This window comes from Dendrobates tinctorius, unplaced genomic scaffold, assembly GCF_039654945.1.
Source record: "Dendrobates tinctorius isolate UK_male_01 unplaced genomic scaffold, ASM3965494v1 ptg000120l, whole genome shotgun sequence".
Taxonomy (NCBI): domain Eukaryota; kingdom Metazoa; phylum Chordata; class Amphibia; order Anura; family Dendrobatidae; genus Dendrobates; species Dendrobates tinctorius.
Window position 1 is genome coordinate 32,811,359 of NW_027361788.1, and position 72,089 is coordinate 32,883,447.

Here is a 72,089-nt window from a genome sequence, read left to right on the forward strand (position 1 = left end):
AAGTCCGTGTTGCCAAGCGAAAAGCCAAAAACATCGCTGCTCTAGAGGAGATCTGCATGGAGGAATGGGCCAACATACCAACAACAGTGTGTGGCAACCTTGTGAAGACTTACAGAAATCGTTTGACCTCTGTCATTGCCAACAAAGGATATATCACAAAGTATTGAGATTAAATTTTGTTTCTGACCAAATACTTATTTTCCACCATAATATGCAAATAAAATGAAAAAAAAAACAGACAATGTGATTTTCTGGATTTTTTTTTCTCAGTTTGTCTCCCATAGTTGAGGTCTACCTATGATGTAAATTACAGACGCCTCTCATCTTTTTAAGTGGTGGAACTTGCACTATTGCTGACTGACTAAATACTTTTTTTCCCCACTGTATAGCAAACGATGTGCGGAGCCTCTCCTCCTGCACACACCATATACTGTATGTATACGCCATGGATGAGGGGCCAGGAAAGTGTAGCTTTATTTGGGACTAACGGTAACGCACAGGTCATTGCAGATGATGATGATGACAATGTGCCGAGTCCCTCCTCTTACACTTAGTCACACACTATATATGCCATGGAGGAACTGGCAGGATATATTTGGGACTGAAGGGTTAACTCACGCGCATTTGTTTACAGCCCACAACTCCACATCTCCTCTCCTGACCGCTCCTCCCCCCAGATGAGTCACAGCTTCACTAAGCTGCCAGGCGCCAGAAAAAAAAAAAAAAACTCAGCTGGTTCACCCTGCAGAGCCGACTCATTTCATTCACAGCAGGGAGCCGACTCTTAGGGTATGTGCACACGTTGCAGAAAATTTCTGCACAAAAACCTGAATCCCTTCCCAGAAACTGCACCTATTTTTCCGTGGCGGTTTTTATGCGTTTTTGATGCGTTTTTTTACCGCAGCGGTTTCTAAAAGCATGGGAGAAGCCTAAACCGCGGAAAAAAATGCAAAATTAATGTGCATGCTGCAGTTTTTACCGCGATGCGTTTTTTTCGCGGTAAAAACGCATCAATGTGCACAAAAAGTGCAAAATGCATAGAAATGACTGTGCACCTTATTTTTAGCGGTTTTATAGCGGTTTTATAGTGAAAACCGCGGTAAAAACCGCTAAAAAAAACGCTGTGTGTGAACACAGCCTTAGAATCGGATCGTTCATGAAGGACACATCACTACTGAAGAAGCAATGTTATGTCACAATTCACAGGGAGGAAGCCAAAGTCCTTCACACACCTCATCCACCTCCTGACAGACGGCTGGGTCTCCCCCATCCTCCCAAGGAGCAACATGTTAACTCGTTCTTCTGAGCTCATGTTCTGCAGGGGGAACACCCAGCGCTCTGCTACATCCCGACCAAGCACAGCCCACCACTGACAGCCTACACGTGCAGACAGGACCCTTCATTATAACACATCACCTTGTACATGTAGCCCATCAGCACCACAGACCCTTCTCTTCCTGCAATGCAGGTGTTCTGCTCCCTCTCTGGCTGCTAGGAGGCGTGGCGTTCTTATGCAAATCCAGCCAGAGACTTCCACCAACTGCTGACCAGGAAACAAGGAAAGCTTCAAGGGGCCCAGTCAGGGGATATACAGTCGGCGGCAGCCGTCGCTTACATTTACTTAAAGGAGATAGTACTGTGTCAGCACTGTCAGCACAGTTGCCAAACTGCAGCAGCCGTCTCAGGCCCCCTCACCCATCAGTGCCCCATAGCAGCTGCATGGTCTGCTTCTATTGACGGTACGCCCCTGTTCAGGCGCCCTGTTCAGGCGCCAGCAGCTCTTCTGGCAGATCAATCACATGGCCCCGATCATTAAGGTAATGAATATTCACGCCTCTCCACTCCCATAGGAGTGGAGTGAATATTCGTTACCTTAATGAGCGGGGCCATGTGATCGCTCGGCAGAAGAGCTGCTGGCATCTGAACAAGATGCCACGAGGGTGCGCAGGCAAGGTAAGTAGAATGTTTGCTTTTTTTTATAGGAACCATGCATACAAGGATACGAGATAAGGAGCTGTGCATACAAGGATAGGGGATAAGGAGCCATGTAAACAGGAACAGGGGATAAGGATCCATGCATACAAGGACAGGGACCAGGGAACAATGCATACCAGGATGGGGCTGAGGGGACAATGCGTACCCAGCTTATACTCAAGTCAATAAGTTTACCAAGTTTTTTTGTGGCAAAATTAGGTGCCTAGGCTTATACTTCGGTTGACTTATACTCGAGTATATATGGTATTTAAGTAAACCAAAATTGAAATTTTTAGTAAAATTTTGGAAAATTTGATGTAAGAAGGACTCGAATACACCCTACATTAGACATAAAGGATGGCCTCATACACATTCTGTTCAAATTGTTATGTAGTAGTGGTACTCCTGAACTCATAAAAGCTAAGCACTAAGTGCAAAGCCTGCCAAAAATTACAAACAGGGTCATCCATACAACCTTGAATGCACCAAATGTAGCGCCTCATTCAAATATTGTGAGCAAATTGTAGTTGCGGTAATCCTACACTCAAAGTTCTGCATAGTGCAAAGCTTGCTAAAAATTACAAGCAGGGTCATCTATACACCCTTGCAGGCAACAATTGGACAGTGTGATTAAAATATTGATGTCACAGAGTGACAGAAGCGGTGTGATCCGACCCAACAGATGGTTGTTCAGCTTATGGCACAACACACAATGGAGATTCAATAACTGATAGGAAGGCCCTGCCAATATTATTATTATTACGCATTTAGATAGCGCCATTTATTCCATGGCGCTTTACATGTGAAAAGGGGAAATATAGACAATAGGGAATTAGGGATGGTCACCACCTGAGCTCAAACCTAAGCCTGTCCCTGCACTCCCCTAACACCCTATGCAGGTCCTTTCCCCTGCCGCCGACAGGAACCTAATCCTTAGTGTCACCTGTTTCTGCCCTGGCTAATGCACTGGCCAGCAGGGAGCACTAGCCTTGCCACTGCAGATAGTACACACAGGGGAAAGTGACAAACACCAAAAGGGACTAGGAGAAAAAAACACCACACTTAGCTTATATGCACCTCTGCAAAACTCCACACCACAGATATCAACAGGACATAACACCAAATGTGGCAGGCACCAGAGAGCTGCTTCTGCTAGGCTGGTCTCCAAAAAGGACCTGTATAACCAACAGTCAGCTGATGCATCAGGTGACCTTTTAAAGGATGTAGGGAGTGGTCATCACCCACATCAGCTGACCCAGCAGCAGTGCAGTAACACCAGGTTGCCAGCGGGAAAAAACTTACATTAACCCTCGATGGCCTGAAAGGAAAATTTTTTAACTTAGTGGAGCCAGAACTGCCACAAATCCAAAAATGGATTGTGACAATTGAAGTATACATGTGTGGCAGGCCAATTTAGTTTTTTTATTTCAAACCAACAAGATTGTATTCAAAGCAGGTTCTATAGTATATATGACAATAGTCAATTTTTTTGCCAAAAATATTTTGTGAACTGTGCTAGGCCAAGCGTTTTTTTTAATAATTTTAACCCACCATAGTTTTACACTAAGCACGTTAAACTGTATGGATGAATCATTAAATCCATAAACCTTTTTGAAAGCTTTTTTAGAGTTTAATATACTAGCGAAATGTAGCAAAAACCTTGTTACAGTGTATGGATGCATCAGGGGCAGCACGGTGGCCTTGCAGCGCTGGGATCCTGGGTTCAAATCCCACCAAGGACACCATCTGACAGGAGTTTGTATGTTCTCCCCGTGTTTGCGTGGGTTTCCTCCGGGTTCTCCAGTTTCCTCCCACATTCCAAAGACGTACTGATAGGGAATTTAGATTGTGAGCCTCATCAGGGACAGCGATGATAATGTGTGCAAACTGTAAAGCGCTGCAGAATGTGTTAGCACTATATAAAAATAAAGAATATTATTATAATTGAATCCATAAAAATTTTTGGAATTTTTTTTCAGGAAGCATGTAATACTGTATAGATCAGTAATTGAATCAATAAAAAAAAATTGAACATTTTTTTTTGGAGTTATGTGTGACTCCAGAATGTAATAGAAAGCACATAAGATGAGCAATTGAATCTAGACAAATTTCTCACTGCTTTTTTTGTAGTGTGTATGTATTTGTATGTGTGTGTGTGTATATGTACATATATATATATACTAGCTGAAGAGCCTGGCATTGCCCAGGCATAGTAACTAACTGCCGTTCCCGTCTCCCTCCACAGCCCCACTCTCCACTCACCATCCTGCTCTTTCCCTCTTCAGCCCCGTTGTCTCCCTCCACCATCACGCTCTCTCCTTACGCAGCCCCACTCTCCAATCGCCGCCCCACACTCTACCTCCTCAGCCCCGCTCTCTCCCTCAGCAGCCTGTCTCCACTGGCGTTCCACTATCTCCCTCCGCAGCTCCACTCTCCACTAGCCGTCCCGCTGTCTGCGTCCGCAGCCCCTGTCTCCACTGGCCGGCCCGCTCTCTCCCTCAGCAGCCCAGCTCTCCACCCATGTCAGGCTCTCTCCCTTAACAGTCCCGCTCTCTCCTTCAGCAGCCCCGCTCTCCATCTGTGTCCCGCTCTCCCTCCACAGTCCCGCTCTCCAAGTGCCGTCCCTCTCTATCCCTCTGCAGTCCTGTTCTCCATGTCCCGCTCTCTCCCTCACAGCTCTGGTCTCCACCCGTGTTCCGCACTTTCCCTCTGCAACCCCGCTCTCCAGCCGCCATTGTAAAATGAATGCTGAAATGTGAAATGTGTGCTGAGGGTGGTATATGTGTTAAAGCACGTGGTGTGGTAGTGTGTGGCGCATTTTGTGTGTTCATATCCCCGTGTGTGGTGAGTATCCCATGTCAGGGCCCCACCTTAGCAACTGTACAGTATATATTCTTTGGCACCATCACTCTCATTCTTTAAGTCCCCCTTATTCACATCTGGCAGCTGCCAATTTGTCTCCAACACTTTTCCTTTCACTTTTTCCCCATTATGTAGATAGGGGCAAAATTGTTTGGTGAATTGGAACGCGCGGGGTTAAAGTTTCACCTCACAACATAGCCTATGACATTCTCGGGGTCCAGACGTGTGACTGTGCAAAATTTTGTGGCTGTAGCTGCGACGGTGCAGATGTCAATCCCGGACATACATACATACATACATACATACACTTTTTCCCCATTATGTACATAGGGGCAAAATTGTTTGGTGAATTGGAACGCGCGGGGTTAAAGTTTCGCCTCACAACATAGCCTATGACATTCTCGGGGTACAGACGTGTGAATTTACAAAATTTTGTGGCTGTAGCTGCGACGGTGCAGATGCCAATCCCGGTCATACACACATACACACACACACACACACATTCAGCTTGATATATTATATATATATATATATATATATATATATGTATATTGCAGAGAGAAATATATAGATGAATAGCGGGTAATTCATTTGCGGGCTTCTGTAAAATCACTGTAGGAGCCGACAGGATAGGAGAGATGGATTACATACAGTAAATCCATATTCAGCCGCCTCAGATAAAACCAGCGTAGATACACAATTAGGAAAAACTGTTTAGATTTGCCTGTTCCAAAGCACTTTACTGAACAGAACCATTCAGAGAAGGATGTAAGATTTGGGACCACTGACCAAATTCCCCCTCTGAGGAGGGGTGGGAATAGGTCTAAATTGTTATAAATTTGAGCAATAGAATGGATTAGGAGACTGAACACATTAAAACCATATGGTCTAATTGTTGATTTTAAACTTGGTGTTACATTATGATGTGACTTGCCCTTTAAGACCTTGATTGTGTTTTTTTGCTTGATCCTAAGCTTTGTATGTTTGGCAACTATTTATATATATTTTTTCTTTTTTAGATCTTATTGTGCCAGAAATAGTCTTGTGAACATGACTCATCCCATTATCAGTTTTTAATGGCTCAAGTAATAATTTTGGATGCTGCGCAAAAGAGAAGATACTATTGTTTTACATATGGTTAATTCTTGCCACTTAGCGATTAAGTTGGTGGAAATTCTGATAATAAAGACATGTCCTAGTTAAGTACATTTGGATTGACAATTGTAGGGGGTGCCCCCTTATAGGGGTACTTCAGCAAAAGTGTCTCCTTTTGGTCAACAGGTTATCAGCTCCTTTATGTGGGGCATGTTCCTGTACCAATGTTCCACTAGTGCTATTGTTGGTCTCCCATTCTCCCCCCGACCGCTCCGGGTGCTGCTCAGACTTGCTCTGACAGCCTGGATGTTGCTGCCACCTCTGGTGCAGCAATGGTAGCGCAACCTGTTCTGCAGGGAACCGCTCCAGAGCCTAAGTCCTCGTGTTGTGCTACTGGGCATGCCCGCAAGGTGACCTCTCACTGGAGAGCAGTGGTCACATGCTCAGGTCCTGCGTCGGATCTAATTGGACCTTTCCAGGGTACTGGAAGTTCCCGGAAGCGCATGGCTATAAAAAGCCGGCATGGCGGTTCTGCCATGCGCTAGTGTAGCATATTATGCTGTGTGTGTATGGTTATGGATGCATGGACTGGTGACTGACTTATTATGAAACCCCTTCCCTTGGATAATACGATTGGTGACTGTGTGTTGGGTTAGTCAGCTCCAGGTTGTAGCAAGCTACACGCCACTGTGCTTTCCGCAGCTACACTAGCGTCCGTCGGTGCCCGGTTCTCCGGTACCAACGCCTGCGGCTTTAGTTATTGCCGCTCTGCGGTAGCAGCGTCTATTGGCGGTTGCGGCTGCAACGCCACTCGCTGAGCTTCCTGTGAAGCTAACAGGGCCAGCGGCTTTATATTTATTTCTGCCAAGCGACTCTGTGTCTGAACAGAGCCGCTCTTAGTGTTCGGGTGACGTTAACCCGAGCACAGTACTTCACCTTCTGGTGCACCTGCCATTGTCCAGCAGCGGTCTTACCATCTACCGCACGGTGGACCCCGGGCGGCGAACGCACCTCCTATCATTTATATCTGGTGCATTCCGCCGACCCTAATATTACACTAGCGCCAGGGTCTGGCTGGCAATGGCAGACGTGCAGCAGTTGCAGCGCTATATTCGGCAGCTGGAGAGTAGGTTGGCGGCTATTGAGAGCGTCAACTCAGCTGTGAATACCGCGCTGGCTGCTGCTCAGACAGTCGCTGAGGCTGTCTCAGGTGTGCCTACTCTTTTGCCGACACTGTCCCGCCTCCCGCTTCCCGACAAGTTTTCAGGTGACAGCGCCACCTGTAGGGGATTCGTGAGCCAGTGCTCAATTCAGCTCGAGCTGCTGGCTGCACGGTTCCCTACAGAGCGGGCTAAGGTGGGCTTTATTGTGTCACTCTTGTCTGGCCGGGCATTACAGTGGGCTACACCTTTGTGGGAACGTGATGATCCAGTGGTTCAGGGTGCTGCCCAGTTCCTCGGGCCCTGAAGCAGGTCTTTTTGGGACCACGGATCATGCACGACACCTCTTTACAATTACTCTCCCTAACACAGGGGTCACTCTCGGTCAGCCATTATGCCGTCCGGTTCCGGACATTGGCTTCTGAATTAGAGTGGCCGGACAAAGCTTTAGTCCCGGTGTTTTGGAGAGGGTTGGCTGAGCACGTTAATGACGCTCTAGCTACCAGGGAGGTTCTCACAAGTCTGGAGGAATTGATTGCATTGACCTCCGGTTTACGGAGCACGGGCTGGAACGTGCACAATCCAGACAAAGGCTCAATTTGGCTCCCACCTTCACCGAGCCGCTGAGATACCCCGCACAGGAGCACGTATCCTCCGAACCTATGGAGGTGTCCTGCACCGACTCCAACTCACCACCGGTGCGTAGTTATGTAAGTTGCTACCAGTGTCGACAACTTGGACACTCGGCCAGCACTTGCCCTTTGTGGGCGAAAAAACGCCCACGTCCTGTGGTCATAGGAGGTGGTCAGTCCAGCATGAAACCCTTCTCACCCAAACCGGTATTCCGGGGTACCTTAGACAGTGGTCCCCTCACCTGGGAGGCGGAGGTTATCGTGGATTCCGGGGCCGAAGGGAATTTTATGTCCTCAACCTTCGCCCGGAAACACGCTATCCCTCAGGTGTTGCTGCCTCAACCACTGACCATCATGGTGGTTAATGGGGCGCATTTGCCTACCCAGGTGACCCATCAGACAGTCCCACTCGGGCTTTTTTTCTCTCCGTCCCATCGAGAGCTCTTATCCCTGCTCATTTTGCCAGACGGTATTGACCAGGTGCTACTTGGTTTTCCCTGGCTCCGTTGCCACTCTCCTCATATTGAGTGGGCATCAGGGAAAATACTGGCCTGGAGCAAAAATTGTGAGGGAAAGTGTCTGAAGAGCAGTCTTCAGGTGGCTTCCACTGACGTGCCTGCGGATCTCTACGCACTTCCGTTGATCTCTGAACTCTTAGACAGGTTGCGAGGGGCCCGGATCTTTACAAAACTAGATCTACGAGGGGCATACAACCTGATTCGCTGTAACAACCCTGCTGGCATCACTCACTGCATGGCCTCCCATCCCCCGCACATCAACTTACTCACTGCTCCGGGTCATGCTGTGAATTCTGTTTGTTGCCAGTCCTGTGCTCTGTGCCTCTGCTATGCTGTATGTTTCCTGGCTATGTGTGTATAGGGGGGCGGCGCCAGAACTCTCTGGTTCTTATGCAGTCAGGGTGCACCTGTTTAATCTGTCCCTGACCAATCACCTAGAGCCCTAGACTATTTTGTTCCGCCACACCCACTGAAACATTGCCTGTGCAATGTCTAAATTCAGTTAGCTCCTTGCTGCTGAGCTAGCCAGGCCCTGTCCTATGTCTTGCCTTCTCTGAAGGCTCTTATTGCGTATTCCTGTGTCTTGGTACCTTGCCTAGTACTTCTCTGTCCGCCTGCCAGGAGGCAGAATATCCTGGTCCTTGTGTCTTTGTCCCTGTGTCTCTGTCTGAACTCAGTCTTACCTTTGTCTGTCAGTCTCCTTGTCTGTGGTTCCTTCTCTGCTGTCTTTCCTTGTGTCCTCCCTATCTGAGGCTCTGCTCCCTTGCAGCTCTGCATGCTCTGCTCCTTTGCAGCTCTGCCTGCTCTGCTCCCTAGCCGCTCTGCTCCCTAGCCGCTCTGCCTGCACGGCTCCCTAGCCGCTCTGCCTGCACGGCTCCCTTGCCGCTCTGCCTGCACGGCTCCCTGGCCGCTCTGCCTGCTCTGCTCCCTGGCCGCTCTGCCTGCTCGGCTCCCTGGCCGCTCTGCCTGCTCGGCTCCCTGGCCGCTCTGCCTGCACGGCTCCCTGGCCGCTCTGCCTGCACGGCTCCCTGGCCGCTCTGCCTGCACGGCTCCCTGGCCGCTCTGCCTGCACGGCTCCCTTGCCGCTCTGCCTGCATGGCTCCCTGGCTGCTCTGCCTGCACGGCTCCCTGGCCGCTCTGCCTGCACGGCTCCCTGGCCGCTCTGCCTGCACGGCTCCCTTTCCGCTCTGCCTGCACGGCTCCCTTGCCTCTCTGCCTGCAAGGCTCCCTTGCCGCTCTGCCTGCACGGCTCCCTAGCCGCTCTGCCTGCCCGGCTCCCTTGCAGCCCATCCTACTCCGCACTCCTGCGGCCCCGCCTACTCCACATTCCTGCAGCTCTGCCTACTCCGCACTCCTGCCTATATCCTGTTCCAACATACACCACTCCCTCCTGCCTGCACCTGCTGTGTGAACAGGTCCCTACCTGTCCTTTCTCCAAGCCGTGCCCGCCTGTCCTGTGTCTCCAAGCCGTGCCCGCCTGTCCTGTATCTCCAAGCCGTGCCCGCTTGCCCTGTGTCTCAGCCTGCTTGTCACTCGCACCTGTCCAGGTGTCCTGTTCCCGAGTGGGATCAGCAGCCACAGCCAGACACCACCCTGGAGTGGCACCCGGCAGCTACCTGCCACACAAGCCTGACCTCACCATCAGAGGCTCCAGTGAAGACCGAGGTAGCTGCCGTAGGTACGCCTCTTCCGGGGTAGTCTGGTTTGTGGCACAGTGGGGCCACAACCCCCAGCTCGCGCCATTCAGCCAAGGCGTGAGCGTGACATCCGCATTCGCGAGCGAGATGAGTGGAAGACAGCCTTTAACACCAGGGATGGCAACTATGAATATCTGGTCATGCCCTTTGGCCTATGTAATGTGCCAGCTGTCTTCCAAGACTTTGTCAGCGACATCTTCCGCGATATGCTGTCTACTTCGGTGGTGGTCTATCTGGATGATATACTCATCTTCTCGCCAGATTTGACCACTCACCGGAGAGGCGTATGCAGGGTCTTCGACTGTTTACGGGCGAACTCTCTATACGCCAAGCTGGAGAAGTGCCAGTTTGAGCAGGAGTCCTTGCCGTTCCTGGGCTATATCATCTCGGCCCAGGGATTGGCTATGGATCCGGCCAAACTTCAAGCGGTGATGGACTGGCAAGAACCCCATTCACTCAAAGCGATGCAGGGCTTCTTAGGGTTCGTAAATTATTACCGCCAGTTTATACCGCACTTCTCCACATTGGTGCTCCTTTGGTTGCTCTCACCAAGAAAGGAGCTAACCCTAATGCTTGGTCAGAACAGGTCTCCAAGGCCTCTTGTCTATCAAATCCCACTTTGCTGGCGCTCCCATCTTACATCGTCCCGATGTGAACAAGCCATTTATACTGGTGGTAGATGCCTCTTCCGTCGGTGCAGGAGCAGTCCTCTTCCAGAAGGATGCTCAAGGTCGGAAGCATCCTTGCTTCTTTTTCTCAAAGACCTTCTCACCGGCGGAGAAGAATTACTCCATCGGTGACAGGGAGCTGCTGGCGTGAAGTTGGCCTTTTTCTAAGTGGAGACATCTCCTGTAGGGGGCTCGGTTTCCCTTCCAGGTATACACGGACCATAAGAATCTGGTCTATTTGCAATCGGCCCAGCGCCTGAACTGCCGTCAGGCTAGGTGGTCGCTTTTCTTTTCCCGCTTCCGCTTCACCCTGCATTATCTGTCCAGAGAGAAGAACGTCAGTGCGGATGCTCTTTCACACTCGGTGGTTTCGGCGGAAGAGGGAGAGGCTGAGCCTCGGCTTATTCTCCCGCCGGAGAGTTTTACAACCGTGGCTCCAGTTTCACTCGAGTTAGTGCCACAGGGAAAGACCTTGGTTCCTCCTCCGCTACGGCCGGAGGTCCTAGCCTGGGCACACGCCTCCAGGGGAGGTAGTCATTTTGGCAATAAACGGACCACCGAACTCCTGGCTAGGTCATATTGGTGGCCACATATGGCTCGAGACGTTAAGGAATACGTGCAAGCATGCATTTTGTGTGCTCGGAACAGACCCTCTAGACAGAGGTCGGCGGGGCTGTTATATCCCCTGCCAGTGGCGGATAGACCGTGGTAGATGGTTGGCATGGACTTCATAGTTGGCCTGCCCAAGTCTGGTGGCAGTACGGTCATCTGGGTGGTCACCGACCATTTTTCCAAAATGGTGCATCTGTTGCCACTCGCACGCTTGCCTTCCGCTCGTGGTCTTGCCACCTTGTTCATAAAGCACGTGTTCCGTTTACATGGCATGCCGGACAAAATCGTGAGTGACCGAGGTCCCCAGTTTGCGTCTCGGTTTTGGAGAGAGCTCTGCAGTCTACTCTGCATCGAGCTAAACCTGTCCTCCGCTTACCATTCCGAGACGGACGGCTTGGTCGAGAGAGCCAATCAGACCTTGGTTACCTACCTGCGGCATTTTGTCTCTGCCAGGCAGGATGACTGGGCATCCTTGCTACCTTGGGCTGAATTTGCCCTAAACAATGCGGTGGCTGATTCCACTGGTCAGACGCCCTTCCTCCTAAATTACGGTCAACATCCACGCGTCCCTGTTCCGATGCCAGTGTCCTTCACAGACTCCAGGGTGGCAGACTGGGCATTGGAGGCCCAGGACATTTGGAATCGCACTCAGGATGCTATCCGTGCTTCTAAAGAGAGGATGAGGGCGTCCGCCGACACGCATCGGCGACCCGCTCCAAGCTTCTCCCCTGGTGACATAGTGTGGCTCTCCACCCAAAATATCAAACTACGAGTCGAGTCCCCTAAGTTCGCCCTGCGATATATTGGACCTTTCAAGGTCCTCGAGCGAATTAGCTCGGTGGTCTACCGCCTGGCTCTTCCTCCACATTTAGCCATTTCGGACGTGTTTCATGTGTCCCTCCTCAAACCAGTTCACATGGCCCGGTTTTCTGAGTCATTGGCCGGGTCGTCAGACTTGTCGTCTGGCGAGTTTGAGGTTAATGCCATCGTTGGGCGCAGGTTTGTCCGTGGCAAAAAAATTTATTTAGTGGATTGGAAGGGTCATGGGCCCGAGGCTCGGACCTGGCGGAAAACATCCATGCACCACTCCTGATCACGGCGTAATGTTAGGCGTTGGATTCCTGATGCTGCACAGCAGGAATCCAGAGCCAGACATCCAGCAGTCTCCCATTCTCCCCCGACCACTCTGGGTGCTGCTCAGCAATCACGGCGAGCCAGGCATGCTGCTCAGATTTGCTCTGACAGCCTGGATGTTGCTGCCACCTCTGGTGCAGCAATGGTAGCGCAACCTGTTCTGCATGGAATCGCTCCAGAGGCTAAGTCCTCATGCCGTGCTACTGGGCATGCCCGCAAGGTGACCTCTCACTGGAGAGCAGGAGTCACATGCTCAGGTCCTGCGTCAGATCTGATTGGTCCTTTCCAGGGTACTGGAATGTCCCGGAAGCGCATGGCTATAAAAAGCCCGCATGGCGGCTCGGCCATGCGCTAGTGTAGCATATTATGCTGTGTGTGTATGGTAATGGATGCATGGATTGGTGACTGACTTATTATGAAACCCCTTCCCTTAGATAATACGATTGGTGACTGTGTGTTGGGTTAGTCAGCTCCAGGTTGTAGCAAGCTACACGCCACTGTGCTTTCTGCACCTACACTAGCGTCCGTCGGTGCCTGGTTCTCCGGTACCGACGCCTGCGGCTTTAGTTATTGCCGCGCTGCGGTAGCAGCGTCTATTGGCGGTTGCAGCTGCAACGCCACCCGCTGAGCTTCCTGTGAAGCTAACAGGGCCAGCGGCTTTATATTTATTTCTGCCAAGCGACTCTGTGTCTGAACAGAGCCGCTCTTAGCGTTCGGGTGACGTTAACCCGAGCGCAGTACTTCACCTTCTGGTGCATCTGCCATTGTCCAGCAGCGGTCTTACCATCTACTGCACGGTGGACCCCGGGCGGCGAACGCACCTCCTATTATTTATATCTGGTGCGTTCCGCCGACCCTAACATCATCTTACCTCAAAATGGCGTTTTGTCAATTTCTGGTTGCAACTGCGCATGACCAGTATTGTTCATCCATCTGTAGTGGATTTTTTTAAGACATGTGCATTACTTGTTGCAGGACACCGGTTTTCTGTGCAATGTGTCATGAGAGGATGGGGTGAGTCATGTAATATGACTAATTATGGAAAGCTGGCCTAAATGATCAATTATGTTTTATATAAGATTATCACTTATACTGTACCTTTTTGGACTTTTTTTGGCACTATGTCACTTAATAAAATCTTGTTTCACTGTACTTTTATATATATACAGGGTGGGCCATTTATATGGATACACCTAAATAAAATGGGAATGGTTGGTGATATCAACTGGTGATATCAACTTCCTGTTTGTGGCACATTAATATATGGGAGGGGGGAAACTTTTCAAGATGGGTGGTGACCATGGTGGCCATTTTGAAGTCGGCCAGTTTGGATACAACTTTATTTTTTTCAATGAGAAGAGGGTCATGTGACACATCAAACTTATTGAGAATTTCACAAGAAAAACAATGGTGTGCTTGGTTTTAACTTAACTTTATTATTTCATGAGTTATTTACAAGTTTATGACCACTTATAAAATGTGTTCAAAGTGCTGCCAATTGTCAATGCAACCCTCTTTTCCCACTCTTGACACACTGATAGCAACACCACAGAAGAAATGCTAGCACAGGCTTCCAGTATCCGTTGTTTCAGATGCTGCACATCTCGTATCTTCACAGCATAGACAATTGCCTTCAGATGACCCCAAAGATAAAAGTCTAGGGGGGGTCAGATCGGGAGACCTTGGTGGCCAATCAACTGGCCCACGATGACCTATCCACTTTCCAGGAAACTGTAGGAACGCTCGGACCTGACACCCATAATTGATGGTATGGTGTGGTGTATGGGGTACAAAGATAGTGGGGCCATTCTTCATCAAAGAAAACCTTGATGCCACTGGATATCTGAAATTGCTACATGATGATGTGTTGCCCTCTTTATGCACTGAAGATGGCACGTTCCCTGTGTTTTTCCAGCAAGATGATGTATCACCACATTCTGGGTGTCAGGTCCGAGCATTCCTACATGGAATCTGACCCCCTTAGACTAGCATTTCTTCTGCGGTGTTGCTATCAGTGTGTCAAGAGTGGGAGAAGAGGGTTGCATTGACAATCCAACACAATGGGCAGCACTTTGAACACTTTTTATAAGTGGTCATAAACTTGTAAATAACTCATGAAAGAATAAAGTTACGTTAAAACCAAGCACACCATTGTTTTCTTGTGAAATTCTCAATAAGTTTGATGTGTCGCATGACCCTCTTCCCATTGGAAAAGGTAAAGTTGGATCCAAAATGGCCGACTTCAAAATGGCCACCATGGTCACCACCCATCTTAATAGTTTCCCCCCTCCCATATACTAATATGCCACAAACAGGAAGTTGATATCACCAACCATTCCCATTTTATTTAGGTGTATCCATATAAATGGCCCACCCTGTATTATGTTAAATCATTATCATAGTGGTAAATATTTTATATATCGCTGCTAAATATTTGCTATTTTGGTTGCCTTAAATATCTTGCACATGCACCTTTGTAACTGCTTGAGAAAGGTCTGTACCCAGGACCGAAACATCGCCACATAGGCTATTAAAGAACACTTGGAAATTATGGACATGGTATGCTGCCTCAACTTTACTTTTCCTGAATTTATTCATAAGGATTGGTATGTGCCTGAGAGGGGTTTGCACCCTATTTTTAACTGTGCTGTTTTTTATATATATATATATATATATATATATATAATATGTGTGTGTGTGTCACTGATCTATATATATATATATATATATATATATATGTGTGTGTCACTGATCTATATATATAGTGTGTGTCACTGATCTATATATATATATATATATATATATATATATATATATATATATATATATATGTGTGTATTCTATGTGTATATATCTACTCTTTTCTAAGCTGTCTGTGTGATTTTACTGTATAGCCAAATATGAATTGCCGGCTTTTCAAAGGACACCGGTGCGTATAAATCCGACAGCACTCACATGGTGCAAGTGCTGTGCGATTTTTTTTCTCGCACCCATTGACTTGCATTGGCGAGTTTCATCCAAGATACGCAGCAAATCGCAGCGTGTTCCGATTTTTTTCTCAGTCCAATTTCAGCTGAGAAAAAAAATCGCAGATGAGATACAACCCATTGAATAACATTGGTCTGAGTGCAATCTGATTTTTTTAACAGATTGCACTCGTCTGTATTTCTCGCAAATGGGTATGAGCCCTTAACTGCTTTGTGTCTTTACAAACGTGAAGCGTTTAAAAGAAGCTCAAAGGATTGAACATATTTGGGCAGCACAATGGCTCAGTGGGTAGCACTGTTGTTTTGCAGCGCTGGGGTCCTGGGTTTAAATAACACCAAGGACAACATCTGCAAGGAGTTTGTATGTGCTCCCTGTGGTTTGTGTGGGTTTCCTCCGGGTTCTCCAGTTTCCTCTCACACTTCAAACACATACTGATAGGGAATGTAGATTGTGAGCTCCAATGGGGACAGTGATGATAATGTGTGTAAAGTGCTGACCCCTTAAAGAGAATTTGTCATCTCATTTTTTGCCTATAATATGCGGCCACCGCCATCAGGGGTTTATGTAGATAAGCCCCCCCCCCCCCCGATGTAACCTGAAAGATAAGAAAAACAAATTAGGCCTCATTCACACTTCAGTTTTTTACAATCAGTCACAATCCGCCAGGTTTTGAAAAAAACGGATCCTCAATTTTTTTTTGAGGATCCGTTTTTTTTCCCCATTGACTTGCATTAATGGCGGATTCTGACGGATTGCTGTCCGTTGCATCCGTTTTTTTTGAGGAACCACCAAAAGTTCCTGTCCGTCACCATCCTTAAAGATTTCAAAACGGAGCTTGCAACGTTTTTTTCTCTGGCGGATCCTCCAGACACTCATTTAACCCGAAATTCTTTCTGGGTGCCAAACAAAATCTCTCTCTCTCTCTCTCTATCTCTCTCCTCTTCCTGGCCAGCGGTTCCTTTAAATTTCCTCATTTTCAGGATCCGTCTGAAAACGGATCCTGTGCCATCCGTTCACATCAGTTGACAACGGATCCACTTGTCTGACTTTTTGGCGGATTTGAACTGATGCAAAAAACTGAAGTGTGAAAGAGGCCTTAGATTATACTCACCGGGGGGGGGGGTTTTGGGGCGGTCCGGTGTGGTGGGTGTCGCGGTCCGGCGCCTCCCATCTTCAAGCGATGATGTCCTCCTTGTTACTTCTGTCACGGCTCCTGCGCAGGCGTCTTTTATCTGCCCTGTTGAGAACAGAGCAGAGTACTGCAGTGCGCAGTCCCGCCGGACCTCCCTAACCTTTCCCGACGCCTGCGCACTGCAGTACTCTGCTTTGCCCTCAGTAGGGCAGATAAAGTACACCAGGGGTATTTCCGTTTTTGCATTTCCATTTTTTGCTCCCCTTCTTCCCACAAATAACTTTGCTATTTTTCTGTCAATATGGCCATGTGAGGGCTTGTTTATTTGCTGGATGAGCTGTACTTTTGAATGACATCATTGGTTTTACCATATCATGTACTGGAAAAAGGAACAAATTTCAAAAGCGGTGAAATTGCAAAAAAACTGCAATCCAACACTAGTTTTTTGGATTTCTTTTTACCATGTTCACTAAATGCCAAAACTGACCTGCCACTATGATTCTCCAGGTCATTACGAGTTTACAGACACCAAACATAAAACACAGAAAAAAGCCGACCAACAAGTTCAAATAATTCAGTATAATATTAATTTTTATTAGTATAGCAGGTTTAGAACAATAATATAGGATCAAGTGTAAAATAGTAAAAAACAGATGTCTGTATGCTACTACAAGAGGGCAACTATCCAGTTTGTATATAGTAGATGTGGATTACATCACAGTGAAAAAACATAATTCAGTGTTAAAAATTCATAAAAAAGTATTAAAGACACATCAAATGTGTAGTGCTCAAAGAATTCACACAATAATATAAAGTGCATGTCAGAAAACATGTTTTCCAAAGGAAAACGCCGGTGGCAAAATAGTAAAGTGCAGAAGTGCAAGAGACCCCATCATAGACTATGTGACCAGAGAACAGCGTACCTGTAAACAAGTGATCACTATATACTAACAGAATTGTAAGGTGACTTACAGGGTAATGTAATGTGCTGCTGGTCTCCTGGATAGGCGCCCTCTCCAACGCGTGTTTTGGCACGCTGCCAAACATGTCTGGGTTCTCTTTTATTTAAGTGGTGAAAACAAATTCCAAAATTTATGGAAAAAAAGAAAAATTGCCATTTTCTGAGACCCGTAGCATCTCCATTTTTCATGTTCTCGGCTTGGGTGGGGCTTACTTTTTTGCGGGCTGATCTGCCATTTTTATTGATACCATTTTGATGCAGATACGATCTTTTCATCGCCCGTTATTGCATTTTTTTGCCATGTTGCAGCAACCAAAAAAAAACAACTCTGGCGTTTCTATTTTTTTCTAGCTACGCCGTTTACCGATTGGATGAATTCTTGTTATATATTGATTCTGAACGCGGCGATACCAAATATGTGTATGTCTGATTTTTTTTATTGTTTTATTTTGAATGGGGCGAAAGGTGGGTGATTTGAAATTTTAATTTTCTTTAAATTTTTTTAATATTCTTAAACTATTTTTTACTTTTCATTTGCTTCAATAGTCCCCATGGGAGACTAGAAGCTGCGATCATCCGCATAGCTTATGCTACACAGAGCAGAGCTGCAGCCCTGCTCTATGTAGCAGATATGCTCACTTGCTATAAGCGCCAACCGCTGGACGGCACTCATAGCTATCCAGCTATGACAACCACAAGGGTCTCCTGATGACCCCAGGTTGTCATGCCAACCCATCAGCGACCCGCGGTCTTGTGACACGGGCGCCCATGGGAGGAGGTAATGCTTCCTTCTTGTGCATGTTAAATGCCGCTGTCAGAGTTTGACAGCGGCATTTAACCTGTTAACAGCCACCGGGAAATCGCGGATTCCACCCTTGGCTGTTAGAGGCACATGACAGCTGATTAGAAGAGATGCAGGCTCATCGCCGGAGCCCGCACCAAACAGGTGGAGGCGTCCAATGACGGTTCATTCTCTGTAATATTTATTTGGTGTATTTTCAAGCAGATAAAATAGTGTACCCGCCTGAAAAAGACGCTGTACACATATACCTTAAGTTGCCTGTCGTGTTAAGGAGTAACCTGGTCAGAGTTTTGGAGCTTCTGATAGTGGATTCACTAAGGAGATGGATCCTGTAAGCTACGGTCTCAGCTTGTGTGTTAGGGTGGAATCACACGGGCTTAAGGCATCCAATGAGAGAGGCTTAAGACCCTCAGTTCCTGCTCTGCTGCAAGCGTGATCTGACCGTCCGGGCACTGTGCTTTGATTCTCTGGCATGAGAGAATCACAGCACAGGTAACGAGGAGACAGCAAAAGTAATTTCTCCATCTCCTCCATGGCCTGATTCTGCTGTGTATCGGACTGCACTGGGATGGCATCTGAGTGCAGTGCCATGTTTCCCACACACTCGTAGACTTGTATGGGTGTGAGTGAGCCAAGTCTCGCTGCCAATCGCAGCATGCTGCCACTCTTCTCTCATACCCAATTGGCATGAGAAAATAATCGCAGAGCTGAGCTGCCCCGTAGAATAACACTGATGTTTTATTGCATTTCCTAACGAGGAAGGAAGAATGCAAAAAAAAGTCAATTAAAAGCGTGGAAAATCCTTGTTGTTGGATTGACAGTGTTAGTTTTAATGAGTAACTATCACCATGGTAACGGGTTACGTAGTGTCAGGGTGACATTAATTCTATAGTCCCAGTAGCAGAACTGAAAGTGCAAGGTTGAATTTCCCTCCTATGACGTCACTAACATTTGGGCGTGGTAATAGCGAATACACTGTAGGGGGCGTGGTTTAATACGCTGATTGGTCAGTGAGGGCCGTTCTGCAGCGCAGAGCTCCTTTGCGCCTGCGCGTTGCTGTCGGATGTAGTGATGGGAAGTTCGGCTCTCTTTTTGGCGATTCGGCTCCGCTCACCATAAAGAGCCGGCTCTTTTGGCTCTTTTAACGGCTCTTTTTTTAATATTAATCCGTTTTCCACAGTCCTCGTTCCAGGTCTTTGCCTGTAAAGTGAGGGCCTCATTCTCCACCTATATAAGGATCTAGTGACGCAGTGTAGACTGTTATTCAGCATTGCTGTGTCCTCAGATTGTCAGCTCTTGTGATCAGGCACCGGCTCCTTGGTTGCAGAAAGTCTTACCATGTATTCCTTTCTAATCTGTGGCGTTTTTTGTACATGTCCTGTCTGGATTAGTAAGTGCTGCAATCTGTGTGCGCTGTATAAGAGTATAATCCGTAAAAGGTATGTTGGAAGCACGTAACACACACACTCCAAAATATGTAAGCAAAGCCTACTGAATGGTAAAATGAGACACTAAAGGTACTGTCACACTTAGCGATGTACCAGCGATCCCGACCAGCGATATGACGCGGTCAGGATCGCTGGTGCATCGCTAAGTGGTCGCTAGTGAGCTGCCACACAGGCAGATCTCACTAGCGACATCGCTGGGGACGGGGGTCGCCACTTACCTGTCACACCAGGCGATCCTGCGTCCTCCCGCACGGCTCCACGCGTCGCTCGTCTCTCCACAGGAAGCTGACGACGAGAAACAGTCCAGCCTGATCTCGCGCGATCAGTGATAACCAGCGGGGGAGCGGGTTGTAGGTAAGTATCAGACATAGCGATATCGCTAGCAATATCGCTATAACGTCACAAAATCAGTGACGTTATAGCGATATTGCTAGCGATATCGCTTAGTGTGACAGGCCCTTAAGAGCAGCTGCCTGGCAGGGGTGCTCGGCGTCGCACCCTCACTGATCAGGCATTGCTGACCTATTCTAAAGGGGGCTTTACACATAGCGATATCGCTAGCACGTCACTGATTTTGTGACGTTATAGCGATATTGCTAGCGATATCGCTATGTGTGATACTTACCTCCGACCGCCCCCCCCCTGTTTGTCGCTCATCGCGTGAGATCGGCCGGCTCCATTTCTCGTCGTCAGCTTCCTGCTGGCGCCAATGAGAGACGCTGGACGCGGGCGGGAGGACGTCAGGATCGCTGTGTGTGAAAGGTGAGTATCGTGCGCTGCGTCGCTGCTGCATCGCTGTGAGATCTTCCTGTGTGGCAGCTCACTAGCGATCATTTAGTGATGCACCAGAGATCCTGACCGGGTCGTATCGTTGGTCAGATCGCTGGTGCATCGCTAAATGTAAAAGGGCCTTAAGGTCAGCCAGCATTAAAGTCATGGACAACCTCGCTTGTGCGCTTATTTGAAGCCTGCACAATGATTTGGACCAGGGCCAGTTTTGTTTCCATATTACACTGAAAAGAACTTTTCTGTTCCCCCACTGGCACCTTCCTCCTGACTCCCCTATTACTGCAGTGTAATAGAGTCATGTGCAGTAAGAATAGTTTCATATCGGCCCTGGTGATCTGATAATGAACCATTTGTAGCCCAGCGGGACGTCTATTCCCCCAGACTAGTAGTCCGCACCTGCATTGCTGGAGTCATTCCCTCTTGGACGCGATTTATTCGCATCCGTGTTTTTTCTGCAAATGGATGAAAACGCATGGAACTGCACCCTAATGAGGATCTGGTTGGAAATGTATAATCACCAGCAGCGGATAGCATGGTGATTACATGGTGGCATGGGCCCGAAAATGTTTAATTTTATGTGGTTTGTTTAATAGCTTGTGCTATTTGGCAGTGCTGAAGTCAGTGTGGGCATTTAAGGGTTAATGCCCTTCATGTGGTAACACGAGCAGGCTGCTGTGATTGGTCAGCCTGCTGCGTTGTGTTTAATGGTGTAGCTATGGAAGATTAATTTTGGGGTTAATCTGCCCTCAGTGAGTAACGCGAGCAGGATGTGTGATTGGACAGCCTGTTGCGCGCCTATTTTTGATTTATGCTATTGGTGGAGAAAGAAAAAGCGCGGGAGCCTTACCTTTATAAGGAGCCAGCTGTGAGTCAACTGTGTCAGTGACAGTTGTGAAGCAAGAAGAATCCAGATGGAGTCTCTGCTGGAGCGGATGATGGCCCGGGTCGGCGCAGCAGACGGCGAGGAGTGGTGGAAGAAGTGTCTGGCGCCGGTGAATGAAGCCGCTGAAGTACCCCTGGTTCCAGCTCCTGCTCCTGCTGAGGTTCCTGCGCAGATGGAAGAGCTGCTGCAGTCCGGGGATGGAGAAGATGTCCGGAGGTCCCTGCGGAAGAAGAAGAAGAAGAACGAAGTATACTCACCGCCTGAATCCTGTTCCCAACGGTTCAGTGGAGGGAGGAAGAGGTCGGCATCCGCTTGTGGTCGGCGCAGCTCCGGGAGGAAAGCGCCAGAAGCATCTCGAGAGGCAGGAGTGTCAGCGAGAGGAGGGATCGTGACATCGCGAGATCGCACACGAAGCCGACGAGGCTTGGCCACGTCATCGGCACACGGTTCACAGAATGCCCGGCAGGCGATTATCCCGGAAGTCGCCGCTGGGTATGCCGCATCAGCTGCTGTGGCCAGGCACAGCTCGAACCCAGCGCCGCTCACAGGCCTGCAGGCGCCGTCAGCCCCATTGCAAAAGAGCTCTGCTGGGGTTTTGGCGGCGGCGACACAGGTATGGAACACATCGGAGGAGTCAGAAGAGGACGTCGAGGCAAGTGGCGGTCGGCACCCCCTGCACGACGCGATGGATGGATCCAGGAACGAAGGACATGGTGAGAGCTCCCATGCTGGAGCACTTATTGTGGGTAGTGATTGTGTTAAGGACATTGTCTTTAGGACTTTGTCTGAGCTGCTTGGGGGACAGGTCGTACCTCAGGCGCCTGCTGCTGAAGTGTCTATTCAGGACAGGTTCCCTGGGGTGGCTGAGCCCCATTTAAAAGAAGCACTGACATGTGATGTTTCCCCTTTGGGCTTTCATCTCAGTGCTTCCATTAAAGAGAAGATATGGAAACAAGAGTATGTGGATATTTTTTCTCTGTTACCGGTTGCTAGGGAACTGCATCATAAAATGGAGAGGCCTGAGGGAAAACAGGAGGAATCAGATAGAAAGAAAAATTTTAAGTCATTTTATTCATGGTTGCAGGCCTTCTCCATTTATGCGGCAGTTTTAGGGGAAAAGTTTCCAAAATTGTGTTCAGGTTTGTTTCAACACCAAGACTGTATTCTGGAGGCTTATCGGAATTTCGGCGGTTTAGCCTGGCTGAATTATGACGAATCCTTCAGACAAAAATTGGCTGTTCACCCTTCTGTCAGGTGGGGTGGGAAAGATGTGGGGTTGTGGCTGAATTTAATGCTACCGCAGCGACAGAACCCCCATAGGCCGCAAGTAAATGTCATTGCGAAGAAGGGGGTGTGCTTTGCATTTAATGAGTCCTCGTGCAAGTGGCAGAATAACTGTCGCTTTCGCCACGAGTGCTCGTATTGTGGTGGGGCCCATCCCTTGTTTAAATGTTTTAAAAAGCATGGCATGGTCAGTCCACAGTACAGCCATCTGGTTTTAGGGAGCAGTTTTTCAAAGGCTCAGACTCCAGTGAGCCTGGAAAGAATGCTTCCCAGGTTAGGCCGTTTTCCAGACAGGCTGAAAGCGGCGCTGGTACATAAAGGTTTTCAGTCGGGTTTTCCTGTGCCTTCTTTTGAAGGTATAGGTTGTACTGTAACAAAGAACTTAAAATCAGTAGATTGTCACAGGGAGGTAGTCAGGGCACACATTGAAAAGGAACTGTTGTTAGGCAGAGTGTCTGGTCCTTTTGAATTTCCTCCATTTGCCAATTTTAGGATATCACCTTAGGGAGTTGTACCCAAGAAGGAGATTAATTCTTTTAGGATCATACATCACTTGTCGTATCCAACAGGTAGCTCACTGAATGATGTTATTGATCCTAGTGCTTCTTCGGTGAATTACACGTCATTTGATCAGGCGGTGGATTTGTTGCGGAAGTTTGGCCGTGATTGTTTCATGGCCAAATCAGACATCAAGTCTGCTTTTCGGCTTTTACCAATTAACCCTTTGGGTTTTAATTCTTTGGGTTTCTGTTTTGAAGGTTCGTTCTATTTTGATAGGTGTCTCCCTATGGGATTTTCGTTGTCATGTTTTTATTTTGAGTCATTTTCCACGTTTTTGCATTGGGCGGTTCAGGATGGGTTTTTAGAAGGGGGTGTGTTACATTATCTGGATGATTTTTTGTTTGTGGGTGGGCCGGGTCATTGTTTGAGGTTATTGAATAAATTTTTGAGTTTGATGGAATGGTTTGGGGGTCCCATTAGCCCATGACAAAACAGTCGCCCCTTGTAAAGAGCTTGAGTTTTTAGGGATTGTGTTAGACTCAGAGAAAATGGAATTGAGACTCCCTTGCCAAAAGATTGTGAAGTTGAGGTATTGTATTGCGGGTTTTTTAGTGAGAAAGAAATGTACCCTTCGAGAGCTTCAATCTCTGTTGGGTTGTTTGAACTTTGCACTAAGAATTTTACCAATGGGGAGGGTCTTTTTTAGGCGTTTGTATGATGCAACTAGAGGTGTTAGGTGCTCTGGGTCACATATCAGAATTTCGTGGGAGATGAAAATGGATTTAAGAATTTGGGATGAATTTTTACGAAGTTTTAATGGCATTAGTTGCATTCAACAAGATTTTGTATCGTCTCAGGATTTATTGTGGTTTACTGGGATAACTAGTGAGGTTGGTTTTGGTACAACTTTTCAAACACATTGGTGTTTTTCTTCGTGGCCCTCGTCTTGGTCTGCTCAAGGTTTGTTAGACAAACAGGTTTTCTTGGAGCTCTTTACAGTTTTTGTGTCACTGCATATTTGGGGGGAGTAGTTAGCGAATAGGAGGGTTATGTTCGTATCTAGTTGCCAAGGTCTGGTTTTTGCTTTAAACACATTGGCGGTGAAATGCAGGTTTTTAGGCGGTGTTTTACGGAAGTTAGTCCTTTTGTGTTTGAAGTGGAACATTTGGTTGAAAGCTCGCTTTTCCCCGGAGTACAGTAATGCTTTTGTTTTTCATCTCTCTTGTCAGCGGTTAGAGGATTTCAAGAAAAGTACAAAAGAAATGGATCCCCTACCGACTGTCTGCCCGTCCCAATTATGGGAGGCAGTTTTGAATTAGTGTTCGAATCTATTAGAAACTTCCCTTGCGCCAGGGACATGGAGAGCATACTCGGCTGCTTGGCTTACATGGAATCAATTTTGTGTTGCCAGGAATCTGCTTCCTTATAAGTGTAATGTTACTACAGCACTTGGTTTTTTGAATTTTTACATAGGTTTAGGTTATCGTTACACTTTTTTGTATAAATCGTTGTGGGGTCTCTTTTTTCTTAAAATTGTATGGCGAAGAGTCTTTATTAAGCCTTTTTCCGGTTCGACAAGCTTTAAAAGGTTGTAAAAAAGGTTGGTCTGTGCCTGATAGCCGCAGGCCTATATCTGTAAATCTATTAGAGAGGTTATGGTCGGTGTTATACGAAGTTTGTTTTAATAATTTTGAGTTGTGTTTATTTCGGGCAGCTTTTGTTATTTGTTTCTTTGCAGCTCTTAGGATTAGCGAATTGCTGTCTCATAGTCGGTCCAACACCTCCGGTTTGTGTAGAAATGATGTTAGTTTATCCGATGCTCAGGCTATACTGTTTATCAATAGGTCTAAAATGGATCAGCTGGGTAAGGGGTGTGTTTTGAAGTTGCGATCTTTACAAGGTTCGTCTGTATGCCCTGTCACTAATTTGTTTAACTGGCTTTCTTTTCGGGGGGATACTCCCGGTTTGTTATTTTTACATGAAGATGGTTCTCCTGCCACTAAGTTTCAGTTTAATGCCATATTAAAAAAATGTATAGTCAAATTACAGTTGGATAGCTCTAATTTTTCATCACATTCCTTTCGTATCGGGGCTGCAACCGAGGCAGCAAGAGCAGGCCTTAATAGAAAAAGTATCTGTAAAATTGGTAGATGGGCGTCGAACCGATATCAGTTGTATATCCGTCCCAATTTATTATAATTAATTTATATTGTTTCTCTCCAATTCTAGGCCCAATGGTCATTTGGCTGGTAGGTCACTCATTTATACATTGGGCGCAGAGGAGAGCAGCTTGCAGAAGCTACACAGAGAACCTATCTTTTAAGTATGACATGGTCAACGTTTTTTGGTATGGTGTAAGAGGTCTGGAATTTTCAAATTTAGTGGCCAGCTTAAAAAGCATGCTGTTGACGCACCCATATCCTGATCTCATAATTGTTCATATTGGAGGTAATGATTTAGGAAAGATTAAAACATTGGAGTTATTAGCTAATTTCCGCAGGGATTTTGCCTTAATAAAGAACATTTTTCCTGATTCATCACTGATTTTCTCCGAAATTGTTCCGAGATTGGCCTGGAGTGGTACCCAGTTTGCCTTTTTGGAAAAAATAAGGAAACGGGTAAATCGGGAAATGGCAAAATTTTGTATTAATTTGGGTGATTTTTCATATCGCCATATTGACTTAGAAGGTTTCACAGCTGGCCTTTACAGATCGGATGGTGTGCATCTTTCTGATGTGGGTCTAGACATTTTTAATGTGGGTATTCAGAATATGATTGAGAAATGGCTGTGGTGTTTGGGGGGGCCTCGTATTTTTAATACTAGGCCGTTTGGGGTAAAATCGCCCAACTATGTTGGGTGGATTGTGGTTTGTATATGTGTTTTCGTATTTATGAATTTTTATGGTTATTTATGATTTTAATAATATGGTGATTTATTCTAAATTATAAAGTTACCAATAATAAAACACCACGGCCATTTTTTATTCCAAAAATAACGTGTCTGAGTATTTATTTATTTAGTGACAGTAATTTAAAGGGTTATGGTGGGCTTTATGCTACCATGTATAATCACCAGCAGCGGATAGCATGGTGATTACATGGTGGCATGGGCCCGAAAATGTTTAATTTTATGTGGTTTGTTTAATAGCTTGTGCTATTTGGCAGTGCTGAAGTCAGTGTGGGCATTTAAGGGTTAATGCCCTTCAAGTGGTAACACGAGCAGGCTGCTGTGATTGGTCAGCCTGCTGCGTTGTGTTTAATGGTGTAGCTATGGAAGATTAATTTTGGGGGTTAATCTGCCCTCAGTGAGTAACGCGAGCAGGCTGTGTGATTGGACAGCCTGTTGCGCGCCTATTTTCGATTTATGCTATTGGTGGAGAAAGAAAAAGCGCGGGAGCCTTACCTTTATAAGGAGCCAGCTGTGAGTCAACTGTGTCAGTGACAGTTGTGAAGCAAGAAGAATCCCCCGCCCACCCTCCCATTGTTAAGATTATGTTTTTTTTAACGTTTCTTATTTTTGTCGTGTTGTTTTATTAGTTGGGGTAAAATCGCCCAACTATGTTGGGTGGATTGTGGTTTGTATATGTGTTTTCGTATTTATGAATTTTTATGGTTATTTATGATTTTAATAATATGGTGATTTATTCTAAATTATAAAGTTACCAATAATAAAACACCATGGCCATTTTTTATTCCAAAAATAACGTGTCTGAGTATTTATTTATTTAGTGACAGTAATTTAAAGGGTTATGGTGGGCTTTATGCTACCATGTGAAATTCTGACTTCTGGGGCAGAGGAGAGAGGAGAGAGAGAGAGAGACTGGTGAAAGAAAAAAAGAAAATGGGGCTCGGAGCCTGCGCAGTATGAAATCCACATGCATCCTGATTCAGGTGCGTCTACATTGACAATCATATGTTTTTGCTGACACATATCAGGATGTCTGCAGATTTTTTTTAATACCCAAAATTCGCAACAAGCTGTATTTTGGGAGAACATGGAAAATCCTGATGCAAACGCAGGTCCGTGCCTCCCTATGTTAAGTATAGAGATCTAATCTGGATCAGGATTGCTACGCATCACAACGCACCGTACCACAATGCTAGTGTGAATGCAGCCCCACTCGTGCAGCCCCTAACCAGGAGCCCCCATACATGCTCCCAATACATTTTATTACCATTACCACAGCATAGCACAGGGCACAAGCCCTTCTAGTGAGGCGGGAAAGATCACTGTATGACAGAGCAGCATGCGGACATAGTCTACATTATGTCTGCAGTCTGGTCCCATACAGCACATCCCTCGCTTCCGAGCATCAGTGCAACAACACGGATCCCTGCACACGGACCCGTGTTCTCCTGGTCCCGTGCTCCATGTTAATTCCAGACATGTAGCCGCGGATCCGTGCGTCTCCCTGCGCCTCGTGTTTTTCAGATGACACAAAACTGCAATAAGTTGCGTTTTTGTGCATCTGATAAAATATGCAGATATGCAGATCTGTGGGAAAACGGTGACACCTGGATGCACGCGCAAATCCCATCCGTCACCACTGAAAGTCAATGGAGACGAAAAGGGATCCGTGTGCATCCAAAATATGCAAGTGTGAAACCAGCTTAACCCCATAAGGCCATGTGCACACGGTGCGGATTCTGCTGTGGATCTGCAGTGTTTCAGGCTCTGCAGCAGCTTTAGGTGCGTTGTACAGTACCATTGTTTTCAATGGTAAACTGAAAACCGCTGTGCACATGCTGCAGATTTTTCCGCGCGGATTTGCTGCGGGTTCAAATCCACAGCATGTCAATTCTTTGTGCGGAATCCGCTGCGGTTTCAAACCTCCATTGTAGAGATGTGAAACCGCAGGGCTAATCCGCAGGCTAATCCGCAGGTCTTTTTTACCTGCAGATTTTTCCAAATCCGCAGCACCAAAAATTGTGTGCACATGGCCTAATGATTGGGGCTGGACCTAGATCTCTGCACAGTCTTGCCTGAAATCACTTTATTATATTGCTTACCCTTAAGCGGGAGTCACACATAGCAATCTCGCTAACGATATCGCTGCTGAGTCACAACTTTTGTGACGTAACAGCGATCTCACCAGCGAGATTGCTGTGTGTGACAGCGATCAGCGAGCGGCCCCCCTGCCGGTATCGCTGCAAGAAACCTCTGGACATTTCTTTGGTCGCTGGTCTCCCGCTGGCCAGCACGCATCGCTGTGTGTGACAGGCGGGAGACCAGCGATCAGCTGTAAAAAATAAAAAAAAATAAAAAATATTGTTATTCTCACCTTCCGACGTCCCGCGCAGCCATCCTGCCTCTCTCAACGCTCCGGTCACAGTAATCCTTTGCGAGAATGACCGCTAGACTTCGCGCTCCCGCGAGACCGTGACGTCTCGTGGTCATTCTCGCAAAGGATTACTGGGACCGGAGCGTGGAGAGAGGCAGGATGGCTGCGCGGGACGTCGGAAGGTGAGAATAACAATATTTTTTATTTTAATTCTATTTTTTACAGGGACGGCAAGCGATGCCGGGCGCTCGGCATCGCAGTGCTGATCACTGGTGAAGCTGTCTGTGTGACAGCTCACCAGCGATCCTGACACCTTGATATCGGTGTCGGTATCGCTGGTAAGTCGCTATGTGTGACTACAGCTTTGCCCTACCCTCAGCAAGAACTGACGCTTCTCCCTGTAGGGTTCCTGTCCTGTGTGACTGTCCTGTTTCCTCTTCACTCAGGGTGGTTTCACATTAGCGCTTTTTAAGCGCACGCACGGCCGGGGGTAGCTCCGCCCCCGAGCCGGCTCTCTGCCCGGCGTGCCCGCCCCTTGCTTGTAGCGCAGCCTCCTAGCGCACAGCGGCGCCTGCAATCGGCGCACCCTATCTTTAGCATAGGGTGCGCAGGCCGTGCGCTAGTTGCGCTTTGACCTGCGCTGCGCACTTTTGACGGTGCGCCGTGCACGCCAAAATCCGAAAAGTTTGATTTTGGCGCACACGGCGCACCGTCAAAAGTGCGCAGCGCAGGTCAAAGCGCAACTAGCGCACGGCCTGCGCACGATCTGCGCACCCTATGCTAAAGATAGGGTGCGCCGATCGCAGGCGCCGCTGTGCGCTAGGAGGCGGCGCTACAAGCAAGGGGCGGGCATGCCGGGCAGAGAGCCGGTTCGGGGGCGGAGCTACCCCCGGCCGTGCGTGCGCTTAAAAAGCGCTAATGTGAAACCACCCTTACTCAGTGCTGCACTGCTGCTGATGCTGAGTCGGCTGACTTTAACTAATAGTATGCTATACTAAAGTATATGTGAGAGTCTACATGAGACCAATTTGCTGTCACTTGAGTTTAACCCCTCTACAGTCACATGCCATATACAGTATGCCATGCATGCATGTCTGAAGCTAGGAGGAGTGTATCACTTTAAGGCTGTGTGCACACGATGCGTTTTTTTAAGCGTTTCCGCAGCGTTTGAGCCGGCTCAGACGCTGCAGAAACGCTTAAAAGATGCATCAAATTAATTAGCATGCGTTTTTTGCTTTCTGTGCCAATGCATGCGTTTTTAACCGCTCAGGAATCGCTTAGCGGCTAAAAACGCAGCATGCTCATTAATTTCCTCATTGCTGAGCGTTTTTAGGCTGAGTGGAGACGGAGTTTTGAGCCCTGTGGATTTTTCCGTGCAGAATGGAAGAAAACCGCAGGTCAAATTACCTGCATTTTTCCTGCGGATTTCTTCCATTTTTCACGCAGTTTTCATGCGGTTTTTGTGCGGTTTTCCATCGCGGTTTTCCCCCTGCGGATTTGGTGACAGGGGAGATAGAAAACCGCACAAAAGAAGTAACATGCTGCGGATTTTGTACCGCAGGAAAACCGCGTGGAAAAATCTGCAGCGTCTGCACAGCGTTTTTTTTTTTCCCATTCATTTTAAAGGTACTGTACATCACAATGCGGATATGCAGCGTTTCTGCGCGGTAAAATCCGCTGCGGAAACGCTGCAAATCTGCATCGTGTGCACATGGCCTTAGCCATCCCCAATGATCCCAGAAATCGCGTGTCAAAAAACGCGTCAAAATCGCGTCAAAAATTGCGCAAAAGACGCGCAATTTCTGGAAAGAGGATCCTTTTCCTGAGCATTTAAAAACGCTAGCGTGTGCACATAGCCTTAATATTTCCACTCACTCCAGCACAGACAGCACACATTTCTCTCTGTCTCCTGACAGCTCCGCCTCCTCCCAGATAAATCTCTGCCACTGCCTGGCGCCAGAAAAAGAAAAAAAAAAAAAGAACCGGCTCGTTCACAGTGCAGAGCCGGCTCTTTGAATCTGATCGTTCATGAACGACACATCACTAGTCGGATGTAATGGCTGCTGTTAGGAGGTCTCGTCCCGGCACGTGGCTCCTCTTCTTGCTGCTGGCGTCTCCGCTCCTCCATGTCGCCGTGTCCCTGGAGCCCATCACCACGGGTCTCGCTATAGCAGCCGCCTCCGCTCTTACAGGCTACCTGTCCTCCCCAAAGTTCTACTGCGGGCGGCTGGTGGAGTGCTGCCAGGTGGACAAGCCCTTTAATAGCACAGGTTAGGTGGGAGTAGTGATGGGTTACATCCCTGCTGGGAGTTGTAGTCCTGCAGTATGTGGCCTGCTGCAGTGTAAGGTTATGGGGTAAGTCCGCCCCAAACCAGGGCACCATGCCAGTGGTGTGACCGTGGCACCATGTGGGCACCATATCTGACCCTCCTATTGGGAAAAGGGGCCTGAGCTCATGTACCCACTAATGGCTCCTGGTGCAGCACATAGCGGTACTGTGCTGATGGTTTGCTACAGTGTATCAGCTAAGGACTTCAGAGAAAAGGCTCAGATGTGCGCAGCGCCTCAGGCCACGCTCCCACCATGAGGTATCGGTTGTGTATTTTTACTGCATTAATAACGTCACCTCTTCCAGTTCCGGCAAAGTGGATGTGACATATAGAAGTCTCCTGCCTGTGTTCATGTTAGTAAACCGCACACAGAATCGCAAGTAACCTAATGTAAATAATAGGTGCAGAAATTCTGCAACGTCAGACGCGCGTCGTGGGAACGTAGCTGAAGACTATTTGGCTATGTGCGCACGTTGCAGATTTGATGCGCTTTTTCCCCGGGCGTAAATGGTCCAGAAACGCAATGGAATCCTTATGCAAGGTAATTCAATGACGATCCTGAAGTGTTGTGCACATGATCAGTAAATTTCCGTCCGTATTTGCGGTGCTTTTTTTTTTTTTTTCTGCAGCATGTCAATTCTTTTTGCATTTTTGCCTGCGTTTTTGACCCATTGAATGCACAGGAAAAAAAAAACGCAGCGTATTTGTCTGTAGCGTTTTTGCTGCCAAGAGATGCAGAAACCTGCAAGCAACTACGCAACGTGCGCACATAGCCATTCTGTTCACTCACAGGACGTAGTGGTCTTGATTACCCTTTATCCGACCAGGCAAATTTTAATTCTTGCGCTTTCTTTTAGTTTTGAATCACAAAATATAATGTACTGGAAAAATGAGAAAATAATTCCAAATGGGTAAAATGGTGGAAAATGCACCTATTCCTGTATTGTTTAGTTTTTTTTTTCTTGGTGGGTGGTTCGGTACTTAGTGCTCATTGTCAAGGAAAAATGTCCTGGCAACCTGATTCTCTAGGTCATAGTTGCCAACCGTCCGTAAAAACTCGATACTTTTCTCTGCCATCTGTGAATTCCGCCCATCCCCGAAGTTTGTACTGCGCATGCGCTAAAAAGGCTGCCATGCACAGTACAAACAGGACCTGTCCCAGAAAAAGAGTCATGGCAGCCTGGAGGGATTCAGTGTACAACAGATGGTCAGGGAGGGTCCGATGCCAGCCATTTTAATTGCTTCAAGTACTCACCTCCTGCCCATTCCTGGCCCCGCTGCCGGTGCTCAGCTCTCCGGTCTGCTAAGCGTCGTTGATTCTCTGTGCAGAGATCACGCTGACGTGACTACAGTGAGCCAACTGCACACGTCAGAGAGTCAAGGCGCTGAGGAGACCTGACCGGAGCAGTGGACGCTGGAGTACTTGCAGCAGGGAACAGGCAGGAGAGGTGAGTATTTGATCCTTTTTTTTGTTTTTTTAAATGAATGTAGCATTATATGGGCACCACTATACTGTATGGAACAATATGGCCCATTTTTCTGTACGGAGCATTACATGGGGACCATTATACTGTACTAGCTGAAGAGCCCGGCGCAGCCCGGGCATAGTAACTAACTGTGCTTAGTTATAACAAACTATCCTCCATCCCATAGTCCCATGCCCATATACCCATCATACATATCCGCCATCCCATAGTCCCGTGCCCATATACCCATCATACATATCCTCCATCCCATAGTCCCGTGCCCATATACCCATCATACATATCCGCCATCCCATAGTCCCGTGCCCATATACCCATCACACATATCCTCCATCCCATAGTCCCATGCCCATATACCCATCATACATATCCGCCATCCCATAGTCCCGTGCCCATATACCCATCACACATATCCTCATCCCATAGTCCAGTGCCCATATACCCATCATACATATTCGCCATCCCATAATCGAGTGCCCATATACCCATCACACATCCTTCATCTCATAGTCCCATGCCCATATACCCATCATACATATCCTCCATCCCATAGTCCTGTGCCCATATACCCATCATACATATCCTCCATCCCATAGTCCCGTGCCCATATACCCATCATACATATCCTCCATCCCATAGTCCTGTGCCCATATACCCATCATGCATATTCGCCATCCCATAATCGAGTGCCCATATACCCATCACACATCCTTCATCTCATAGTCCCATGCCCATATACCCATCATACATATCCTCCATCCCATAGTCCCTTGCCCATATACCCAGCATACATATCCTCCATCCCATAGTCCCGTACCCATATACCTGTCATACATATCCTCCATCCCATAGTCCCGTACCCATATACCCGTCATACATATCCTCCATCCCATAGTCCAGTGCCCATATACCCGTCATACATATCCTCCATCCCATAGTCCAGTGCCCATATACCCATCACACATCCTCCAACCCATAGTCCCGTGCCCATATACCTATCACACATATTCTCCATCCCATAAGCCCGTGCCCTTATACCCATCACACATCCTCCATCCCATGGTCAACCATTATGACATCATAATGAGCGGCGGGGCTTGCAACCTATGATGACATCAGCGTCTCCATGGCAACCATTATGGCGACATAATGAGGGGCGGGGCTTGACACGCACAAACTTTTTCCCCATTATGTAGATAGGGGCAAAATTGTTTGGTGAATTGGAACGTGCGGGGTTAAAATTTTGCCTCACAACATAGCTTAGAACGCTCTCGGGGTCCAGACGTGTGACTATACCAAATTTTGTGGCTGTTGCTGCGACGGTGCGGATGCCTATCGCAGACACTCACTCACTTTGAGCTTTACATATTAGATTGGGTTCAAATCCCACCAAGGACAACATCTGCAAGGAGTTTGTACGTTCTCCCCGTGTTTGCGTGGGCTTCCTCAGGGTTTCCTCCCACATTCCAAAGACATTGATAGGGGGAATGTAGATTGTGAGTCCCATCGGGTACTGTTCCAATAATGTTTTTAAAGAGCTGTGGAATTAATGACCCTATAAAAATGAGTACAATAAATTGAGCAATATATGGGGCCTATATACTGTGTGTAATTGCTATACTGTTTGGAGTAATATATGGGGCCCATTGTACTGTGTGGAGCAATATATAAGGCCCATTCTGTACAGAGCATTATATAGGGTCTATTATACAGTATGGAACCATATATGAGTCCCATTATTCTGTGCGGAGCATTATATGGGGAACATTACACTGTTTGGAACCACTATATGGAAAAATATATGGGGCATATTGTATTGTATGGAGCAATATCTGGGGTTCATTATAGTGTATGGAACTACTATACGGTATGGATTAATATATGGGGCCTATTGTATGGAGCATTATATGGGACCACTATACTATATGGGGCACATTATACTGTAAGGAGCATTATATCGGTCAGGTATGATTTTCATCCTCTGAGATTCCTTTCTTTGTCGGAGAGCAAAGGGGGTTTTAAATGTCCATAAAAATTTTAGGCTGTCCGTGAATTTGATTAGTGGAATGTGTTGCAAACAATAAAACATAAAAACGATCAATGTAAATCAAAATAAATATCTCATGGATGTCTGGATTTGGAATGATGCTCAAAATCAAAGTGGAAAATCAAATTACAGGCTGATCTAACTTCATTGGAAATGCCTCAAGTCAAGAAAATTATGCTCAATAGTGTGTGTGTGGCCTCCACGTGCCTGTATGACCTCCGTGCAAAGCTTCGGCATGCTCCTGATGAACAGGCGGATGTTCTCCTGAGGGATCCTCCTCCCAGACCTGAATTAAAGCATCGACCAACTCCTGGACAGTCTGTGCTGCAACGTGCCGTTGGTGGATGGAACGAGACATGATGTCCCAGATGTGCTCAATTGGATTCGGGTCTGGGGAATGGACAGGCCAGTCCTTAGCATCAATGCCTTCATAATGCAGGAACTGCTGGCACACTTCAGCCACATGAGGCCTAACATTCTCATGCTTCAGAATAACCCAGAGCCCACTTTACATGCATGTGATCTCACAATGTGTCTGAGGATCTCTTCTCAGTACTTAATGGCAGTCAGGCTACCTCTGGCTAGCACATAGAGGGCTGTGCGGTCCTCCAAAGAAATGCACCCTCACACCATTACTGACCCACTGCCAAACTGGTCATACTGGAGGATGTTGCAAACCGCATAACGTTCTCCACGGCGTCTCCAGACTCACTGTCACGTTGTCTAAGTGTGAACCTGCTCCCATCAGTGAAGAGCGCGGTGTCGGTGTCAAATTTGACATTCTTTGTGTTCAAATGCCAATCGCCCTACACTGTGTTGGACTGTAAGCACAACACCCACTTGTGGCCGTCAGGCTGTCATACCACCCTCGTAGAGTCTGTTTCTGACAGTTTGAACAGACACATGGATTTTAGTGGCCTGTTTGAGGTCATGTTGCAGGGCTCTTGCACTGCTCCTCCTTGCACAAAGGAGGAGGTAACGGTCCTGCTGCTGGGTTGTTGCTCTCCTATGGCCCACTCTAGGTCTCCTGGTGTACTGGCCTGTCTCCTGGTATCTCCTCCATGCCTGGACACTGTGCTGACAGACACAGCTACCATTCTTGCCACAGCTCGCATTGATGTGTCATCCAGGATGAAGTACACTACCTGAGCAACTTTCGTGGGTTGTAGACACCGCATCATGCTACTGTACAGCAGGGTGGATTTGATTTAAATCTAACTTTTTTAAATCATGATTTAAATCACTAGTCAGTAAGGCTTGATTTAAATCAGTGATTTAAATCAAAGTTTCTACCTAAACTAGTTCTTGCTACTTTAACATGCAAGTAGATGAAGATTTTTAGAATCACTTTTTATATTACTTTTTTCTCCCCAGTTTAATGGGTTAATCATTCATATTTGGACACCACTGTTCTGTTGTACTTAGGAAGGAGAAAAATAATCCTGACCTTAATAACAATTTAAATAGATTTATTCAACTGAAACTATAACAACATTACAGCATAAGTTATTTGCTTAAACAAACATCTATGTTTGTTAACTAATTTGGCTAAACAAAATATATATATATTTTAAGAAACTTAGACTGTCAGCCCAGCCGACACATGAAAAACTTAAATACTACTGTCCCTGCTGTCCTCTGTAGCTCACTTGTCGTCATCTTCATCATCATCTTCTTCTTTGTTCCTATTCATAATCTGGAAAAGAAAAACAAGCTTTCCTGCTTTATTGGGTCCCAACCGATTTCTCAATTTAGAATGAATGAGTCCAAAGGAAGAGAATATTCTTTCAACGCCTGCAGAAGAAGCTACTGCTGTTAAAAGTGAAATCATTACTTGAACAGTCTCTAAATCCAAGCGCTTAAGTGACTTCCACCAATTTACTGGTGTGACCTTCCTTAAAATATCTTCAGCAAACATATATTTCTGGAATGGTTCCCCCTTAGCTCTGAAGTTTATTATAGTTGGCATTAAAGATGGATGATTGCTGGATACCCATGTCATAGCTAACTCCTCTTCCTCAGCACTTAGGTTTTGACCCTGATATTGGATATTGACAATATTTGCCAAAAAAATGAGCTGGAGTCAGTGCTTGTCCCATTCGTTTGTTTACTGCTTGTAATTTAATTCTGTCCATGTGTAGTTCTGTTTTTAAGTGTTCACTCAGTTCCTTCTAAATTTCAACAGCATCCGCAATAAAACAGCTATTTTTCTGTATTTTGTTTAAAGCTTGAGAGATGGGTTTCAGGAAGCTCAGCATATGTTCAACATTTCTCTTAAGCCCAATGTTGAGGATTTTGGCCGTCACAGTGCCATCTATTTTATCTCGATTTTCTTCACAAAGTGTCATCAGAATAGGCCAGTTTTTGATATACTGCTCAAAACAGTCCACCACAGAGTTCCATCTAACATCTTGTGGGAGCGTTAGCTTGGTTCCACCCATCCTTTTCAGAGCTGCTGCAGCAAAACGATTATTACGGAAGTATTTAGCAATTTCAACAACATTAGCCTTTATTTCTGGAACACTTAAGTCTTTGGCTAAGAGGTGCAGCAAATGAGCACTGCAACCATATGTTATTAGCAGCTTTGTATTCCCTCCCTGCTCTTCTAAATCTCTTATCTTGGATACGTTTGCAGCATTGTCAGTGACCAAACTGCGTACTAATAATAGTCAAATTCACCGCACACTCAGAGGGATTTATGCAAATAAGTGCTTATTTTATTATATACAAAACATGTGGGAGCCAAACAAGAATATATAGCACGAAGTAGAAGCGATATAATAACACGACGTTTCGGCTCAGTCCGAGCCTTTATCACTTTTATCGCTGAATTGAAAGTCGGATCTTTGAATAAAGAGGAATAGAACTCCCAAGAGAATAGCCCAAGAAAGATGGCTGTTGATAGGGTGCTATACAGCGGCGCTCCCACGCCTAGCTGCAGCTAGGCGTGGGAGCGCCGCTGTATAGCACCCTATCAACAGCCATCTTTCTTGGGCTATTCTCTTGGGAGTTCTATTCCTCTTTATTCAAAGATCCGACTTTCAATTCAGCGATAAAAGTGATAAAGGCTCGGACTGAGCCGAAACGTCGTGTTATTATATCGCTTCTACTTCGTGCTATATATTCTTGTTTGGCTCCCACATGTTTTGTATATAATAAAATAAGCACTTATTTGCATAAATCCCTCTGAGTGTGCGGTGAATTTGACTATTATTAGTAATAGGACCTACTGGTCCGTTACACCTGCACCTCGCCATTGGACTTGAGTGCACGCTATCCTCCTAGTTACAAACTGCGTACTAGACATTTGAATTTTTGTTCACATGTCGTTATAGCTTTTACTGCCACTTCTTGTAAGTATTCTGCTGTGTGTGCATTTCCTGACGTATCAGTTGTTTGTGCAAGGAAGACTTTACCTTCTTCTGTTGTTATACAAGCACATACAATAGGATCATTGTGGACATTACTCCACCCATCAATACTTAGGTTAACAATTTTACCCTCCAGAGCTGTTGCACATTGCTCCATTTCTCTGTCATACACTTGATCCAGCAGTTTCCCTGCAACATCAGCTCTGCTGGGTGGACTGTATCCTGGTCTCAGTGACTGAACCATATTAATGAAATGTGGGTTCTCAGTCAGACGGAAAGAAGAGTTCGTTGCATAAATAAACTGGGCAATTTTTTCATCAATCAACTCTTTTTCTAATCTGCTAGTTCTTATCACAAACCTATCTATGGTGGTTCCAGGAGGTAAAGGTTTTTCTTCCTTTTGGGTGATGGTGATATGTGGCTGTGGGTGTCTGATGATGATGCTGCTGCTGCTAATGAAGCACTATCCTGGATGAATAACTCTGAAACTGTAGAACAGGATGATGGTGATCTTGGAGGTGGATAGTTTCCAGAATCCATGAATTCCCTTAAACAAAAAAAGTCAATGCTGTTATTTTATTGTTTATACAATTTCTGCTTATTGTACACAACACATCACTGCCCCTGTCCCAAAAGGAATATTTGTTTTTCTTCATAACTGTACCAAATGACAGTAACATGCAGTAATAATAAGAAATATAATTTTTCTCACACATGACAGTTTAGTCTTTAGAAATAGGATTCAATAAAAATGTTTAACAACCTGAAGATCCTGCCTGTTCAGAAGTGTTTCTTTGGTCATCTTCATCACCGCACTTCTCATGATGTTGCCTCATTCGCGCCACCAGGCCTTGCATCTCTTTGTTGCATCGTTTGCATTTTGCACGCATGCCTGCCTTACCGATAGGCGAAGGAGCTTCATTAAAATATTCCCAAACTGGGTCTCTTTTACGGCCTGCTGCCATTATAAGGAAAGAATGTAATAAACCTCAGATCGTACACACAAACAGATCCAGACTTGTCTGTCTGTGGCTATGCTGCAGTATTGTGCTCAAAGTTTCACTTTCATTTTCTTGTCTGCTTGCTCTTCCTCCTCCTCACACTTAGGCTACTTTCACACATCAGGTTTTCGGCGTCAGGCGCGATCCGGCGTCATGCCGGAACGCCGGATCCGGCAAATGTTTCGTAAAACCGGATGTGACGGATCCGGTTTTCTGCCGGATCCGTCTTTTTTTTGACAGACAAAACCGGATCCGTCTCATCCGGTTCATCCGTTTTTCTATCCGTTTTTCGACGGATTACGCCGGATCCGGTTTTTAAAATTGACCCTTGTGGCCTTCCGAACGGGATTGGCTACTGGAAAACTATATATAGCATGTTCCTACAGCCCTTCTTTGACAGGTTGTAGAGGAGAAAGTGCAGGTTGGAGAGAAGAGCAAGTTACTGGCGAAGATGGATGTTGTGATTGGAAATATTTTGAAGAATTTGGCGGATTTTATAGCGGAGGCGAATCATTTGAGGGTGATTGTTCTGGAGAAGGAGAGAGCGAGACAGCAGCGCATCAGGCATCGTAGACGACGTTTGTGGATCCACCCCATCACAGCCAAGAGAATGACGCGTGGGGTCTATTCTACACTCTGCATGGACCTTCGACGAAACCCGGATACATTTTTTGGATATGTGCGGATGAAAATGGAGAATTTTGATTACTTGGTGGAGCGCATTGCACACCTCATAAGAAAAGCGGACACCTATTGCCGCTTCTCTGTTTCACCCGCAGAGCGTCTGATGGTGACTTTAAGGTAAGCCACATTTATTGGATATGTTCGCATCAGAGCACACTTTCACTGCAATCTTGTTGGTGGTAGTTTGTATCTCCAAGTGTTATAGGTCAGTTTTGGTATGTAATGCTGTGATTTAAAACTAATTTATTGTTTTTTAATTCCCCACAGATTTCTTGCAACTGGAGAATCCCTTTCGTCACTGCATTTCCAGTACAGACTCGGGATTTCCACCATATCTGGAATTGTGAAGTACACATGCCGTGCACTGTGGGACTCCTTAGCTGAAGAGTTTTTACCAGAGCCCACAACAGAGAGGTGGATTGAAATTTCAGAAAAGTTTCTACAGATATGTCAGTTTCCCAACTGCTTGGGCGCTGTGGACGGGAAACATATCCGCATTGTAAAGCCAGCCGGATCGGGATCGGAATATTTCAATTACAAGAAATATTTTTCAATTGTCCTCATGGCCATCGCTGACGCGGAATACAAATTTATTGCGGTTGATATTGGGGCCTATGGCCGCTCCAATGACTCTCAAGTTTTCAAACTGTCTGCCATGGGGCGTAAACTGTATGGAAACACCTTCCAGTTCCCACCACCTAGACCGCTGCCGCAAACATCTGGTCCACCTATGCCATTTGTCTGTGTAGGGGATGAAGCCTTCCAGCTGTCAGAACACCTTTTGAAACCGTACTCTAGCAGAGGATTGACAAGACCAAAACGCATTTTTAATTACCGCCTCACAAGAGCAAGAAGAATGGTTGAATGTACCTTTGGTATTCTGACAGCCAAATGGCGGGTCCTATTGACTGCGATCAACCTCAAGACAGAAACTGTGGACGAGGTGATCAAAGCTTGCGTGGTACTCCACAATTTTGTTATCTGCAAGGAACCCATTTCCATTGAGGACACCTCTGAAGAAACCACCTTGCAAGATTACCATGACATTACCACTAGAAGTTCTGTGACGGTTTCAGTAATGAGGGACAATTTTGCACTATACTTTGTCACCTCAAGGCAGAGTACACTGGCAGGATGACAGAGTGTGAAAGATTTGTGCCCAACCAAACTTGTGTACCTTCTGTACCAACAGTATATACCTTTGCCAACCAAAGTTGGCTATCTTGTCATGGTCTCTATTTTTAGCTTTAGGCCACAGGTGTGTACCTGGTTGTGTTTTATGCAAAGTATTTCACCTTTTAACAAAAGTTGTGTACATTGTTAGGAAATCACCAACAATAAACACAACTTTTTAGGTGAAATACTTTGCTTCAAACACAACCAGGAACACAACTGTGGCAAAAAGCTAAAATTTACCCACAGTTATATACCTAGTTTTGAATACCATTTCACCTTTTAAATACCCTGTATTTAACCTTTTTCGCCGCAGAAAGAAATGACAGACAACCAGTGTAAAATAATGTAACTTTTATTGAAAAATGTTTTTTTTAGTAAACTTTTGTAAAATTTTAATAAACTTGTTTGAAACTATAAAACTGAAACCATAAAACTGGTCATTTTTATTTAAATACACACATTATAAATCTGTGTAGTGTGTGGTGGAAATACTGCTGTAGGGGCTGCGGGACACTTCGACACAGGGAGTGTGGAGAGAGGACTGGGATCGTGGTGGGGAAGGAACAGTTAGAGGTGAAGGTGTGGAAAAAACTACAGAATGGGTGGACATGTGGGAAGCAGAAGAGGTGGTGGGTGGTGGAGTGGAGGGTTGGGCAGGGACTGTAGGAGCAGATGATGTTGATGGCAAGTTGTATGGGGAAGGAGTTTGGTACGGGGCAGGTTGCTGGAAGTGGGGAGATGTCTGGTATGGGGCAGGTTGCTGGAAGTGGGGAGTTTGCAGGTACTGGGGAGTTTGCAGGTGCTGGGGAGGTTGCTGGTGCTGGGGAGGTTGCTGGTGCTGGGGAGGTTGCTGGTGCTGGGGAGGTTGCTGGTGCTGGGGAGGTTGCTGGTGCTGGGGAGGTTGCTGGTGCTGGGGAGGTTGCTGGTGCTGGGGAGGTGGATGGTATGTAATAGGAGGGGGAGGATGGAAAGTGGCTGGAGGGGGTGTAGATGTAATAGGAGGGGGAGGATGGAAAGTGGCTGGAGGGGGTGTAGATGTAATAGGAGGGGGAGGATGGAAAGTGGCTGGAGGGGGTGTAGATGTAATAGGAGGGGGAGGATGGAAAGTGGCTGGAGGGGGTGCAGGTGGAGGAACTACTGTGGTGGGAGGAGGAGGTTGGGAGGTAACTTGCTGGAGAGCAGCATGGCATGAATGCATTACATGCATCTGCTGGGCAGGAGAGAGCGTTTCCATGCGCTCCACAACAGACCTGAAAAAGGTGTGGTTTGGCGAAGATCTTGCTTCTGAATGCATGGTTTGCAGAAGTGTCTTCACCTCCAGAATGCTGGAGTTGATCTGCTGATAGCCTGCGGAGATTTGCTCTGACAAGACTTTTAGACAGTTCTGGAAAGATGCATTCAGATGCAAGAACTCTGGCGCATAAGTCTTTTCCTGACCCCTCTGCCGCTGCCGCCCAGTACCCGCAGGTGTACTAGAGGTGGCAGGGGCAGAAGGGTGGGGTAAAGGGAAAGCGATCTCCTCACCAGCAGCTTCATGTAATGTAGGCGGCCACGATGCTCCTGTGCTGGTGGATGGGACAGATGGGTCGAATGTGTGGGAAGGCTGGGAAGGTGCAGATGTACTGGGGCGGTCGAAGTGTCCCTCGGTGCCGGTCTCCTCAGGGATCGCCTCAGAAGGGTCCAATCGTGCAGGCTCCCGAGTGCTGCTCACCGTGCTGTGGAATAAAGAGAAAAAAAAAAACAATTAAAATACTGACATGGTATGGCCCTGGCTGAAAAAAAAAATTTACATCTAACATTTTTTTTCACATGTGGTGTGTAATATTTACCTTCTAGTGACCATTGTTTCCCGGAGGAACGACAGGGCTTCTGCGTACTTGTACTTGCTCCTGCGTCCTCCAGATCCACTCGGGGCCCGCATCTCTTTATTGAACTCCTTCTTGAAACGATCCCTCACAGACCGCCACCGATTCACAATTCTGTTCCCTGAAACGAGAAAGGACAAAGTGGTTAGTATACAACATCAGTGTTTCCCAAACTCCAGTCCTCATGGTCCCCAGGGGTCATGTTTTCAGGATTTCCATAGTAAATAGAAATCCTGAACACATGATCCGTGGGGACCACGAGGACTGGAGTTCGGGAAACACTGGTTTACATCAAGCAACCGGTACTGTATATACTTACGCTCTTTAATCTGGTCCCGAACATCGAGGTCCTCCCAGCGGCCCACAAGGAGCGAACAGATTTCCTCCCAGAGTCGTCGGGTAACGATAAGGTCAGCGTGGCGGCGGTCAGCCATATTCCAGAGCGGCTCCCTTTCTCTGACGAGATCGATGAGGTGGTCCACATCGAGTCCTCCATCCTCACCGTCAGAGTCGGTAGCACGCTGTGAAGGCTGTTAAAGAAAAAGACAAAAATAACATAATTAGCCTCCACAAAAGAAATGAAATAAAAAGTGCAAAAAAACAAAGCAAAAATATTTATACTTACACGCTGTTGACCGCCGCGTTGGTGTCGCCGACGACCCTGGGAGGCACTGCGAGGACCTCTTGGCCGAGCACCAGATTGGGAAGACTAGAGAAGAAAACAAAAAATTTTATGTCTTTGGATGTAGGCATTTGTTTGCTGTGTGTGGTCTGCAGAACATTGTTTTCTATGTGTTGTGTGTAGTGTGATGTTGTGTTTCTGCGTTTGATGCAAAAAACTTACCAATTGTGAGCCCACTCCAGGTGTCTGTCCACCCCTTCCTTCTTCTGGGAGCTCCTCTTCATCTTGGGAATCCTGTTTTGAAATAAAAGGCAATGAATAGACATATATTACAGAGATGATGGATTTTGGAAATAAAAACTTACCGTCAAACGCTGACAATGCGAGGGAGGGCTCCCAGAAGATGATGTGCTGTCTTCCTGGTGGCCACACTCCATGCCTGTGGGTGGTGTTCCAGCTGCTGCCATTGCTGCTGCTGCATCTATTGGGCGGCTGTTGAATAAAGAGAAACAAAGGGCCAATGAATATCTTGATATTCAATAGCCCTAGTTTGGAGGAATGGGGGATTTGATAATTACCGTCTCTCATCTGCTGCTGGCCTCCCCTCCTCAGCATGTTCCATTTGCTGCTCCATTTGGGGTGGTGGTGGTGCTGATGGTGCTGCAGTGGTCTCCTGCCTTCTCCTGCTTCGCTTGGTTGCTTTCTTGGGTGGCATGTTGGGTGTGGCTGTGGGTCCCACTGTCTTGCTTTTATATATGTCTTGTGGGCAGAGCTACTGAGCATGCTCAGACGAAAGAAACCGGATCCGGCCGCCGGATCCGGCTGTCGCCGGATCCGGCGCATTGCGGCGCTCATAGGCTTTCATTGTATGAAAAAGCCGGACACGCCGGATCCGGCGTGTCCGGCTTTTTCGCCGGAGACAAAAAACGTTACAGTAGCCGTTTTTTCCAGACGCCGGATCGCGACACATTGCCGGATCCGGCGAAAACCGGATGAAACGTATGGCCATACGGCGCGATCCGGCGCAAATGCAAGTCAATGGGGGGGAAACCGGATCCGGCATTGCATTTCGCCGGATCCGGTTTCTGTCAAAAGCGCCGGATCGCGCCTGACGGCGAAAACCTGATGTGTGAAAGAGGCCTTAGATTCACATTCTTCTTGTGTTGTGCAGATCTATTCCACTCCAAACAATCAGAAACATATTGTCTAACTTCTTGGACTTGGCACTGAAGGGGTTGATTCTGTATTCATAGGTTTGTAGAACAATAGGATTAAGGTCTTTTTCTCAACTCTGTTCATGTTGTAACATTTTTGCGGTGAAGAAGAGGCTGGGACCTCTGCGGAGTCAAATTCAGTTTTGAGAACTGCGTAAGTAAAGCGAGCGTCTGTGATAATATAGGAGAGAAACTGCCCACTAATCCTACAGAAACCTCTGGAAGAGCATGGCATTGTGAATGTTACACATATACAGCCTTTACTCTACTGAGTTAAACAACGCAGCTTTATCTCATGATGGAAGAACCTTTGGATGGTAAAATATTTTCCTAAAAAAGCAGTTTATTGGAAAAAAATCCAATTTAAATAAAAAAAAATCCGATTTTTTTTTTTTTTTTTTTTTTTTTTTTTTTTTTTTTTTTATAAAAAAACATTGATTTTTATCCACCCTGCTGTACAGTCCCTCTAGGGGTGAGAGCAATGACAAAATGCAAAAGTGACCAAAACAGCAAAAAGGATGAGCACTGAGAAATGGTCTGTGGTCACCCCCTTCAGAACCACTCCTTTATAGAGATAGTCTTGCTAATTACCTCTCATTTCTACCTGTTTGTTCCACTTGCACAACAGCAGGAGAAATTGATTCACAAGTGTTGCTTCATAACTGGACAGGTAGATTTAACAGAAGTGTGATTGACTTGGAGTTACATTGTGTTGTTTGTGTTCTCTTCATTCGTTTTTTTTTTTTTTTTTTTAGCAGTTTGTGTGAGAACAAGTGATTGTATAAGTTGGACTCCCAGAACACTGAATTCTGGAGTAGTCAAAATCTGCAGGTTATCTTCGAAAAAAGCCAGTTAATTTATTTCCAGCCCTAGAATTTAATGTCCTTTTATTATGCTGTGGGGAATGAAGAGACTCCAGGATATAATAACCGCAATGTGTACAAAAAAAAAACCCCTCCGATCACTTCTGCTGCTTTCTGTGCCTGTATAGTACTCTCGACCTCTTACTGCCATTTCGTGCTGAAACCCCAGGAATCTTCACGCCAAGCTGGTAATGCCAGTCGCGAGTAGACCTGGGATGTCTTGGGCCTTATCACAGCTAGAAATCCTGGCTTAGTGTGTGCCTCATAGAATCGTAGAGTTGGAAGGGACCTCCTGGGCCATCTGGTCCAACCCCCTGCTCAAAGCAGGATTCGCTAAATCATCCCAGTCAGATGTCTGTCTAGCCTCTGTTTGAAGACATCCATTGAAGGAGAACTCACCACTTCTCGTGGCAGCTTGTTCCACTCATTGATCACTCTAACTGTCAAAAAGTTTTTTCTAATATCTAATCTGTGTCTCCTCCCATTCAGTTTCATCCCATTGCTTCTAGTCTTTCCTTGTGCAAATGAGAATAAAGTTGATCCTTCTACAATGTGACAGCCCTTTAGATATTTGTAGACAGCTATTAAGTCTCCTCTCAGTCTTCTCTTTTGCAAACTAAACAATCCCAAATCCTGCAACCTTTCCTCATAAGACAGGGTTTGCAGACCGGTCACCATTCTGGTTGCTCTTTTCTGAACTTGCTCCAGTTTGTTGATGTCTTTTTTAAAATGTGGTGCCCAAAACTGGACACAATATTCCAGATGAGGTCTGACCAAAGAGGAGTAGAGGGAAATAATGACTTCACGTGATCTAGACTGTATGCTTCTGTTAATACATCCTAGAATTGCATTTTCTTTTTTTGCTGCTGCATCACACTGTTGACTCATATTCAGTCTGTGATCTATTAGTATACCCAAGTCTTTTTCACATGTGCTGTTGCTTAGGCCTATTCCTCCCATTCTGTATATGCTTTTTTCATTTTTATTGCCCAGATGTAGTACTTTGCATTTCTCCCTGTTTAAAACCATTCTGTTAGTTGCTGCCCACTTCTCCAGTTTATTTATATCTTTTTGAATCCTCTCTCTCTCTTCTCTAGTATTAGCTATCCCTCCTAGCTTTGTGTCATCAGCAAATTTAATCAGTTTACCCTCAATTCCTTCATCTAAATCGTTGATAAAGATGTTGAACAATACAGGGCCCAGGACTGAGCCCTGTGGTACCCCACTTGAGACATTCTTCCAACTGGATGTGCAGCCATTTACGACCACTCTTTGGGTCCGATCACTAAGCCAGTTATGAATCCACCTAACAGTTGCCTTGTCCATTCCATACTTAGTCATTTTTTCAATAAGGATTGTATGAGATACTTTGTCAAATGCTTTGCTGAAGTCAAGATATACTATATCTACAGCATTTCCTTGATCCAACCAATCAGTGATTCCGTCATAGAAGGAAATTAAGTTAGTCTGACATGACTTACTAGTTACAAACCCATGCTGACTCTGTTTAATCACTTCATTCTTATCCAGGTACTGACATACATGTTGTTTAATAATTTGTTCAAAGATCTTTCCTGGTATAGAAGTCAGACTCACCGGCCTATAGTTGCCTGGGTCCACCTTCTTCCCCTTTTTGAAGATAGGAACAACATTTGCTCTTCTCCAGTCTTCTGGGACTTCTCCTGTTTTCAAAGAATTTTCAAAGATTATGGAGAGGGGTTCAAAAATTTCTTCTGCTATCTCCTTCAGTACTCTGGGGTGTAATTCATCTGGACCTGGAGACTTGAATTCATTTAGGTTAGCTAAGTGTTTCCTCACTATCTTTCTGTTTATAGATATCCTGGATTCTTCTATTCCCTTAATAGGACAGTGAAGAACAGTTGATGTCACATTTCCTTTCTGAGAGAAAACAGATGCAAAATAGGAATTTAAAAGTTCGGCCTTCTCAACATCCTGTCTTACCATTTCATCATTTTCATCCTGTAAAAATCCTATAGCATCTTTGACTTTTCTTTTACTTTTGACATATCCCCAAAATCCTTTATTATTGCTTTTGACATCTCTTGCAAGCCTCAATTCATTGTCAGCTTTAGCTAATCTGATTTGTGCCCTGCAGGTTCTGCAGACAGCATTATATTCTTCTTTAGATATGCCTCCCTCTTTCCATTTTATAAACATTTTTTTCTTCCTTTTTAGCATGTGCTTAAGTTTTGTGTTCATCCATCCTGGCTTCCTTAAATGCTTCCTATTCTTCCCTCTTTTCGGAATTGTTAACAATTGTGCTTTGAGAATTTCATTTTTCAAGATTTCCCATCCTTCCTGGACATTTTTGTCTTTAAGGATATCCAGCCATTGGATCCCTCCAATTCTCTTTTTGAATCCCTTAAAATCTGCCTTTCTGAAATCTAACCTTGACGTCTGAGTCTTCACAGGTCTTCCGCCTCTAGTTATCCAAAATTCTAAAATAGCATGGTCGCTACCTCCTAGGGTCCCAGCCACTTTTACCTCCTCAACCATTTCCTCCCTGTTTATAAGGATTAGATCCAAGGTAGCAGTTCCCCTTGTTTTCTCCCCTACCTTTTGGAAGATAAAGTTGTCAGCCAGAGAGGATAAGAATTTCCTTGACCTGTTAGTTTTGCCTGAGAGAGATTCCCAACAAATGTCTGGATAGTTGAAATCTCCCATGACAACTATGTCATATTTTTGGGAGAACTTGGCCATTTGATGCATAAAGAGTTCATCCATATCTTCAGGTTGCACAGGCGGCCTGTAGTAAATGCCTACAATGGTGTCCTTTCCATTGTTCTGTCCTTGTATTCTTACCCAAACAGTTTCCACAGAACTCCCAGTCTCTGAAGCTTCAATCTCTGTGCAGATATAAGCGTTTCTAACATACAATGCGACACCTCCTCCTCGTTTATCAAGTCTGTTTCTTGCAAATAAGTTGTATCCTTCTAGTCTTGTATTCCAATCATGTGTATTGTCCCACCAAGTTTCAGTGATTCCAATGACATCATATTTCTTCTCCTGCGTTAGTAGTTCCAATTCTCCTTGTTTGTTGACCATGCTTTGTGCATTAGTATAGAAACATTTTAGTTTGTGATTGGTTTCTCTTTCTCCAATATTTTTATTAATTAGTTTCTTTTGTCTTTGTTCTTCCTTTCCACTTCTAATAGCAGAGTTCTCAATAGCATTTGTCAGGTGTATGGCTTTTTCTGGTCTTTTGCTTCCCTTCCCATGTTCTAGTTTAAAGCTCTCCTTACAAGTGTAGCAAGACGACTTCCAAATACTTGTTTTCCAATCTTCGTAAGGTGCACCCCATCTCTAGCAAGTAGTCCATCGTAAAGGTAACTCACTCCGTGATCCAGAAATCCAAATCGTTGCTGACGGCACCATCGACGTAGCCAGTTGTTCACCTGCAGAATCTTATTCCACCTCCTTGTTCCATGGCCATCCACTAGGAGGATGGAAGAGAAGACCACCTGCGCTCCCAGTTCTTTCACTTTCTTGCCTAAGTCTTCAAAGTCTCTGCAGATGGTTTCCAGGTCGTTTCTTGCGGTGTCATTTGTCCCCACATGTAGTAGCAGGAATGGGTAGTCATCTGTAGGTCTGAAGAGTCCTGATATCCTGTCAGACACATCTTTAATTTTTGCACCTGGAAGACAGCACATTTCTCTTGAAGTTATATCCGGTCTGCAGATAGCGGCCTCTGTTCCTCTCAACAGGGAATCCCCCATGACCACCACTCTCCGTTTCTTCTTCACAACATTTTTCTTTCTCCATCCAGGAGGACTCTGAAGGCGTACAAGGTTGCTGTTTGTGGGCAAAGTCTTATCCTGATGTATTTCTTCATTGGTTTCCTGCGTGAGAGCCTGGTACTGGTTCCTGAGCGGTATGGGTGCTGGGTTACATGTCTCCATTCCTCTGTTTCTTCAGATGCACTTCGAATTTCTTCTCTTTCTTTAACATGAAGAGATAATTCTGCTCTAAGAACTCTTCGCCTTCCTTAATGATCTTCAACGTAGCTAACCTCTCTTCGAGACTTTGCAACTTTTCCTCCAACAGGGACACAAGCTTGCATTTGTGGCATGTGAAGTTTGGCTTTTCCACTGGTAAGTCTGTGAACATATAGCAAGAAATGCAGCTCACTAAATGGTTCCTGGCTTCTTCCATATTGAGATTTCTTAAAAACTATGAAAGATGAGTCAAAATTCTTCACTTATCCCAGAAGGCACTGGGAATATGCAAATAATCTCCTCAAGACTCTTCCCCTGGTTAAGTAAGTTCTTGGAGCACATTGTGGCGTCACAACGTTGCTGCGACCTTACAACGTGCGTGTTCAGACTCGTCTCAGGCTTTGGCGTTGCGCACAATTTAGGTTAGGACTTCTGTCTGTGACTAGGCCCGAGAAGTAATCCGGCTCACCGTCAAGATGCCTTGGGTTTCAGCTCTCAAATGCAGTAAGAGGCACCAAGGATTTTACAGGGTAGAGTGAGTTATTTAGTTTTTTACTTTGTTTTTTTAACTATTTGCTGGCCCTCTTATGGTTTGTCAAAATGGTGGCACGTCGGCCATCATTTCGCTGAATTAGGACAGAACAATGTACAAAAAAATGTATTTTTGTGAAATTTTGAGAATTCAGTTCCACTCAAATTCTCCCAGCTCTAATGGTAAACTGTGCTGAGAGATTTCAGCTCTGAAGCCTGCAGAATAGTTCTCCTAGAGTATCTTACAGGCAGAATGGGCTCAGGATCATTTTTTTTATTCTTTGTTTCAGCCCTAGATCTCAGCTTAGAGGAGAAACTTTTCGGACAGCACCTGGCACATCAAATCCTCTACAAGGCACTGAATGGATTTATGAGCAATGAGAACCCTAGGAAGCCCCTGGCATTATCCCTGCATGGCTGGAGCGGCACCGGCAAGAACTTTATGAGCAAAATTATTGCAGAGAATATTTATGATTTGGGAATGAAAAGCAAATTTGTCCATCTCTTTGTATCCACCCTGCACTTCCCACACAACAGCCGGATCCCCGAGTACAAGGTATGCAGACTGACCCTCCATTCATATAGGGGACATTTTTGGGGGCATTATCGCTGACCCTTTTTTTGTTTTGTTTTGTTTTTTTTTGGGGTGAAGTGGGGGGCAGAATAAAAAAATCAGTAGTTTTGTTTACAGAGCAAATAATATTTACATTTTATTGTACAGGTCACTATGAAAATGTAAGGGCAATTCTGAAGGTTTTTTATTTTTTTTTTTTTTTAAGTAGGGGCACTCTGATATTGGAGACCACCATGGTAATACACCTATGAAGCTCGGCTACTGCTAATTGTGCAATACTGCAGTATTGCAGTGTATTGTATAAACGATCAAATAAGGTGGATTAATAAGATAGCAGCTTAAATAATCTCCCTTTAGGCTACTTTCACATCTTTTTTTAGCGCTGCGCTTGCATGCAAAAAAATGCATTATGCGTTTTGCGTGCGTTTGCTGTATTTTTGCGCATGCGTTTTAACCAGTTTGTAGCCATGTTAACTCTTAAAACGCATGTGATTTTAAACGCAGGCGTGCGTATGTCTATGCGCACGCCTGCGTTCCCATAGACTGTAATGTGATTTTTTTTTTTTACGCGCATGCGGGTTTTTTTTACACAGGTTGGACGCACAAAAAATTCAACAGGGTGCGTCCGGCGCGCCTAGGCGCACACTACAAGAAACCGCATGCGCACAAAAACGCATACAAAAGCATGCAAACGCTAGACCATGCGCCCCCATGTTAAAGATAGGGGCTCAGGATGCATGCGCATGTAAGGGCACGATGCGCTGCGCTAAAAAACGCTAGTGTGAAACCAGCCTTACCCAAAGACAATTAGTGAAATGTAAAAAACAGCTCCAATAAAAAACACATGGTACCAATGTATGATTTGGCTGAAGAAAATAAAATATGTATCTTGTACAGTGAACACTAAGGGTACGTGCCCTCGATCAGGAGTAAGAAAAACATTCCAGCTACTAAAAGATCCATTTATTGAGTGAAAAGTAAGACAGAGTTCACATGATTGTCTATTACGCTTTTTGAACACCCACACTGTGTTCTTTATCAGAAAAGCTGCTTTTTTGATAAAGAACAATCATGTGAACTCTGTCTTACTTTTCACTCAATAAATGGATCTTTTAGTAGCTGGAATTTTTTTCTTTTTTCTGGAGTAACTACACGCTGGACGACGTGATTCCTTGCTCCCACACACCACAGGCTGTTTACAAGTGAGCTGGTAAGACCCCTTTTTTTTTCTTCTCGCTTAGGAGTAGCGGCGTTTTGGAAGCGGCTCGCCTGGTCTACGTTCAAAATGCTGCTTTGTACATTACAAGCACAGTGGATGGGAGTTATAGAAATCTCCTGCCCATTGTGCTTCTATTTGATGCTGTGTAAACTCGTCCCCGGTGCGGGTACACGAGCTGCAGTGGAGACGCTAGTCTCCGCAACAGAAATTTCCACAATGGAAATGTATTGGATGCAGTAAATCCGCATGGTTCAGTGAACATAGGCAGATTTAACTGGGTGATTACAACGTAGAGTTTTGGATGCCGCTAAAATACGTGGCGTCCAAAGTGCTGCCATTTCCTTATCGTGGGCATGTACCCTAAAGAGGAAAACAAATCACAATGTCACCTTCCATGTAAAATACATCAGAAAAATGTACAGACCCCAAAATGGTGGATAAAAACTACAGCCCATAAAGGAAAAAATAAGGCGTGATACAGCAATAAAACTATCTGCTGAAAAACATTAAAAATTGACACACAGAATATGACGGGTGAGAACCTTTTTTATTTTTTTTTATAATAACAAAACCTTAAAAAAACTTTTTTTTTCTTAAATTTTGCCTCACCTTGATTTTTTTTACATTTTTTTTTCAAAACCTTACAACGTAAAATGAATGGTGTTAAAACTAGAACTCGTCCCATAAAAAACAAGACCTCGCAATTTAATATTGATAGGGAAATAATAAAAAAAAAATATGGCTCTAAAAGGAAAAATAGCGGTCTCCTAGAAATTAAAGCCTTATGTAATAGCCAAAGATAGGTGCCCTACATGGCAGGTGTAAAGGCAGATGTTGGGCCCATGGTGGGCACTCCAACTCTTTGGCAAGCAATCGTGGGGCCTACTGCCGGCCTTTATGCCTGCCGTGTATGGACGCCTGCTGTAGTTCTTAGTGGAGGGGATGCAGCGCTAAATCGGATGTGATAAGTAGCGGAATATGTCTTCTCCCTCAGGACCAGCTGCAGTCATGGATACGAGGAAACACCAGTAAATGTGCCCGCTCCATATTTATATTTGATGAAATGGACAAGCTCCACCCTGGTCTTATCGACGCCATCAAGCCTTTCCTGGACTACTATGAGCATATAGACGGCATCTCCTATCGCAAAGCCATCTTTATTTTTCTCAGGTACCCCCGCCATCTCCACGTGTCACAAGTTTCCATAGAACCAACTAAAACTTTCTCTTCCAAATAACAGTAAAGCAGGCCCTGTTGCTCACAGCAACCAATGAGCACATAGCTTTCATTTCTTAGACTGCTTTGAAAAAATGAAAGCTGTGTTGTGATTGGTTGCTATGGACAACGAGGCCTAGTCTTCATCTTTGACATTTGAGACCCACTGATCGTGGTGAAAAGGCCAATTGTAAGGAACGCTGTTTCTTAGTAAATTATGGATGATAATGGGCATGGCTGTCACTTGTAACTAATGCCCTGTGCCCGTCTGGTACTTGCCATTTTGGCTGTCGTAAAATTAGGTGGTGAGCACTTTGGACTGACAATTTTACCAGAAACGGATATAATTACTGAGTAATATATTCAAATATTGACTGGTCGTGAGCGGTCCACCAATTGTGAAATGTCAAGTCCTGGGAGCTGTAGACTGACAGGACATGCTGGGAATTGTAGTGTCAGACAAGTTAGAGGGCCGCTGGTTGAACGCCACTGAACCTGACAAAAAGGGAAGCGTCAGGGAATTGTATTCACTGGGAGATTGTCAAACGCCTATTTGAGTATGTAAAAATGTAATAAATGTATAAATGAGATTGGAATATAACCCTCATCGGGGCATTTTCTGTGTCATTTTCCCTCAGCAATGCTGGTGGTGATCTCGTCAATAGACTGATGCTGCAGTTTTGGGGTTCTGGAAAAAAGAGAGAAGATCTGGAGCTGAAGGATGTGGAGAATGTGCTGTCAGTCGAGCTGTTCAATAATAAAAACAGTGAGCACGTCCATGCAAGATCTTAGAGAAGCCCTCCTCCTCATCCCATCAACGTTGTTATCCTCTTAATGTAATGCAGTCATCATATTATACAGAACTGTGTACTTACAATTGCTCATTTTGCCTTTCTACCCAGATTATTTTTCTTTTCTCTGCTCTATGTAGAACCAGGAAGTCTCTTGTCCCTGCATTTATCATTACCCTCTACATCTATCTGCCCCCCACTCTGCCTGCCAGGGACTTTTGCAGCGACTCAAACAGGGAAAATTGACCTCCTGTTTCTACATAGAGTTTAGAAGGATTCAGCTCGTCAGTTAATCACGTGATGTCATAAACCTAATGGAAAAGAGAAGAATTATCTGGGTAGAAGGGCAAAATGAGCAATTGTAAGTACACAGTGCTGTATAATATGATGACTGCAATATATTAAGAGGATAAAGCCTTTGATAGGAGGAGTGCTTCCTTAAATGGTTGCTGTATGTTGTTGTAAACTCTAAATTGTTTCAGTAAATCAATAGTACAAGTGAACATAAGCTGTGTAATATAGCTTATCAGAGAAGGCTCCATGCTGCTACTTCTGAACATGTACTACATAGAGACAATAGAGTAGGAATCCCTCATGCCTTTGTGTGCTGTGTATGGTAGGCATAATAGCAGCTAGTCTCTATCCACTAGGTCAGTGACAACTGATAATCAGAAATAGAGCCTGCAGGGGAAAACTGGTGAAAAATGCAGGATACAAGGTATATAATGTCCAGATGTCCTTCTGATGTGCTTTATACATAAAGGTGTCTCATTGTTTACAAGATCTCTGATTACTTTCAGTGAATGGGAACCTGTCCTGATCACACCCTGCTGGAGAGCTGTTTGCTTTGATGTGATCAGGACAGGATACCAGACTCCTTGCTGACAACAAGCAGAAATCTTAACCCCTTAACGACCGCTGATAGGCCTTTTAATGGCAACAGTTAAGGGTACTTATGTCTCAGCGCCGCTGTTGAATGGCGCTGAGAAAATAAGGTTATAGCGATTCCCCCCTTCAGCGTCAGAAAATCTCTGGGGTCTTGGCTACCGCAAAAAAAGGCCCATTTCCTATTTATTTCTCTCTCCTGATATGATCTAGCACATCAGAGGAGAGAGAAATGCCCCGCCCCCAAAACCTGTGGTGTCCTCCGGTCCCTCCGGCTGTGTCCCCTGGCCCTTGGCATTGTCTTCTGGGGAAAAAATGGTGAGCGCATGTGCAGTGCGCCCGCCAAGATCTGCTGGCCAGTAACAATAGGAGATTTTTCCTATTGGTTCATTTTGATCACTGTGATAGGGTCTATCACAGTGATCAAAATAAAAAAAATAAAAAAATAGTAAATCAAATTCCCCTTTATCACCCCCTTAGTTAGGGAAAAATAAAACAAAAAATAAGTTTGCTTTTCTGTTATGGTTGGGGTTATAGCTAGGGTTAGGACTGGAGCTATGGTTGCGGATGAGCTTAGGGCTGTGTTAGGGTTGCAGTTAGAATTGGGGGGGGGGCACTGTTTAGATACATCATGGGGTCTTCAAACATGACCTTGCACCCACCAATGATTCCAGACAATTTTGTGTTCAAAACGTCAAATGGTGCTCTCTCCCTTCTGAGCCCTGCCATGCGCCCAAACAGTAGCTTTCCCCCACATACGGGTTATCTGCTTACTCGGGAGAAATTGCACAACAAGTTTTGTGGTCCATTTTCTCCTGATACCCTTGTGAAAATAAAGTTTGGTTCCAAAGTAACATTTTTTGTGAAAAAATTAAAATGTTCATTTTTTCCTTCCACATTGCTTTAGTTCTCGTTAAGCACCTGAAGGGTTAACAAGCTTCTTGAATGTGGTTTTGCGCACATTGAGGGGTGCTGTTTTTACAATGGTGTCACTTTTGGGTATTTTCTGTTATATTGAACCCCCCCAACTCTCTTCAAATGTGAGGTGGTCCCTAATAAAAAATGGTTTCGTAAATTTTGTTGGAAAAATAAGAAGTCGCTGGTCAGCTTTTAACCCTTAAAACTTCCTAATAAAAAAAAAATTGTTTCCAAAATTGTGCTGATGTAAAGTAGACATGTGGGAAATGTTATTTATTAAAGGGAATCTGTCACCTATATTTAGTGATATCATGTAAAGATATCACTAAATTGTGCGTCCCATAAGGATTCTAGTCGGGCCTTTGACTCCCCCTGACCCCGCACCTTTTGAGGCATAAATACCTTTTTTAGCTTGTTGTAGGTGCATGCAAAACTTCGTGGTCAGATGAGCGTGGCTTATGAGTCTCCCCCAAACACCTCCACACCTCCTCGGCTTGCTTCACATAGTCTTCGTCTGTGAATACCACAGACACCATTGGTTTCAGCGCTTGCGCAATGTAAAGGCTCCCGGCGCCTGCGCAGTATGCTATGCCCCGGAAGTGTGTCCTGCATGTGAAGACTTCCGCGGCATAGACCGCGCTGGAAAATACTGGCGCTTGCGCAGTAGCGTTTATATGCTTCGCCCACAGTTGGGCAAAGCATACTGTGCAGGCGCCGGGGGCCTTTAAATTGCGCAAGCGCGGAAACCAACGGTGTCTGTGGTGTTCACAGACGACGATTACGTGAAGCAAGCCGAGGAGGTGGGGGGAGAAGACTCCTAAGCCACGCCCATCGGACCGAACCGTGGCGATTTGCATGCACCCACAACAAGCTAAAAAAGATATTTATGCCTCAAAGGTGCGGGGTCGGGGGGAGTCAAAGGCCCGACTAGAATCCTTATGGGACGCACAACTTAGTTATATCTTTACATGATATCACTAAATATAGGTGACAGATTCCCTTTAACTATTTTGTGCAATATAACTCTCTGATTAAAGAGCACAAAATGTAAAAGTTTGAAAATTGCCAAAATATTTGCTAAGTTTTCGTTCTTTTCCTAAATAAACGCAAGTTATATAGAAGAAATTTCACCACTAACATGAAGTACAATATGACATGAAAAAACATTCTCCGAATCAGTGGGATCCATTGAAGAATTCCAGAGTTATTGCCTCATATAATGTCAGTGATCAGAATTGTAAAAACTGGCTCGGTCATTAATTACCAAATTGGCTCTGTCATTAAGGGGTTAATATGTGAAATAAACAAACACAAATTATTTTACACAACAAAAAAATCAAAACTTAATATTTTTTATTCCACAGGCACGCTCTATTAAAAAACAAATATACAGTGCCTACAAGTAGTATTCAACCCCCTGCAGATTTAGAAGGTTTGATAAGATGCAAATAAGTTAGAGCCTTCAAACTTCACACAAGAGCAGGATTTATTAACAGATGCATAAATCTTACAAACCAAAAAGTTATGTTGCACAGTTAAATTTTAATAAATTTTAAACATAAAAGTGTGGGTCAATTATTATTCAACCCCTAGGTTTAATATTTTGTGGAATAACCCTTGTTTGCAATTACAGCTAATAATCTTCTTTTATAAGACCTGATCAGGCCGGCACAGGTCTCTGGAGTTATCTTGGCCCACTCCTCCATGCAGATCTTCTCCAAGTTATCTAGGTTCTTTGGGTGTCTCATGTGGACTTTAATCTTGAGCTCCTTCCACAAGTTTTCAATTGGGTTAAGGTCAGGAGACTGACTAGGCCACTGCAACACCTTGATTTTTTCCCTCTTGAACCAAGCCTTGGTTTTCTTGGCTGTGTGCTTTGGGTCGTTGTCTTGTTGGAAGATGAAATGACGACCCATCTTAAGATCCTTGATGGAGGAGCGGAGGTTCTTGGCCAAAATCTCCAGGTAGGCCGTGCTATCCATCTTCCCATGGATGCGGACCAGATGGCCAGGCCCCTTGGCTGAGAAACAGCCCCACAGCATGATGCTGCCACCACCATGCTTGACTGTAAGGATGGTATTCTTGGGGTCGTATGCAGTGCCATCCAGTCTCCAAACGTCACGTGTGTGGTTGGCACCAAAGATCTCGATCTTGGTCTCATTAGACCAGAGAACCTTGAACCAGTCTGTCTCAGAGTCCTCCAAGTGATCATGAGCAAACTGTAGACGAGCCTTGACATGACGCTTTGAAAGTAAAGGTACATTACGGGCTCGTCTGAAACGGAGACCATTGCGGTGGAGTACGTTACTTATGGTATTGACTGAAACCAATGTCCCCACTGCCATGAGATCTTCCCGGAGCTCCTTCCTTGTTGTCCTTGGGTTAGCCTTGACTCTTCGGACAAGCCTGGCCTCGGCACGGGAGGAAACTTTCAAAGGCTGTCCAGGCCGTGGAAGGCTAACAGTAGTTCCATAAGCCTTCCACTTCTGGATGATGCTCCCAACAGTGGAGACAGGTAGGCCCAACTCCTTGGAAAGGGTTTTGTACCCCTTGCCAGCCTTGTGATCCTCCACGATCTTGTCTCTGATGGCCTTGGAATGCTCCTTTGTCTTTCCCATGTTGACCATGTATGAGTGCTGTTCACAAGTTTGGGGAGGGTCTTAAATAGTCAGAAAAGGCTGGAAAAAGAGATAATTAATCCAAACATGTGAAGCTCATTGTTCTTTGTGCCTGAAATACTTCTTAATACTTTAGGGGAACCAAACAGAATTCTGGTGGTTTGAGGGGTTGAATAATAAATGACCCTCTGAATAAACTTTTCACAATTTAAAAAAAAATTAAACAAAGAAATAACATTCTTTTTTGCTGCAGTGCATTTCACACTTCCAGGCTGATCTACAGTCCAAATGTCACAATGCCAAGTTAATTCCGAATGTGTAAACCTGCTAAATCTGCAGGGGGTTGAATACTACTTGTAGGCACTGTATATACTGTATATCAGATACTGCTGCAGTGGTGACTTCATGACTGTAGCAGGTGACTGCTGCTGCTAATTGGAGGAAGACGGCATGAGACATCTACCTTGGTGTTACCCCTGATCCCATTAGTTGAGCACTCTGTGGGCTTGTCAGCATAGATTGGGGGCAGCGATCTGGGGCAGTGTCAAGCATATTTTTCTTTCTAAACAGAGCATGCCTGTGTAATTAAAAGCTGAAAGAAGAAAACCCCCATTAACCTTCTGGTGCACCATGCCGCTGTCCTTGACCTGTCTACAATCCAACAGGTGGCCAACTGTATACAACCTGACCACCTGTGTGCCATGGTGTACAAGAGCACTTACCTAATGGGGGTCTAGAGTCTTGCCATGCAAGTGTACAGATCTCCACTGTACCTGGGTATAAGCGGGACTAATTGTGTTTTCCTTCTTCCTTGCCCAGGTGGCTTCTGGCATAGTGGCCTCATTGAGAAGAACCTGATAGATTACTTTGTCCCGTTTCTGCCACTGGAGTTCCTTCATGTGAAGAAATGTGTTTTGGCGGAGCTCAGACTTAGGGGCTTTCACGAGGATGAAACGTTGGCATCTCGGGTCGCTAAGGAAATGACATATTTACCAAAAGAAACAAAGCTGTTTTCTGACAAAGGCTGTAAAACCGTGTCCACCAAGCTGGACTTCATAATTTAGCTGCACTGACCCGTGCTGCCTCAAACTTGCAGAACTTTACTCTGCCCCAACACTTCACCTCCCTCTGTTCTGTTTATGAATGGCAGGAATTGAGGAGAGTTTTATTCACATTGAATGGCATTTTATACCTACAGATCTCAGCAAACACTACACTTATTGTGGGTATCATTAGTTACCGTTTGCTTCAGTGATTTAATGAGTTTTTGAAGGCTCCTCCGTTGCCCCTTTGGACTTACAGCAGAAGGATTCTGGTACCCTGGTGAATGCCACCTAGATACAGCGCTGAAGGAGCAGAGGAGCGATTACTGGACGACTTCCCCATTCCTTGGCCAGCTCATGTGCAGGACATGCAAGGACCACCCTACCAGTGCTTCAAGGGTTGTTCCTATCAGATATTTAAGGCATAACCATCGGATATGCCATGAATGTATAACAGATGAGGTCCCCTCCCTGCGGCTGTGAATGGAGAGGTGGTCGTGCATATGACACTCTCTAGTCACTGTTATTAGAGCTGCAAAAAGTAGAGCGTGACTTTTTTGGGGGGACTCCCATAAAAGTGACCAGAGAGCATTTCTGTGCAGCCACCTCTCTATTCTCATATGCTCCAGAACCAGCGTGAATGAAGGGGTGAAGGCTTCCCCCGTTCTGGAGATAGGTGGGATCCACACTGATTTAACATTTATGGCTTTAGATCCACAATGGCTGGGTGGGCATGATTGGCATTACCTGTACCCTTGTCCTGTAATCCTCTACAGCACCTCAACTAGAGCCGACACCAGTGGACAGGAGTGATCTGGGTTGGCATCAATAACCACTTATGTATACCACTACCATTTAATGGATAGTTTGCTTCTTACCCAACACGATCTTCTTATCCATTGCTTGACCTCTGCCATCCAGCCTTGTGATGCTGGATTCCAGTGGGTAGTGCAGCTTGTTTTTTATTAAATGGTTCCCTGCACTTTTTATCTTACAGCTCCCCCATCACCAGTAATGAGTGTGGGGGATATCAATATAGAAGCAATACAAGCTGCCGCCTAAATTGAACTTGTGAACAGGCCAGGTCTATTAAAGCTGTATAATGGGGCGCCCTTCAGTCCTTTAACAACTCCGTATTTCCCAGTAGGAACCAGAGGAAGAGGACAGCCCCTCTAAGTTGCACTCCTAGTGGCATGACCGAATCCTGTATCCTATAGATGCCATTATCGTATGACTTCGGGTGTCACTTTGTTTCAGATCATGTTCTACCAAAACATTATAATCAGGAAATTTTAAATATATATTTAAAATTTTGATATATGCGTAATAACGGATTTTTACGGATTGGATGCTGCACATTTCCTCTGAAAAGCAAGAGAATGTAGAATATGGCACTCTTTCTGTGGGATAAACTTGTTTTGGGGATATGTTTTTTTTTTTCATACATTTCATTAACTGCTACAGGTAATATACCGTATATGTGCTCTTAATAATGCCATGGTTTTTTTTCAGGTTGCGGACAGGGGACGGTGCTTTAAGTGCCAAACAGGTTTATCAATCAAATGATTTGTTAGTTAAATCAATTTAATCTAGTTCTTCCTTATTTCATTATGCTGCAATCTTATCTGCAGGTATTTGCTTTCGTACATGTTTAGATCAGGATAGTCATCAGTGATTACAAAGAGCTTTTCTTATTCTGGAGAACGCATGAGGTTTATACATTACATGGATTGTCCATTGATTTTTAATAAGAATTGTGTAATTCTTCCTTTACCCTGTGGGGGTGTTGTACGTTTAACTGATTATCAAAGGTGATTGCTGGGAGTCCCGGTAGTGATCACCTTAGGCCCCCGTCACACATAGCGACGCACCAGCAATCCCGACAACGATATGACCTGGTCAGGATCGCTGGTGTGTCGCTACATGATCGCTGGTGAGCTGCCAAACAGGCAGATCTCACCAGCGATCAGGACCAACGACGAAGCGGGTAACAAGCGCGCGCGGCGCTTAGAAACCTGCTGTTTACATTGGATACCAGCTTCCCAGTAGCGCTGGGAGCTCGCTGATCATTGCTCTCCCGCTGCCACACGCAGCGATGCGTGCTGGCCAACGGGAGACCAACGATCAAAAAAATGTCCTGGACGTTACTAAACGATCAGCGATACCCGGAGGGGGGGCCGGTCGCTGATACCTGTCACACACAGCGAGATCGCTGGTGAGATCGCTGTTGCGTTCCAGAACTTGTGACTCAGCAGCGATCTCGCGAGCTATCTCGCTGTGTGTGACGGGGGCTTTACCATTAGGTGACTCTTCTGACAAAAAGGGATTGTCCAAAGCAGACAGTCCCCATTTTAATGACGGAAATAACCGGTGACTACTCCATTACTGCTGTGATGATGTAAGGGTGGGTGATAACTTTTGCAGTAAGGCATGGATGTGGTGATTTTTGCTGCATAAGTACATCCTACCTTTTTGAAGGTTACAGCTGTGTGTGGGGGACTGTACTATAGCAATAAAAATATTAGCTCACCATGCAAAAGAAAGCCACGACTCCGTTGGCGAGAAAATACAAAAGCTACAGGTCTCAGAAAATGACACATTTTAAATTACATACAATCTTTTTAATTTTTCTTAATTTTTTTTTAGGTAGGAGTGACCGATAGACCTGACTTTTTTGAGACTCTGCGATTTTAAATATCTGCACTTTACTTTTTTTTTTTTATGTGAGTGATTTTGCATTTTTGTTTTATTTTTGCATCTCTTCAGGGTACTTTAATTTGGGGATGGCTTTATCAAACACTACTGTGTGCATGAAAGTAATGAACTTCAACGTAGCAAATCAACTCTTTTCTAGTTATTCCTGTAGTAAGCCAGCCAGGATGGAGTTGCTGTATGGAAAACATCTGTATCGAAATCATGAGATTCCATACATTATCTCCAACGTACTCATTCTTGAGACAGCAACACTGGAGTTGCTGTATGGAAGGCGTACTATAGACACCACTGTGTGCACAGAAATCATGAGCTTCCATACATTATCTCCAATCTAGTCATTCCTATAGTGATACCGCTAGATTGGAGGTGCTGTATGGAGGACGTCCTGTAGACACCACTGTGTGCACAGAAATCTTGAGCTTCCATACATCTCCATACTAGTCGTGGCGCTCTACGTTCTGCTTCGTCCATAGCACACCATATTCTAGAATTGATTGCCTAGAAAAGCATTGCTTCATGGGTAGAAGTCCGCGTCTCCTGGACGGTACCAGATATGTGTGGTTTTGTAATACGAGTCTGATGGGCTCCGCTGATTTTATGTATCTGACCACCTCAGCATTGAGATCTATTTAGTAAACCACAGTGTGACTCCACCAGTAGAAGAGAAACCCCATGTTTGGACTCCAGGTAAGAAGAGGTTGTTACTGATGACATAAACTTAGATGCTGGGTTCCGTTCTGCGTGTGGCTTCTGCTGCGGCTGGCTACCTGCTATGTTCTAGTTCCCCTGCACAGTACTTGGCTAGGATTGTCTTTGTGGAGGTCGCATTTGTAAAGGAGCCAAGCGCTGCTCCCACAATCTGAAAGTGATTGGATATTGTAGCTGCCCCACAGAAATAATTATGACCTCTCCATAAACCTGCACAGAGTAAAATGATGTAACCTTTCTAAGGTTGTAATGTGGCCGGATGGATCGGAACCACTTTTATTGAAATGCTTAGGAAAACAATAAGAAATGAATAAGAGCAGAGGAAGCCTCATCTTTTCTTCCTGCGAATTTTGGTCTTTATATTTTTCTTCAGCATTGTGGTCTTCACTTTCTTCAGTTTGGGACGCTTGGCCATCTTTATTTCCTTTCGAATTTTCCGCTTCCTTTCTTGTTTTGCTGGTTTCGCTTGCTAATATTCTTCTGACTTTGTCACATTTTTATCCTCTCTTTTGGAGGTCCCTTCAGTTGTCTTCTGAAGTTTCTCGGTCTTTCGTGCTGATTTATTGTCTTTTTTTGATGTCTCACCATTTTCTTTCTTCTTGTGGTCACCTTTATCTTTCTTTTTTAATGGATCTGACATGTCAGAGCTTCTCTTCTGTTCCGTTTTCAGTTTTTCCTTAACCTCCGTCATATTCCGATCTTTGCCCAGCTTTCTTAGGTCTCCATCATCCACCTGCCTGTCATCTTTGTCGTCATCTTCTGACTTTGTCACATTTTTATCCTCTCTTTTGGAGGTCCATTCAGTTGTCTTCTGAAGTTTCTCTGAGGAATCTCCGGTGGGCCCTGGCATCGGGTGGGCCCTGGCATCTGCTGGCATACAGGGCCAGCAGTTGCCTAGGGCCCCCGCTGCTCCAGGGGCCCCCAGCCAGTGGTGTGTTGCTAATAGCGGCACACCACGCAGCTGCTATGGGGGCCCTGTGCCAGCGGAGCAGGAGCTGGTGACAGGAGGCAGGAGCCCTGTCTCTGCTGGTAAAGAGAAATGAATATTCACTGCTTCCCACTCCCCCAGGGGCCCTGCCCCCCAGCCCAGTAAGCCGCTATGTGGCTGTAAACCAGGGCCGGAGCTGCCCTCAGTTGTAATGGGAGAGAGCGTCAGATGATGCTCCCTCTCCCATCAGTTCCCTCTGCTGACTCACAGCCGGTGCGCGATGACGACACTTCATCGCGCACACGCTGTGTGTCTGGCAGATGGGGCAGCTCCTGACACTGAAGCTGAGATCAGCGTGGGAGCGAGGAGGAGAGGTGAGTATTGTTTTGGTTTTTTATATCTCTCTATCTATCTCTATATCTTATCTCTATAATAATGTTTTTATTTTATTTTTTCACAGATTTGGATCTTATGGAGAGGATGCGTTCACATTGGTTATTGTGTTGGAGAATGTTCTGTATTTTTCACTGCACAAGTCGGTGTTTATAGTTGTATGAATTTATATCTGGAAGAAAGTTTTCTAAAAAAGAAAAAATATATTCCAAAAAAATAATAAAATTCTTATTTGGATACTAAATTTCCTGTTGGTTTTAGACCGTTATGCTCAGATTGGGGGTATACTGTGATTGGAGAGCGAAAGTGGAGTGGTATGGGGGTGTCATGTGTGCATGCGGCTGATACCCGCTGTAGCCTCGTTTCTGCACGTACAGCGGGGGCATCTTGCTATATGTAGTGGGGTTTGGCCCGCGTAGTGACACCGTATTGGACGTAGTTCCTTTCCCTCCATATGAGTAGCTCTTATGATTTGGTCCCTCCTATAGAAGCATTTTAGTGGCTATTAACCTGGTGCTATGAAGGTAATATAAAATAATCTTAATTTAGAAAGAAATATACTAAGGGGAGAACTAAGCAAAGTATTATCTTGTTTACTAAGGTTTTTATTACAATATTTGTTAATGTGGATATTGGGATAAGCGGTTTGGATTATTGGGCTGAGCATTTCCACCGCTGGATATCCCGGAAATGTATCATATGACCACTTCCTGTATATACCATGAGTAAAAAGGCTCCGCTAGCCTTATTGCGCTACTGCACATGTGCGGGCACGCAAAGGATTGTGGGATATGTAGTCTTTTTGACACGTGCAGTGAAGCACGGAGGAGCTTTAAATTGTGAGTGCACATGTTCCTGAAATAAGATTACACACACGTGAGAATTTTATATTTAAAATGCAATTAGCACTTTATGGCACTGTATTTCACTTTATATTTGTTATATAGATACTTGAAAACCATGTGTGTACAGTATATGGAAAGTTTCATGCATGGTGCAGCACTTAGCACTTTATGAATCCATGAATCATGTATATGAATAATGTATGATTTTATGTGAAATGGATTAATGCTCATTGTATGTCCTCCCTATAAGACTGTGTGTTTGTAACAGACTCATTGCTTGAGAAAGGATTGCCAAATCCGAAACGTCGCCACGCCACTAGGCTATTAAACAGTTCACACCACTGCTATTTTGGTGCTGCTTTTTCTGTTTTTGATATTATCTAAGGACATTGAGGTGTCTGGAGAAGCGTGCACTGCTCTAAGGTATTTTGTGCTGTTCCTATTTTTTACACATATCTATCTCTCTCTATCTGTCTCTATATTTATCCATCTCTATATCTATCCGTCTCTATCAGTCTCTCTATCTCTATCCGGTAGAGAGATACATAGACTCTCTATCGCTATCATTCTATGAGGGGGGCTACCCCAACTCCTGCTACATAATTAAGTTTTGTACTACCTTATATTATACTCAGATTTTAGCGTGTTTTACCGCACAATTGGTGGTCTTGTATTTATCTCTATGTAGTTACATAGTGGGCCCAAGGTGTTCCAGTCCGATGCTGTATGTATATGACTGTCAAGGATCGCAGTCTGGGAGGTCACGCAGATCCACCCGCTGTTATCTTTGGAGCAAACAGCTCTATGCTGCCCCCTATCGCTTGGACAATTATGCGATTGACCGGCAATCAACAGAGGAGGCCACAGGCTGTTTCCACTAATGGGACGGTTATTGGGAAGCTGACAGTGAGCATATGGTGTATATATACCTCCAACTCGTGGAATATATGTATTTACCCCTGTTACGGTCACTATGAACCCCTCGACATCTCGCTGCCACCACCAGTCGTGATTTACAGGCTGACTGGAGGCCGGGTTCTGGTAGTGTAAGGCTTTGGTAAGCGGGTTACAGAACAAAAGGAACAGAACTATTACAATTTATATAAAGGGGACAAAACAATACAGCATATATAGTTACATAAAATGAATAAAACATAAGAAACTTACTGCGCTGATCAAAGATTTGATTTTGCCTAGTGAAGGAGAACGCTTCAAATGAAAGACGTCCAGCGAGTGAAAATCGCGCATGCACTGATATGTACAGTTGAAACCAGAAGTTTCCATACACTATATAAAAAGACACCTCTGCATGTTTTTCGCAATCTCTGACATGAAGTCAGAATAAACCTTTCCCGTTTTAGGTCAATTAGGATTACCATAATTATTAACCCCTTCGCGACCCAGCCTGTTTTCACCTTTCTGACCCGGCCAATTTTTACAATTCTGACCACTGTCCCTTTATGAAGTTATAACTCTGAAATGCTTTAACGGATCCCACTGATTCTGAGATTTTCTCGTGACATATTGTACTTTATGGTAGCAGTAAAATTTCTTCGATATGACTGGCGTTCATTTGTGAAAAAAATGGAAGTTTTGCAAAAATTTCGCAATTTTCCAACTTTTAATTTTTATGCCCTTTAATCGGAGAGTCATATCGCACAAAATAGTTAATAACATTTCCCACATGTTTACTTTACATCAGCACAATTTTGGAACCAAAAATTTTTTTGGTTAGGAAGTTATAGGGGTTAAAAGTTGACCAGCGATTTCTCATTTTTTCAACAAATTTTACAAAGCCATTTTTTTAGGGACCACATCACATTTGAAGTCACTTTGAGGGGTCTATATGAAAGAAAATACCCAAAAGTGACAGAATTCTAAAAACTGCACCCCTGGAGGTGCTCAAAACCACATTCAAGAATTAACCCTTCAGGTGCTTCACTGGAATTTTTGGAATGTGGAAGAAAAAAAATAAACATTTTACTTTTCTTTCACAAAAACTTTAATTTAGACCTCATTTTTTTTACTTTCGCAAGGGTAAGGCTATGTGCCCACGGTGCGTGTTAAAACACACACCAAAAACTAGACTCCATAGAAATCGCGCGTTTTTTTCCGCGCGATTTCACCGCGATTATGATCGCGATTTTCGTGTGCGCTATTCAAGCACTTTCCAAGCGATTTGAAGCATCGCTTGGAAAGTGATTGACAGGTTGGTCACACTCGTCAAACATAGTGTTTGACAAGTGTGACCAGGTTTTTACTATTGAGCCCGCCTATGCGGCATAGCCACATGCGGGAAGTAAGCGATTCTCATGCATTTCTATGGGTGCGGAATCGCGGCAATTCTTTGCGATTCCGCACAAAAGAATGAGCATGCTGCGATTTTTTCCGCGATGCGATTCCGCCGCGGAAAAAAGCGCAGCATTAGCACAGCATGTGCGGAATGCCATAGGAATGCATGGGGGGCGTTCTGTACACGATTTTTAAACGTTTTCGCGCCGAAAATCGCGGCAAAAACGCTTAAAAATCGCTACATGGGCACACAGCCTTACAGGAGAAAATGGACCATATACATTTTGTTGTGCAATTTCTCCTGAGCATGCAGCTTTATTCTTCGGGTCAGTACGATGACAGTGATACCTCATGTATATCTTTTTTTAAGTTTTGGCACTTTTACATAATAAAAACTTGTATAGAAAAATATATTTTTGCATCACTTTATTCTAAGAGCTAAAACTTTATTTTTCTGATGGAGCTGTATGGCGGTTTGTTTTCTTGCGAGACAAGATGACGTTTTCAGCGATACCATCATTTTTATTTACATCCGTCTTCTTGATCGCGTTTTATTGCACTTTTTGTTTGGTATGATGTTTTTTATTTTTTACGGTGTTCACTGAAGGGGTTAGCTAGTTTTATAGCGCAGGTCGTAATGGACGCGTTGGTAGCAAATATATGTACTTTTATTTATTTTTTATTTACATGTATTTATTGATAAACTATTTTATTTTTTTTTTTCTTTGGGGATTTTTCAAAAAAAACTTTTTACACATTATAAAAGTTTTTATTTTTACCTTAGTTACATTGTCCCAGTATGGGACATTACTATATAATGTCAGATCGCTGATCTGACAGCACTGCTGAATGTCAGATCAGTGATCTGACAGGCAGGAAAGGAGGCATGCCGACGCAAGCCACCTCCCTGCAGGACCCGAATGGACCCCGTGGCCATCTTGGTGCCAGGGGTCTCCATTTAGACCATCAGAATGACGCAATCGCATTGTGTTATTCTGATGGAAGCGTGCAGGGAGCCCCCTCCCTGTGCGATGCTTCTCTATGCTGCTGTCACTGACAGCAGCATCAGCGGGGTTAAATGCTCACAATCGATACTAGAGCAGATCGTGAGCGTTGCTGCGGGGTGTCTGCTGTCACATACAGCTGATACTTGCATCTACTGTATCGCCGCGGTGATCGTGCTGCCGTACACTAGTACTGCTTCGGGCAGAAATGCAATTCCCGCAGAGCAGTACTAGTACGGTGAAGGTCGTGAAGGGGTATATTTGATAAATACCAGAATGAGAGAGAAAATGTTGTAATTCATTTTTATTACTGCAAAGTCAAAAGTTTACATACACTAAGATTACTATGCCTTTAAATGATTCTGGACCACCCATGTGTTTGGAAGTTTTTGGCAACATCTGAGTTAGAGACACACGTGAATGTATTTTTTTTTTAATCCAAAGATTTTTATTGAATTTTCAAACAACAAGAAAGGCAATGCACAAAACAAGACAAGGCATAACATCATACATTGCAAGAAAAGGGGGAAGGGGGGGCGGGGAGGTAACTTACAACAATACAGTAAGTACATTTATTGCACAGAAAAAAAAAAAAAAAAAAAAAAAAGAGAGTTGTTCTAAACCACCGGTTACGGAACTACCTGTCCAACCTATTACAAGAGCAGGCTATCACCACTTTAGAGGAGGAGAGGTCCTGGGAGAGGCTGACCACATCGCCCAACATTTTTGAATTTTTAAGGCCAAAGAGACACTGCTGGCTAATTGAGTTTCATAGTGGAAGTGCACATTGATTTTAGCAATCACCTCCTCCAGAGCAGGAATTTCAGGGGACCTCCACCTAGCTGTCTGGCCGAGATTAGGATGTGAGAGATGCATTGAGCAATGGGAGCAGGAAAGGCGTCCAAGCCCATGTGAAAAATCCCCATTTGAGGTGAGGGAGGGAGTCTAGTCTCACAAACCTCTGCCACTAGATCAAAGATCTGACCCCAGAAACTATAAATTAAAGGGCAAGACCACCAGAGATGTCCTATTGTCCCCACCATGCCACAACCCTTCCAACAGAGGGGAGAGTAATCCTCCGCAAACCTAGCTATCTGGGCTGGGCACCTATACCAACCCATGTGTACTTTCTTAATCTGTTCCAAATGGTTAAGGCAGGCGGAGGACCCCAGTACTATCCGGGAGGCCACATGCCACTGCCGAGGCGGCAAGGGGAGAGACATCTCTTTTTCCCATTTTGTCATATATGTTGGTGTCTTCCCCTCCATATCAGAAGCAAAGTGGCGATATAATAAGGACAAGCCCTTGACCGGTAGCGAGTCTTTCAATAGAAAGTCTGCCAAAAACCTATGTCCTGATGCTGAGGAACTCAGGTGGAAAGTGCTTAGGAAATGCCTAATTTGAAGATATTGGTAGAAAACCTGCCTTGGAAGGTTGAATTTGGACATCAGCTCAGGAAAAGGTAACAGGGAACCCTTGTTATAAAGATCTGACATACGCAGGGACCCCAACTGATCCCAAGCCCTGAGGTCAACATCAGGAACACAAGCCCTAACGTCCTTAAAGGGCAACCTCCAAATCAGACCGGCCACAAGCTCCGATGACCAATCCCTCCAGTGCCACCTCACCCGTGCCCAGAATGGAATGCAGGACCAACCGATTTTGAATCAAAGCCCCCAACAGTTTTTTTGTTGAACCTAGTGGACTTAGGAATCCCTCAATCTGCAGCCATCTATGATCCTCCGTCTCTCTCCACCAGTCCCTGACAGACTCTAAAACCGCCGCCCTGTGATATGCTACCACATCAGGCACACCCATTCCGCCTTCCCCAAATGGGGGGTGAAGTGATTGAAGGGGTATTCTAGATTTCTTCCCAGCCCAAATATATTTGCGGATAAGGCCTTGTATACCGGACAGGGAGTATCTTGGAATCTTCAAAGGGAGGCATCTAAAAAGGTATATCAGCTTTGGGAGAAATAACATTTTAAAAGCGTGAATTCTGGCCAACCACGATAGACGCAATGCAGAAAAGCGCAGGAGCTCTTTTCCCAATTCTTTGGTCAGTTCTGAGATATTTTTCCTTACCAATTGTTTAGTTGTTGTAAGATGGATTCCCAAATAGGGAATACTATGGTCCACCCAGCGACATGGCAAGGATGTGGCGAGCCTCTCCCTTTCAGCCTGGGGAACAAAGAAGGGAAGAATTAGGGATTTATTTGCATTAAGTTTATAAAATGAAACAGCAGAAAATTCCTCAAGAACCGATAGTACATTAATTAAAGAACTCTGTAATAATAATGTCATCAGCATACAGACCCACAACATGATCAACTTTACCAACTGCCACCCCCACGATACCCTTATGCAACCGAATGTACTCCGCCAGAGGCTCCACCACCAAAGCAAAAATTATTGGGGAAAGGGGGCACCCCTGACAGGTACCATTAGATATAGAAAAACTACGGGAGGCGAACCCTGAAGCGAGAACCTTAGCGTTAGGATTCGAGTACAGGGAGAGAATTGCAGATAAAATTGTTCCCCGAAATCCAAATTTCTCCAAAACATTCTTTAGGAAACCCCAGTGCACCCTGTCAAAGGCTTTTTCGGCCAATTTCTTTCCTATGAGCAGTATTAGCGGAACAGTCTAGTTGTTTTGAAACAGGGATATTGAAATCTCCACAGATTACTTTATGACCCACAGCTGTTTGGTCCAGGATTTTTAGGAATTTCCGCAGAAATCCGATTTGCCTTATATTAGGAGCATAGACCACGGCCAGAGTGTATTTCACATTGTTCAGGGAGCACACTATAATCAGAAATCTGCCTTCTGAGTCAGAATGTACAGAATCCAGCTTAACCCCTTTACCCCCAAGGGTGGTTTGCACGTTCATGACGGGGCCAATTTTTACAATTCTGACCACTGTACATTTATGAGGTCATAACTCTGGAATGCTTCCATGGATCCCGGTGATTCTGACATTGTTTTCTCGTGACTTATTGTACTTCATGTTAGTGGTAAAATTTCATTCAAATAACGCGTTTATTTGTGAAAAAAACGGAAATTTGGCAAAAATTTTGAAAATTTCGCAATTTTCCAACTTTGAATTTTTATGCCCTTAAATCACAGAGATACGGCACACAAAAAACTTCATAACTAACATTTCCCACATGTTTACTTTACATCAGCACAATTTTGGAACCAAAATTTTTTTTTGTTAGGAAGTTATAAGGGTTAAAAGTTGACCAGCGATTTCTCATTTTTGCAACACCATTTTATTTTTAGGACCACATCACATTTGAAGCCACTTTGAGGGGTCTATATAATAGAAAATACCCAAAAGTGACACCATTCTAAAAACTGCACCCCTTAAGGTGCTCAAAACCACATTCAAGAAGTTTATTAACCCATTAGGTGCGTCACAGGAATTTTTTTGAATATTTAAAAAGAAATGAACATCTAACTTTTTTTCACAAAAAAAATACTTCAGGTTCAATTTTTTTTATTTTACCAAGGGTAACAGGAGAAATTGGACTGCAAAAGTTATTGTGCAATTTGTCCTGAGTACGCTGATACCTGATATGTGGGGGGGAATGACTGTTTCGGCGCATGGCAGCGCTGTTTGACTTTTTCAATGCAAAATTGGCTGGAATTCAGATCGGACGCCATGTCATGTTTGGAGAGTCCCTGATGTACCTAAACAGTGGAAACCCCCTACAAGTGACCCCATTTTGGAAACTAGACCCCCCAAGGAACTTATCTAGATATGTGGTGAGAACTTATAACCCACAAGGGCTTTACAGAAGTTTATAACGTACAGCGGTACAATTAAAAAAATCATATTTTTTCCACAAAAATGATCTTTTCACCCCAATTTTTATTTTCCCAAGGGTAACAGGACCCTAAAAGTTATTGTGCAATTTGTCCTGAGTATGCTGATACCCCACATGGTGGGGTAAACCACTATTTGGGCGCATGGCAGAGCTCGGAAGGGAAGCAGCGCCATTTGACGTTTTTGGCTGGAATTGAGATCGGACATCATGTCGCGATTGGAAAACCCCTGATGTACCAAAACAGTGGAAACCCCCCACAAATGACACCATTTTGGAAACTAGACCCCCTAAGGAACTTATCTAGATGTGTGGTGAGAACTTTGAACCCCCAAGGGCTTCACAGAAGTTTATAACATAAAGCCGTACAATTAAAAAATCATATTTTTTCCACAAAAATGATCTTTTCGCCCTCAATTCTTATTTTTCCAAGGGTAACAGCACCCTAAAAGTTATTGTGCAATTTGTCCTGAGTACGCTGATACCCCACATGTGGGGGTAAACCACTATTTGGGCGCATGGCAGAGCTCGGAAGGGAAGCAGCGCC

At 45.0% G+C, this 72,089-nt stretch overlaps 1 protein-coding gene across 1 annotated transcript; it reads left to right on the forward strand.

The window, feature by feature from the left end:
- Positions 1-30,463: 30,463 nt before the first annotated feature.
- LOC141046589 (torsin-1B-like) lies at positions 30,464-60,602 on the forward strand. The gene is made up of 5 exons (XM_073541068.1): positions 30,464-30,692; positions 49,857-50,122; positions 52,354-52,529; positions 53,213-53,340; positions 58,606-60,602. Exons 1-5 carry the CDS (start codon positions 30,479-30,481, stop codon positions 58,848-58,850), a joined length of 1,029 nt encoding a protein of 342 aa, XP_073397169.1. The 5' UTR covers positions 30,464-30,478; the 3' UTR covers positions 58,851-60,602.
- The last annotated feature ends 11,487 nt before the right edge of the window (positions 60,603-72,089 follow it).

What these genes read in the sequence shown, in the direction of transcription:
- LOC141046589 (XM_073541068.1), top strand. Translation starts at nt 30,479, where the DNA reads ATGGCTGCTGTTAGGAGGTCTCGTCCCGGCACGTGGCTCCTCTTCTTG. An exon ending in CAAGCCCTTTAATAGCACAG is followed by an intron (nt 30,693 to 49,856) that starts GTTAGGTGGGAG and finishes TCTTTGTTTCAG; the next exon opens with CCCTAGATCTCAGCTTAGAG. An exon ending in GCCATCTTTATTTTTCTCAG is followed by an intron (nt 52,530 to 53,212) that starts GTACCCCCGCCA and finishes ATTTTCCCTCAG; the next exon opens with CAATGCTGGTGGTGATCTCG.